The sequence below is a fragment of the Cryptomeria japonica genome, chromosome 11, assembly GCF_030272615.1.
Source record: "Cryptomeria japonica chromosome 11, Sugi_1.0, whole genome shotgun sequence".
In the NCBI taxonomy this organism is placed as follows: Eukaryota; Viridiplantae; Streptophyta; class Pinopsida; order Cupressales; family Cupressaceae; genus Cryptomeria; species Cryptomeria japonica.
Genome location: NC_081415.1, coordinates 52,136,361 through 52,187,211, shown reverse-complemented (window position 1 = coordinate 52,187,211; position 50,851 = coordinate 52,136,361). Strand labels below are relative to the sequence as shown.

The 50,851-nt window shown below is 33.9% G+C and overlaps 1 protein-coding gene across 1 annotated transcript; it reads left to right on the top strand.

Annotated features, from left to right (window-relative positions):
• The first annotated feature begins 35,110 nt into the window (after positions 1-35,110).
• LOC131051323 (flavonoid 3',5'-hydroxylase 2) lies at positions 35,111-38,233 on the top strand. The gene is made up of 3 exons (XM_057985785.2): positions 35,111-35,512; positions 36,613-37,113; positions 37,340-38,233. The coding sequence occupies exons 1-3, from the start codon at positions 35,129-35,131 to the stop codon at positions 37,955-37,957; spliced, it is 1,503 nt and encodes a 500-aa protein (XP_057841768.2). The 5' UTR covers positions 35,111-35,128; the 3' UTR covers positions 37,958-38,233.
• The last annotated feature ends 12,618 nt before the right edge of the window (positions 38,234-50,851 follow it).

Here is a 50,851-nt window from a genome sequence, read left to right as displayed (position 1 = left end):
GAGTGGTTTTAAATCTCTAGGAGTTATAATGTAGATTCTAGGTTTTAGACGATCATTTAAATTTTTAGACAGTCAAATTTTAGTAATCAGCATGCTTATGTCAACATTCTCTCTCTCTCTTTATGCTACTGTCTTTATCTCCCCCAAACTCTAAACCTATAGATCTCTCTCTATCAATTTTCCTCTTTCCCATTTCTACCTCTCTCTATCTCACTATCTCATCTCAACCCTAAGATCTAACACTCTCTTTACCCTTCTTTCCTACCCTTCACTCTCTACTATATGTTTTCTCTCTCTTTACACACCTCCCCCTCACTACCTTTATTTCTATAGGTCTCTCCCACCTTCTCTCTCTTTGTACCTCAGCTTCATTCCTTATCCCCATCTATATCTCATCCTCCCTTGATCTCTCTTCTTCTCTCTCCCTCTCTTATTGTTTCTCACCTCTCTCTTTGTGTTCTCTCGAACATTACATCTTCCTCCCACCCTCTATCTCTCCCCATTCCTAGGTCTCTCCTTCCCTCTATCTTTACCTCTATACCTCTCCATCCCTATCTCATTACCCACCTCTCTCCCCATCTATCTCTCTCACCTCTATATTTTCCCCTAGGTCTCTTCACCTCCCTCTCCATCTCACCCCCTATCTCCTTACCCTTCTTTATATCTTTTTGAGCATCTCTCTCTCCCTCACCTCTCTACATCTCCCCTCTCTAGATCTCTCCCACCATATCTCCTCTACCTTGTCTTCCCTCCTTACCCCCATCTCTATCCATGCCACCCTTCCTCTCTCTTCCATCTTCCTCTCTCTCTCCTCATCCATATGTCTCTACCCCCTACATATATAACTCTCTCTAACTCCCCCTTTGTATCTCATTACCCACCTCTATCCTCCTCTATCTCTCTCACCTCTAGAAAAGGATATCCCAAGTGAGAGAGAGGGAGAGACCTGAAAGAGAGAGAGGAGGGGGGAAGGGAGGGGTTGAGGGATAGAGAGAGAGAGGGGGGTTGATGGAAAGAGATGGAGAGACTAGAGAGAGACAAAGGGATGGAAAGAGAGGGAGAGACTAGAGAGAGAAAGTGAGAGAGATAGAGGGAGTAAGGGAGATACAAGGGAGGGGAGAGAGAGAGGGGGGGGGTTGATGGAAAGAGAGGGATATACCAAGAGGGAGCATAAGGAGAGATCCTTTGTGTGTGTATGTTTGTTTGTGTGTGCTAGAGGGAGAGAGGGGGGGATGGGCTGAGGGAGAGACCTAAGAGAGATAAATATCAAGAGGGAGAGATGGAGGAAGGTGTTGATGGAAAGAGGGATATATCAGGGAGAGAGAGCCTAAATATAGATGAAGGGATGGAAAGAGGGATAGAATAGAGAGAGAGGGAGGGAGGGAGGGGTTGAGACAAAGAGAGAGCTCAACTAAGAGAGATATAGGGAGGAAGGTAGGGGTTCAGTAAAAGAGAGGGAGAGACCTGAGAGATAGAAAGAGAGAGCCCAAGTGAGAGAGAGAGAGAGGGAGGAAGGTATGGGTTGAGAGAGGGAGAGAGATAGGAGGGGTTCAAATGAGAGAGATCCTAAGTGAGTGTGTGAGTGTGTGTGTGTGTGTGTGTGTGTGTGTGTGTGTGTGTGTGTGTGTGTGTGAGAGAGACAGAGACAGAGACAGAGACAGAGACAGAGACAGAGACAGAGAGACAGAGACAGAGAGAAATGGGTTGAGGGAGAAATTTAAGAGAGAGAAATAAAGTTGGAGAGATGAAGGGAGGAAGGGAGGGGTTGATGGAAAGAGGGATATATTAGGGGGAGAGAGCCTATAGAGAGAGGGAGAAAGGGATGTAAATAGAGGGATAGACTAGAGGGGGAGAGAGATTAAATGAGAGAGAGAGGGGCAAAGTGAGAGCCAAAGTGAGAGAGATAGAGGGAGGAAGGTGGGGGTTGAGGAAAAGATAGGGAGAGATATAAGAGAGAAAGAGAGAGGAAGGTGGATTGATGAAAAGAGAGCCTACGTGAGAGAGAGAGAGAGAGAGGGAGGAAGGTATCAATTGAGAGGGGGGGAGAGAGATGGGGGGATGAAGTGAGAGAGAGCACACAAAGAGAGAGCCTGTGTGTGTGTGTGTGTGTGTGTGTGTGTGTGTGTGTGTGTGTGTGTGTGTGTGTGTGAGAGAGAGAGAGAGAGAGAAAGAGAGAAGGGGTGGTGGTTAATGGAAAGAGAAGGATATACTAGGGAGAGCAAAGAGAGAGAGCCTATGTGTGTGTGTGTGTTTGTTTTTGTATGTGTGTGTGTTTGTTTTTGTGTGTGTGTGTGTAAGAGAGAGAGAGAGAGGTTGGGTAATGGGTTGAGGGAGAGACCTAAGAGAGAGAAATATCATGTGGGAGAGATGGAGGGAGGGAGGAGTTGATGGAAAGAGGGATATATTAGGGAGAGAGAACTTAGAGATAGATGAAGGGATGGAAATAGAGGGATAGACTAGAGAGAGAAAGCTTAAGTGAGAGAGGGAGGGAAGGGTTGAGGCAAAGAGAGATAGAGGGACGAAGGTAGGGGTTGAGGAAAAGAGTGGGAGAGACCTGAGAGAGAGAGAGAGAGATGGAAAGATAGGGAGAGACTAGAGAGAGGTTGATGTAAAGAGAGGCAGAGACCAAAGAGGGAGAGCCCGTGTGTGTGTGTGTGTGTGTGTGTGTGTGTGTGTGAGAGAGAGAGAGAGAGCCCAAGTTAGAGAGATGGATGGAGGAAGGAAGGGGTTGAGAGAGAGAGGGAGGAAGGTGGTAGTTGAGGGAGAGAAATCCCAAGTACAAGAGAGAGAGGGAGGGAAAGAGGGGGAGATACCAAAGAGAGAGAATGTTGATACGAGCATTGATTACTAAAATTTTACTAAGTCTGAAATTTATATGAATACTCTAAAAACTAGAATTTGCATTATAACTCCTAGAGATCTAAAACCACTCTCAAACATCCTACCAATATATACATAAAATATGACATACTTAAATGTTATATTTTATGTATATATTGCTTTGACGAAGAGAGAGAGAGAGGCATTGGAAAAGTGTTAATGCAATACATTTGGTGCACAAATTTACATTTTTTTTAACTTGGCACATGCCAAGTTTGGCATGTGTCAAACTAACTACCTTGGTAAAACCCAATCATTAGGCTTGGATTTGTCTTGAGCATCCAACCCAAAGCCTTGGATGTCCTTATCAGGCTTGAGACGTGTTTTTCAACAAAAATACAAAAATTTCTCATATTTTTGTTCATGCTCTTCATCAGGTTTGCACGTGTTTCAATGAAAACAAAATAAACATCATACAAACATTAAGCTCTCTCTTAAAAATCCAGCCATATAATTATTTTTAAATTTTGATTATGTTAAGGTCCTCATCTCTAATATCTTTTGTTAGAATTTCTATTTGTTGTCAAAATCCAACATGTTGTATTTTGGGAATAGATTTTTACTTGTTTATCAATTTTTGAAACAAATTACATTTTTAGAAACTAGACTCCATTCTACACAATTAAAATAAGAATTAAAAAAATGATTATTAATTAGTTTTCACAAATTTGAGTGGGGGGGGGCATTGCTCAAATTTTTGTTTTTCAGGATGTGTCCACTTCAGATATTTGTAAAAAATTCATATATTCATCAAAACATTAGCCAAAAAAATTGGCATAAACTTCAATGTGTTTTTGATTAAGCAAAAACAGGTTTTGAGGGGACCCGAAACCCCTTACGTCATAATCCAAAGATAGATCATTAAAGAAACTGGATCAAGATTAACAATAAAGAAACATAACAGGCTGCAAGAGAGAAGGACAACAAAGACACAACAGCCAAAGGAAAGAATAGCAAAAAACTAGCGAGGTGCTAGCGAACATAGCAACAAAAAACATGACCAGTTACATGAAAATATTGAGACCATCAGTAGCCTCTTTCTCTAGCATCATCATAGTCTTTGCAGCTTCCTTGAGGTAGAGAAGATCCTGAGGCATAGGTACCTCCACAACCTTGGTGCTTTGTCTGGTACTCCTCGTAGACAAAGGGATATCCTTGGAGCTAGAGACCCCAACATCCATCTCCAGATCCACAAATTTCTTACCATTATGCATCTTCTCAGATCTATCCACCATTACCAATATATTGGTAGAAGACACTCTCAACATAGCCACACTATTCTCCATGATCTTCTTGAGAGCGGTCTCAATTTTCTGCATTTCCAGGCTAATCTCCCCAAACTTTTCATCATATCTATTCTTAAAAATCTTAATAACCTCACCATTTTTCTGAAGGCACTCCAACATCATTCTTTTTTCATCTTCTTTCCATAGGGAACACTCATTTCTCTCTGAATCATGTGTCCTTTCCCCTTGTCCTTAATTCTTGCCTGACCCTCTTTCTCCACAACCCCTTCAACCCTTTACAACTTAGCTAAGGTAGTTCTCTTCTTGAGATACAAAGTCTTAATTTCATGGAACACCCAACGTTGGAAGTGATACATATCAACCAAGGCACTTCTTGCAGTTCCCAAAATATCAAGCATCATTTCAGGCTTGTCTTGTAAGTCCTGGGAGTCCAAGTCCATCGGTTTTGATTCTTGGTTTTCAGAAAATTTAGGAGGCTGCTCACCCCCCATATCAGAATAAGATAAATTAACCTCTTACCCTTCCCCTTGGGCTTCACCTTGTAACTAGAGGTTTCCTCTGCTGATGAGACATCATTTTTCTTCTTAGGGATTCTGACCCTCTTCTTAGGGGGGTAGAGGTGATGACCTTAACCTCATACTCAGAGTCATCAGAACCATCACTAGGGGTGTAATCCTCATCTTTATCTTCCAAACTAGCCTTCACCCTGTTAACCTAGCTTCAAAGTTCTCATAAATTAAAAGGATTAATCCCCGATGATCCAAAGGGTTTGACTTAGGGTTCTTAATGTGGTCAACTAGACAATCATTAAGGGAAGAAACCAGATAATAAGGAAAGGAAACCTTATTCCCGTATCTAAAATGATTGAGAAACACAAAATGGTAGCTATAAACTTTAGTAAAACTCCCATTAATTGTAACAAATTCCATTATCACTTTCAACATTTTATGCCAGAAGCTTTTTACATGGTTGGGAGTGAAGTAAGTTTTGTCGTGCTTCACAAGCCTCTCCTTTTCATCTTCATTCTTGGGAAATGTTTTCACCGCATTGTTAGAGAATTTTCTGTCCCTGAAGAATTTGGCCCCTTCCATCGACAACCCTATAACTTCCACAACCAAATTCTCATCCAACTTCACCGTTTACCCAAACAGAGTGACTTTCTTTTTGTTCCATCCCTTAACAAATAGTTTGGAAACATGGTCCTTTTTACCTTGTAGTTTCTCCATATACCCTTCTATTCCTCCTTTCTGAAATCTTCTCCATACTTTCTGTTCCTTCTTCCAACCTTCACAGCTCATCGAATCATTCATGTTAATATTACCCCCCATTGTTTCAACAATTCCAACAACCCCTCCTCTACCTGAGAAAAAAGAGACTCTGCAATGCCAATAGAGAAATGCAGAGCCAAGGTAGAGCATACAAATAATTGCCCACAAAGCATGTGGGGTAGTCCACCTCATGCAATCTAGAAACTTCCCGCCAACTCGACCATCATTAATGAATCAACTCAATCTAAGGGCCATCATGATATAATAAGGGAATAACCTTTCCATTAATGCGATCAAAAAGTAATTTCTCCTTAGCCTCTAAAGACATATTGATTTCACCTTTCCACATGATAGGGGTCGATAACTTAACTCCTATGTTGGAAAAAGTGTTCGCAACCTTATTTGCTTCCCTATAGGCATGAACTATAACACACCTATCCAAGCCTTCAATAATTTTAAGTGCCCTTATAATAATGTTTTTAATTTTCCAAGAGGGCTTAGCCAAACCTTTTACACATTTGATAATATTTAAGGAGTCCCCCTCTATCCAAACTTTTTTAAATTGCAATTTCTCAATAATTTTAAGGCTCTCCATAGCTGCCATAGCTTTAGCTATGTGATTGGTCTAGGAACCCAAAGGCGGGGCCACCATAGCCAAACAACACCCTTTAGAATCTCTTACCACTCCCCCCCCCCCCCCAACAAGTCCAGGGTTCCCCTTAGCCACCCCATCGAAATTAACTTTCACCCATCCCTCCGAGGGGTAATTCCAAACAACATCATCTCTAGATTTCTTTGCTAATATCATCCTCTAACCTCCACTCAACAGAAATCCTCTTATCCTCCTCAGAAATAGAAGTGGAAGGAAGGTAGAAAATACCACTGCTAATTAACTTCATATTTTCTCTAATGGATCTACACACCTTGTCAAAAATAATCTCAGCTATGCAAAATGACTCCCTAAAGATTCTATTGATCCTTTCCTTCCAAGCATGCCAAGAGACATAGGGAAACAATAGGGACCAAAGAATTTTGATAAAAGAGTTGGATGAGGGACACCTTCATTCAACAAAGAAATCTTCCACCTTATCCAGAAAAACCAAAGCAATCCTCCACTTATGCAATATCACACCCCAAATCTCCGCCATGAAGGGGCAATGAAGAACAAGGTGAGATACATATTCTTTAGCATTGAGACACAAATGACATCTATTTGGAATCAAGAACCCTCTCTTACTTAAATTGTCAGTAGTAAGGATTTTATTTAGGGGCAAAAGCCAAACGAAAATATTAACTTTAGGGGTGAGGTTTTTTATCCAAGCCTTGGCCAAAACAAGAGGATGGGGCAAGGGAGAAACCAATTTTCTAACAACAGAGGCCATAGAGAAGGATCCATCTGGGGCCAACCTCCAAATAAAATAATCTTCAACCAGAGGATTAACAAACAAGGACAACAAAGCCTGTTGGATTGGAGAAAAGACAACATTAATTTCCTCCAGATTAACCCAAGAAGAGTTATGCCAATAGTCAGAAATAAAATAGCCAAATCTAGCTTTACAAATATTGACAAAGGGAAATAGATCAGGGCACAAGCAGAGGGGTTCATCAAAAATCCATACATCTTCCCAAAATATGATGCAAGAACCCTTACCTAATACCCAGCTAGCTCCAGCTTCAGCCACCTTCTTAGCCTTGAGAATGCTATTCTAGATGAAGGAACCATGTGGAATGTCATAGGAATGAAAGAAGGACACCATATTAGGGACACCATTAAGGTATTTACTGAACCACAACGAATTTCATTCCTTCCTTTCACCATAAGTCCTCCAGACCTATTTAGCTAACAAGGCATTGTTAAATTATTTAATAGCCCTTAAGCCTAGAACCCCCAAAGCTTTGGGTAAGAAAACCTTCTCCCAGGCAACCAAAGGCATCCTTCTCCTATCTTCAACTCCAGTCCACAAAAATATTTTCTGTATCTTCTCAATTGCTTCAGAGAATTTGGAAGGGATCATAAATAGACTCAAAGCGTAAACAAGAAGATTTTAAAGCAAGGATTTCAGCAACTACAATTTCCCAACTTGACTAAGCAAGGAACCTTTCTATCCTGCCAATTTCTTATTGAACCTATCCACAATGGAGCTCCAAAAGGTGTCAGGAGGGGATGATCCCAATGGAAGTCCTAAGTAAATTGAAGGAAAGGAATCCACAGCACATCTAATGATGTCAATAATTTTTCTCTAACTCTAAGGAGGAGTATTGATGAAGAAGATAGATGTCTTATTCCAATTGATAATCTGACTAGAAGCTTGAGTATAGGTTTGCAAAGCACCTTTGAAATATCTAGCTTCATGGACAATAGAAAACCCAAGGAGGATGGTATCATCCACAAATTGTTGGTGTGAACAAAAGAGATTGGAAGATGAAGGCCTCAATCCTTTGATTTCCCCTGAACTAGTTAGCTTTTGAAGATATCTGCTTAAGCTTTCTACCATGATAGTAAACAATATGGGGGAGATGAGATCCCCTTGTCTTAAACCTGTCGAAGGATTGAAGAATCTAGATGGGGAGCCATTTATGATAACAGAGAAAGAAATAGTAGAGATAAGTTGCCAAATAATACAGGATTCTCTGTCATCAAATCCATAAGCTTGGAGGATTCTTCTTAGAAAACACCAATCAACTCTGTCATAGGCTTTAGCATGATCTAGATTAATAAGAAACCCCTCTTTCTTAGAGGCATCTAGAGAATGAATATTCTCATGAACCATAATAATGGAATCCAGGATTTGCCTTCCCGGAACGAAGCCATTCTGTTGCGGGGAGATGAGGGAGGGAAGGACAACCAGCAGCCTAGAAGTGACAACCTTGGGTATAATCTTGTATAGAGAATTACAAAAACTAATAGGTGTAAATTTGTCCAAAGAGTCTACCCCAGGTATTTTGGGAATAAGAACAAGAAAAGTTGAGTTGACCTCCTTGAGGAGAGACTTAGACCCAAAGAATTCCTTAACAGCATTAACAATATCCTTCTCAACTATGTGCTAAAAGGAATGGAAGAAAAACATGGGATACCCGTCTGGACCAGGGGCTTTATCTCCCTGAAAGGAAAAGAAAACATTTTTTATCTCTTTCACAGAAGGAATAGCCAATATGCTTTTATTTTGATCAACCCAAATAACTTTCAGAATATTTTCCAGCAAAGAATCCTGACTTCTCAGACAAAGATTAGACTTCGCAGTCAAAAGAGCAACAAAAAAATGGACAACCTCAGTAGCTATCTCCTCCTCTTTTTTAATGACATTTCCATCTCTCACCAACTAGGATATCCTATTTGTATCTTTGTGTTTCATAGTAGACATATGAAAATATTTGGTGTTTTTATCCCCTGCAGAAAGCCACAAAGCTCTCTACCTTTGTCTCTAGAATTCTTCCTCGATGGCAATGATACTATGATATCTGGCAAGGATTTCAATCTCTTTAGCTATTGAAACAAACTTAAATCCCTCTTTCTGAATACTATCCTAAACCTGTTTTAACTCCATTTGTAAAGCAAATTTAGTAGAAAAAATATCTCCAAAGACCTCTTAATTCCAAGATCTGACATTGTCCTTAACAAATCTTAATTTTTTAACAACTTTAAACATCGTAGTACCCTCCACATTGATATTCCACCATCTAAATATATTTTCCTCCAAGGAAGGGTGAGATAACCACATTTTCTCAAATCTAAAAGGAAAGTTGTGTTTTTTAATGAGAGCATTAGCGGTGTAGGATATGGGGAAATGAATTGACCCAACTCTATTGATGGTAGATAAATAATAGTGGTATTTAGAGAGCCAATCATCATAAATTGGAGATCTATCCAACCTAACCTAGATCAATTCATCACCATCCCTCCGATTAGACCATGTATAGGAAGCCCCTTGCAACTCTACACCAAAAAGAGCCAAGTTATTGATAAACTCCATAAGATCCACTATGTTGTCCAAATGTGCTTGAGATCCCCCATACTTTTCTACTTCCTGGAGAGGGCTATTAAAATCTCCCATAATCAACCAGCTTTCATAAGCAAAAAAACTCCTCTTCTCCTCAATCTTTCTCCAAAACTTATACCTAGCCGCCTTCATATTGGGGGTGTAAATATTAGATAAAACCCAATAGAAGATATCCCTTATATGGTTTAATCTAACAGAGATCAAGTTACAATCTACTTCAATAACTTCACCCTCAATGGTTTTCTTGTTCCAGAAGATAGCAACACCACCAAAAGCACCATCAGAGCTGCTACCAATAACTCCTCCAAATTTGAAAAGGTTAACTTTTTCCACTTTTTTTTACTCATCTTAGTTTCTTGAATTAAAACAACATCCAGCTTATGGTCTCTTACCAGATTCTGAAGAATATCTTGTTTGTGGTGGCCATTAAGGTCCCTAATGTTCCATGACATAATCTTCATTTTCTACTTGGGGAACAAGTTTCCCAGATAGTTCGTTGGCTCCCATCAATAATGTTTTGTTTGCTTTCAAATTCTCTATGCCATCTAGTAGATTTCCTACCTAGTGGATCTTTAGAATGTCCAACGTCCGCTTTAGCCCTAGTTTTGGTTTGCACCCCACTATTAGGACCCATTTTCTTATTTTTCTTTCTTCCAACCAACGTAAAATATTTTTCATCTTCTTCTCCTTTGCCTGCAAATATTTTATCATCTTGATCTTGGTAGATTCCCCCACCATAATATTGAGTATGGGGATTCTCCTTAAGGGCATTAGGGTTCTTCAATTTTATTGAGTCTTGAGATCCCAAATCATCCAACCCATTAAGAGAAAAATTAGTTTCAGAGTTTCAGGGACCACAGACATCCCACTATCCAACATGGGATCTTCTCCACTATCTAGAACAACCTTAATTTCTTCTTCTTCAAGATAATATACCTCTTTATTACCCTCAAGATCAAGATTAGGAATATGATTCAAACCTTGAGGAAGGGCATAGCTGTCTTCACTAGTAGGTTTAACTCCCTCAACCCTCAGATCTTCTCCTAGGTGCATTTGAGAAATAGTGTGTACTTGTTTGTCTACAAAAGGGATCTGCTCAAGCACCATAAGGTTTTCCATTTTACCCTTAGCAGAGCTAATAAAGGTCGGGGCCGGATTCTCCTTTTTCTACTGCATCTCCCCTTGAGAGATACCATCACCTTTATTTTGTTTCTCCCTCCAGATATGTTTATGAGACCCTTTGCTATTAGGTGGGTTTCTCTAAATGCTAGGACAACCCCTGGCCTAGTGTCCCGGTTTTTTGCAATGGAAGCAAACAAGGGGTAAGGATTCATACTCTATAGCTTGCACCCATTTCCCCATCTTGGAGAAAAATATCAATCAATGACGGTAGATCAGTGTTCTGGCAGACATTTACATAGATCCTGGCATACACCAGCCTTTTTCTAGCTGCAATCATTGAGTCTATGACAAGAAGATCACCAAAGGAACTGGCAATGCCCTTGAAGATATCTTCAAACCAAAACTCCATCTGCAAACTAGGTAGCCTAACTCAGACAGGAATCGAGTCAAAAAAGGAATCATTTAACTCCTGATTAGGGGACCATTTTCTTAAGGAAAGTGAAGATCTCGCAACCTTCCAAGGACCTCCACACAAAACACCTTCCAAATCTTCCAAACACGAAAAGTTGAAGGCAAAAAACCCTTTAGGAATCTCAGATATTTCAACTTGGCCTTTCAATCACCATTTATTTTTGGCGAAACCTCTTACCACATCAATGTTAGGTCTTGGACCAACAAATTTTCCAACTAAGGTCAAGGTCATTAATGAAATATTATGATCAGTGACAGTGTTAGGAATGGAGCTATAAAACTTACACGTTGCCTTGTCTGATAAGTCTAAAACACTAGGAAAGGAATATTTTCCAGTGGGTTTCGACCCAAGTATTCCAACCCTTGATCCAACTATTTCAGCCCAGGATCTCAAGGGATCCTTCTATACAGCATTCTTTTCCTTCTTAGGTCCCTCTTTCAAGATTCCCTCTCAGTTCAAGACTTCTTCACGTGATTCACCCTTATCTCCAAGGTCAAAAGGAGTGTCCCCAAATGGGTCCCCTTCCTTTTTGTTGTCTCCATCCGCATGCACTTCAACATGTGTGTCTGAATCCTTTTGCCCATGTGACAGAAGTGCAGAGAAACCAGCACAGTTACTAGAACCAGCTTTCCCGCCTAGCTCCATTCAAAATTTCCTTACAAAGTTTCTTTATGTGTTAGCTACTTTCTCACCAGAATGATTTGCAAAATTCTAAAAAAAAGTTAACATTTTAGGGGCACCACATTTGGTGCTAAATATGGTGACCCTTTTTGAAACCCTTAATCTCAACCATTTTCAAAACAAATTAGTAGTTTAGAAAGTAGATTTAGAGCACTTCAAAATTTGTTCTTGTTGCATCTTCAAATTTTGAGTATACCTATCTTCAATTTCTCGTCAAAGTTCGGACTTTGCTGATTTCAGAAAAAATAAAATAAAATCTTATGGACCCCTTTTTGGTCCATCTTTTTTGACTTGCCCACCTCTCTCCCTTTCTGTTCCCATATATCTTTAGATTATCTTTATGGTTTACACTTCTTGGCCAAACTTGACACTGAAATCAACATTTTGCACCAAATCCTTACTTTCTAACACTTATAGTAGCTAAACCATTAAGAATTTGAAGATGAATTAAACTAATGATTTGTGAAATTTTTTCATATAAATTCTAAATATATATTTTTTTAAATAATAATAAATGAATTGTCCATGTTGTTATTTAACTTTTAATAACTTAATATTTATAGTAATCAACATTTTTCAAAAGTGACATTTATTCTGTAGTGCATAACATTTTTTATAGCAAGAAGGAAAATCTAAGTTTTAAAATATAGATTTGTCACACCAATATCTAGTGGATGATTATTTTTTCATAATTTTTTGTTACATATATGTTTTTTAGTTAATTTTTGAAGTCAGAGTAATTGTAATTTGGACAGAGGTGTATTCTGTAATGCATAAATTTTTTTGTATGCTTTTGAATTACTTCTTTTTTTGTTGAAATGAGGATATCAATACCTAGGGAAAAGATATTTTTTACAATTTTTTTCTCTATTTTTAATTTTTTCCACGTGTGAAACACAATCCTTAATGTTCGATGAAAAACCTGCATTCTTAAGAAATAAAACATGAATATATTAATGAAATGAAATATATAAAAAATTATACTATTTGGAAAGCTTATAATAAGGACTACATACTTTAAAAACAAAACTTCTAAAATGTGGCTTTTTATCATCATTTTGATAGGTGGGAAGGAGACTCCATTGCAGGTATAATTTAAGAGTAGAGAGGTTCTATCCAAGGGATTTTGATCTAAGAGGCTTTGGTCTAACTCTCTCAATTAATTACTTCAAATGGGAACTCTCAAGGCTTAAATCATTATATTTTCTAAAATATGTATGATTTTAGCAAAAAATAGGATGTACCAAAAAGTGTAACCCAGTACTATGGGATCACCCATTATCATCTATCTATATCTCCCCCTCCCTCTCCATATCTCTTTATATTGACTTATCTCTCCCTCTCTCAACCCTCTTCTTCTCTCTCTCTCCCCTCCTCTCTCTCTCCCTTTTTCTCCCTGCCTCTATCCCCCATCTCTCCCTCTCTCACTCCCCCTCTATCCTCCTATCTATCTCTCTACTTCTATCTCTCTCCTTTTCTATTCCCATATATCTCTATATTATCTTTCTCTTCCTATATATCTATCTCTACATCTTTATCCCAACTACTTCTCTCTCCCTCTCTCTATATTTACTTATGCTTTCTCTACTTCTTTTTTTTTTTTTCTATCTCTCTACCCCTCTCTCTCTCCTTCTCTATATATTTGTTTATATCTATATCTCTCCCTCTCCCTCTTATTCTATATCTATCTATCTCTTCCTCTCCATATCTCCCTCTCCCTCTTCCTAGACCTATATATCTATATCTTTTTGTATCTCTATATCTATATCTAAATATTTTTTCTTTGATTGCTCTATCTATCTTGTTATCTATTCATCTCTCTACCCCTATATCTTCCCCTCTCTACCTCTCCCTACATGTCACTTCTTATTTATATATTTATCTTTCTATCTATTCCTCTCCTTCTCTCTATATATCTCTCCCCATCCCTCTCCCTCTCTCCCCCTCCCCCTCCCTCTCTCCCTCCATCTCTATCTCTATCTTTCCCTCTATCTCTATCTCTATCTCTATCTGGACATACCCCTCTATCTCACCCTCTCTCTATCCCTATCTCTCCCATCCATCTCTCCCTATTGCAAACATAGCATGAGCCTATTGGTAATGGAGCTTGATTATCTTCCTAATTTAGACATTTTGTTTTAGTTATGTTTGGATCCTCATAAGTGGATACCTTTATTGCACAAACATTATTTTCTAAATGGCCTACCAAATGATCTCAACTACACAACATGTGCAAAAAATAGACAATAATTTTCCCTAATTGGCCTTTCACACCTCTTCGGTGTACCCATTGCAAACCAAGGTGCAACTACTAACTTATTTTGGTCTCAAACATGTATTACCAAGTACAAGGGATCATGTGATTTTTTTCTTATCTTTGAGGTAGAGAAAATTAAGTAATTATTTTTTTTTGTTTTATGTATTTTGTATAATTTATTCACTACAAGAATTGGATATTCCAATAGTTTGATTGAATGGACACTTGCATAACTTTACAAAATTATAAGCTCTTTTGACTAGCAATGTAGAAGAATGAGCCCCTTATGATCAAGGCTACACCATGCCTTACTCTCCACTTATACTAGATAAAGATGAGAAATATCTAGTTAAATATTTTTACAAGAATATCCTAAGATTTGTTAGGTATACTCTAATAAAAAATTAAATACTTATTATTAATAATAATGATTGTAGTGATAATCCTTGAAGTAAAACCAAGATTATTTGAAAAAATATTCTATTTTACACATGTATAATAATATTTTATATATTTTTAATAAATTGTATAGAACTCAATTATGTACTTGATTAGTTAATAGAACCCCACCACCCCCCCCCCCCCCCCCCCCACACACACACACATGCTCTCTCTTGAATAATATTATAATAGAATCCATGTTTATCTAATGAATCGATATCTATTATTACATTTTCCAATAAGATTCTAGTTTACTTTTATTTTAATACGAGGACGACTAGAAATAACCCTACTTTAAAAAGTTGTACATTTTTTAATTTATATATTTTAAATAACCATATATGGTATAATATAAACAAGATTGAAATAAAAATTACATAAGCATATGTTAAAAAGTCTTTCAAAGTAAATAAGAACCACAACTTTTAAACTAAGATACATGCAAGATTAAATTTGTCATTGAATTATTATATAAGAGCTATCAACATGAAAGACAATATTACTATTTAAAATGATAAATAAAAATATTATATTATATTATTTGGGTGTTATTGGATAAGATTTAATGTGGCAATATCTAAATATTTGCACCATTATGACAAAATATTATTTTAGCTTTTTCCTTTAAAGCCTCAAAAATATAACATATGATATCTATTAGGGAATCTCGTATACAAAATAAATGAATACAAGGTGGGTCCTATTTTTAATAATTAAAGCAAGAAAACAAGGGTGTTGTCCCTATTTACAAATAATTTGAAGGCAACAATAACAAAGCATTAACAATACATTAACAACATCTAAAATCTCAACCAAGAATGATCAAAAACATATATATGCCCTATAGTAAAACAAGTTTATAACAATATCCAAGTATAAAATACTTACATCCATAGATAGTAGTTCTACCTTTATCTTCCGTTGGGACTCAACCGAGCGAGCCAAAAACTAACAAAAAGAGCAACCCCAAGTTGGTTAGGCAAATAATTTTCCCTAATCTTAAATAAGAGATTTAATAAGATTCTTGTAATTACCATCTTCGTCATCTTTTTCCAAGACCTTCTTCCACAACAGGCACAAAGTAGTAGTCGAGCTATGCATGACTTTGGAGCTATACCTGAAAAACATGCTCCAATTTTTTCTCCAGATTTGCCACCTTCACCTTCACCTTCAAAACCTCCAGATCTACAACAATAATGTTACAATTTTTACATGTATAATCCGAACCAACAGAAATATAAAGTGGGCTTCATTGATAATAAAGAATGCTTAGAATATAGAAAAACAAACAAGCTCACTATACAAATGTAGGCAAATGGTGGGGATTAGCACTAAAATCTTTATTTGTTGCATCTCAAATCCCTACACACCATCAATGAGTACTAATCTAGCATAATCAGATATTATGTTTTGCTTAATTATTGAAAATACATATTTTCTATATGCACCAGTAAAATACAAAATTTATTAAGGTAAGGAGGACCCGCCTTATCTCCGAGCCATGTTGAATAATCATTAAAGTTGACCCACTTATCAATAAAAAAATATATATTATTTATTTAATTTTAAATATGAATTCCATAGAGCTTAATTTTCTTGTTGATTAGTTTAACATGTATTTAAATGTAAATATTTAATGGAACTATAATTTGTATATTATTAAATATATTAACTATTATCTTTTATACTTAATATCTTGTTAGCTCTTGAATAATATTATTATAGCATTTATGATTATCTAATACATCTATATGTATTGTTACAATTTTTTCAATAATATTCTAGCTGGAATTTAATCAATACTAGAAATAAGGTCCCAGAATGTGTGTGTGTGTGTGTGTGTGTGTGTGTGTGTGTGTGTGTGTGTGTGTGTGTGTGTGTGTGTGTGTGTGTGTGTGCAAGTATGTGCATATGTGCATACGTACGTACATACATACATACATACATAAATGTCTATGTATACATATATATACATATACACATGCATATATTCTCTTGATTGGTATTTAAACAAAGCTTATAAATTGTAGTTTAGATCTAAGGTTTGTAGATATATTTATTATTGAAATTTAGGTTTTAAAGAATAACTGAAGGTAATAAATCTTTGGATCAATCTATTTTTATAATTTAAATTGGGAATATTGATCATTTGTGCAACTAATTGTTGATTTGGCTAACAATTTAACTTTGGGTTGGTTTGAAATTCTAATTTATTTCTATACCATATTGATGCAAGGACTTCGTGAGGCCATAACTTTTGACTTGGTTGTCTGATTAGGATAAAATTTTGTGAGGAGTTGTTTGGATTGCCAACAAATTCATTTCAATTGGATGTCAACTCGATCAATTTTTTAGGGTCTAATTTTTTCATTTGGGGCTTCAAAAAGAGCATTTTCTGGGTTTTTTTAAAGATTTTTGAAAGTTCATTTTTTAGTTATTTTTTAACTCGTGATCGTTATTAGTTTATAAAGTTAGCAATTTGTGCCAAAATAATATTTTTTAGATATTTAGGATATTTCATTATTTTTGGGATAGATTTGAAAATAACCAAAAATGACAAATTTCAGATTTTGTAAAAATATTCCAAAAAGGGAGATTTTTGGTTTGTTGTTAAAATGGGATTATTTTTCATTGTAACGATATAATGGTTGGGGGATTGCATAAGAATAATAGTGAAGGAAAATTGATCCATTCTTGTGTCTTTTCATGCTTCATAATTGGTGTTGTTTATGTTCTAGGTATCTGCCCTAGATAAACTAGTATTATTGGCTCTGTTCTTTATACCATACACGATACACCTACTTAAGCCTCTTCCACCGGATTGCACACTCTAGGCTCGTGATTGCATGGTCACCCAAAATAACTAGTATTTATGGGCTTCATGTTCAGTAAGTCATTTGGTTTATGCCCGAGCTTTAATACTTTCAAAAGGCTCCCTTAACCTCCTAATTGGCTACATCACATAGGCACATCTAAAGGGGCACAAGTACATACTTGGTCATCTTATACTGGCATGAATTAGTAACATAAAATTTTGGGTGAGTTAGTCTTCTTGTAGGAGGTTGATTGCCTTTTAGGAGAAGTGAATTGGTCATGTGGCTATCTAAGTTGTTGACCATGTCAAAAATCTCACTAACAAGTATATTTAATGAGATCAATAGGTGACTCTACAACAAGCAATGTCATCCCATTTAGTCTATATAAGAACTATTGCATTAGTTGAACAAATATTCATATCATTTTCTCAATGACATTCAATGAGAGTAAAAGAATGAATGTGGTAAAAAAAAAAATCCACTTGAACTCTTCCTACAAATAACATAATTTGTTACCCTAATTAGATAATATATTTATTATTTTATTTATATATTAATTTCACGTTACAATAAGAGATAGCTTCATACCTAATTGAATGCCACTAATTTTTGGATATTCACTAATGAGTGGGACATTAAAACTTTATTTTATTGAATAACTAACTAAGATCTTGAATATAAATTTAAAATTTCTAAAGTATTGATCAACTATTTTAAAGCATGTACAAATAATAAGTTATCATCAGCAAAATATGAGTTAATCATGATAAAATTTTGATAAACATAAATACCAAATATAAGCTACAATTTATTGGCTTTTTGTAATAAATAACCCAAAGCATTAAGAGTAAGCAAATTTAAGAAGGGTGATAGAGGATGTCCTTGTCTAATGAATTGCTATAAACGGAATGGATCAATTATAGAGCTATCAAACACTGTGTGGATATCCACATATTTTTAAAAACAATTGAAAATGAGCACAAATTCAAGGTCCAAAACTTAGTCATAACATCATTTTGATGATAAAATTCTAGCATAGGCTTTGTTAAAATTTTATATGACCAACAAAAAATTTTGACTTGATTTTTGAACCCATTCAAGACTTTTCTATAAAATAAATATATTATGACGAATATGTCTAAGCCCCAAAGAAAGATTGTTTGTTTTGGTCTCACAATACTCTGTACCAATGGTAATATTGGCAAAATGCCTTGGGAATATTTTTAATAAGAAATATTCAATAAGATGATAAGGTGCTAGCTTAAAATAATGACTTCATTCCTCTCCTTATGTAAAATTTTAACTAAAACTTTTTGATACTTGAACTTAGAGATCTTTTTCCAACAACTTCCAAATAAAATATATAAAAATCATCTTAATGTGTGACCGAATGGTCTAATAAAACTCTACTATGACCCCATCAAAGCTTGGAATTTTATTAGGTGCCATAAAATCTCTTCAAGAAAAGGGAGTTGATCCAAAAACTTCTTGTAGACACATAAAATTAATTAAATTAATATTTAATTAGTTACCCCGTGTCGCATAATTAATTTTATTATTCGTGTTAGCCCTTTATTATTCCTAAATTAATTAAATCACATTTAATTAATTACCCCTTCCATCCATATAATTAATTTATCAATTAAGTATATATATCTCATTTCTTCAAAAGTTTGATTTGTTTCAATCAATCAAACTCAACCTTAGGCGAATATTTCAATCTTCCTTCTAATCCCAATTAGTTGAATTAATACACAATTAGTTAAACTAATTAATAAATACTTGATTAATTGAGTTTAGTCCACACACACACACACACACACACATATATATTTTTATTATTATATAATTTTGTTTTTGTTTTTTGATAGGTAATGGGTTGAAGTCAATAAGGTGTACATACTCTACCCTTTTTGTGGGATTTGAACTTGTGACCTCTATTTCAAAAACACAAATTCTCCACCACTAAACCAACTCAAATTGTACTATATTCTAATATAATTAACTATATAATATTAAAATACATTTAAATTTTATCTATAATTTCTTATAAACATATATCTTGAATCTCCTATAAATACAAGTACTGGGTAGTATATTTTATGAACTCACGGGATTGATATCCTATTATATATAATCTAACAAAATTTGAATCAAATTAAACAATCTTTTATATTTTTTAAAGATTACGTTTAGATTTTCGAAAGATTACGTTTAGATTTGTCACGTGTCTGTACAAAACAACAAAAACAGTCTGAATAATTTCCAACTAAAATGCTTTGAAATAATAATTAAAGTTGACCAAAATAAATCTATATTTTTGTGACTTTCATGGCTGTCCGTATTCTAGGTATATTAGGTATGAAGCAAAAAAATAAAGCTGCATCATTTTTAAATGTACTCTCAACCTTGCAATATATTTTTTAAGTGTACTGACCTTAGTAGTTGGCATAAGTGTAACATTTAAAAAATATATTTTAAATTGCCAATAATTTAAAGTAGTGGGTGGGAAAGGTTGACAATTAATTACCTTCACCATTAAAAAAAAAATTCTTTCCAAGGTACATGCTATAAATTGGGTTTAAGTAGATATATTTAGGTACACTTTTGTCCATATTAAATGTTATGAAATTCTATAATATAAAATAGGTAGGTATGAGGAATTGAAGGTGGGGTTGGGATAAGTATTAATATATAAAATATATTTATAAAGATAATAAAGATAGTCTTTTCGGAAACATCCCATAAAATTGTAAGATAAGAAGGATAAATTATACTTCTATCAAATAGATATCAATTATTAAATAAACTTTATCATGATATTGATGTTTTACAAAGCTCTCTTACTTCAAATTGTTATTTTATTGTATTCATTTTTTATTTTTTTTTGGCTTCACACATGTATCTTTAAGTACAAGGGATTGTGTACTTTTTTTTTCTTTTTTTATAATCTTTGAGGTAAAGAAAATTAAATAATGGTTTTCTTTGTCTTTTGTATTTTGTAGAATTTACTCACTGCAAGAACAGATATTTTGATTAGTTTGATTGAATGGGCTCTTGCATAACTCTATTGAAATCTTGAGCTCCTTTGTCTTACACATAGTGAAAGGGATAAAGTTATTGGTTGTGACAGGCATAGATTAAAGAAATAGGCATTCTAAATCTCTACTACTTGGTGACTATTTGTAAGGAAGGCTTTGCAAGCACTCATTCACTCCACTTAACCTATCATATGTCTATGCAAAACCTTGTCAAGTATCTAGCTACTATATATCCAAGGACAATCATTTGTTGACAAACATATGAGACATTGGAAGGGACCCTAAAATATGGGACAAGATACTTGAATTCAATATGAACAAGTTCATAAGATCCAAGATTGATCCGCATTATACTAACTTTGAGCTCATACCTTTTGGTACAAGTAGGCACATGTGTGTAGGCTCTAGGATGGGGGTTACCATGGAAGAGTATACTTTAGGGTCATTGGTCGATGACTTTGATTGGGAAATATCACCAAGGAATGAGATCCTCAAATTGGAGGATGCTTTTGGATGGACGTAGTTATTTCGGCTCCAAAAACACAGTATGTTTGCGCAAAAAGTGCATAACACAAAAGTTACTCGCACGTTATTCACGGTTGATTTTGCAAGCTACGACTGTGATTTCCCAAGCGGTCAATAACACGATGTACGATTTGGCTATTTCAAAACCAGTTTAGCTTCTGCCCTTTTAGACTAGCATTGTAGAAGAATGAGCCTCTTGTGACCAAGGCTACCCCATGATTTGTGCCCCATTTATACTAGATAAAGATGAAAACATTCTAGTTAAATACTTTTTAGAGTAATATCCCAATATTTGTTAGGTATACACTAATAAAAAATATTTTATATTATTAATAATGATCGTAGTGGTAGTTTTTAAATTAAAATCATAGTTATCTAAAAAAACTTCTACTACTTTACACATGTATAATAATATTATTTATACACTTTTAAATATGAATCGCATAGAACTTGAATTTTTGGTTAATTAGTTTAAGATGTCTTTAAATATAAATATTTAATGAAACCATAACTTGTATATGATAAAATATTTATATTTAATATATTAACTATTATATTTGTACCTAATAAATTGTTAGCTCTTCTATCCATTTTAGTTCAGAACCTTTTTTTTTTTGGAGAAATTTTGGTTTTAGCCCTTTAAGATCTCAGGGCAATTTTTGTAAATATTTATAGATACATTAGATAAACATAGATACATTAGATAAACATTTTTTTTTAATATCGAGAGACCAAACTAAGGAGAGTTTATACAAAAACGATCATGGGAGGCAGAGCCTCAGCCATCAACCACAGAGATTATCTGACTGAACATAGACATCCTCGTACCAAAAAAGAGTTACATTAGATAATATAGATACATTAGATAAACATTAAATAAATATAGATACATTAGATAAACATAGATACATTAGATAAACATTAGATAAATATAGATATATTAGATAAACATTAAATAAATATAGATACATTAGATAAACATAAATGCTATATTAATATTATTCAAGAGCTAACAATGTATTAAGTACAAATATAATAGTTAATATATTTAATATAAATATTTTATAACATACAAGTTATTGTTTCATTAAATATTTATATTTAAAGACATCTTAAACTAAGTAACCAAAAATTCAAGTTCTATGCAATTCATATTTAAAAGTGTATAAAATACATACATACATATACATATGTATACACATGTGTGTTTGTATATATGTATATAAATGCGAATATGTGTGTGTGTTCTCTTTGATTGATATTTAAATGGAGCTTATAAATTGTAGTTTAGATATAAGGTTTGTAAATATAATTATTATTGGAAATTAAATTTGAAAGAACAACTAAAAGTAATAAAATCTTTGGATCAATCTATTAGTGCAATTTAAATTGGGAATATTGATTATTTTTGCAAATAATTGTTGATTTGACTAACAATTTTATTGTGGATTAATTCAATTCCAATATTTCTATACCATGGACCTATTTAAAGGGGGACAAGTGCATAGATCACTTAGCCATCCTACACTAGCATGATCTCATAACATAAAATTTGGGGTGTGTTAATCTTCTTATAGGAGCTTGATTTCCTTTTGGGGGAAGTGAATTGATCATGTGACTATCTAAGTTGTCAAAAAACCAAATTTATGGCTGTCCAAAAATAAAGCTGCATCATTTCATGACACTTTGAAATTATGTTGTAGGAAGCTTTCAAATTGGCAATAATTTTTCTAAAGTAGTAGGTTTTAAAGTTTGACAATTTATCACCTTTCATATAAAATTTTATTACTTTCTAACGTACTTTCTATGGAATCTATTTTTAAGTGTATTAATCTATGTGAAGGTTGACCATCAATGACCTTTTGTATAAAAAATTGTTATATATAATTAAATAATAATAATATAAAATTGGCTATAACTAGATATATTTGGGTACATTTTTGTCTATTATTAGTACTTGTCATTAGGTTAGTATTATTTCAATCGGTTGCACTCAATTTTCATTGATGTTATTATTCAATTTCTTTTTCAACAATTTTAACTATGATTTTTTTCTTTTGATTTTTTTTTTTTCAATTTTTTAAAAGTTAAGATGCTTCATTTTTAAGTTTCTAAATTACATAAATTATTTTTCTCCAATCTAATTGACTAAAAAATTTACATCTTATTAGCGGATTTCATAGATCCACTATCTAAATGATTTTTTTTAGGCAATTGTTAGATACATTAACATAATCTTTAGCATATTCTATAACACTCTAATCCTAATCTTAAATCTAAGCATATCTCTAATTGAACCTTAACATATTTAACCTAAGTCTAACTAACACCAACTTTAAATTCGAAAGACTCTTAATGATGTTTATTAAATTTTGTGTAAATTTAAATTTTATTACGAACTAGACATGAAATTTGTACAAACTATTCACTAATTTATGTATATAAAATGTGACATTTTGATTTTAATTTTTTGTTTTGTTGACTATAAGCTTTTTCTTGTCCACTCTTAATACTTTTATCTCAACTCCTAAATTTACTATTTCTCCATTTTCTCATTAATTTATACTTTTTAAAATGTATTATGAACTTTAAATAATTAATATTTTTATATATACATTATTTGTAACATTTGATCTACAATATTTAATCTTAACTTTTCTATATATACATTATTTTTATATTTTTATGGGAGTTAGGTTATGTTGTTGAATGTGTGGCAACTTCAACTAATTTATCTTAAATAACAATTTTCTTTTAATGAATTAGGTTATGTTGTTGAATATGTGACAGTTTTAACTGTTTTATACGATCATTTTTTTTAATATGGTTAAATTTTGTTTCAATATATATTTCTCGTAGTATCTTATATATATTTGTAAAAATATAGGTATGTTAAAATATGGGCATGTTAGTATAATAATATTAAAATTATTTATTTTAGTTAGGTTAGGGTTATCTTTTAAAATTAATTTAATGCATATTCTAATTAAAAATAATATAGTAATTAAAATACAATAATATAAAAATCTTAATATTTATATATATGACACTACTTTTAATCTAACCTTAAATCTATCCAAGTCTCTAATTTAATATTAACATAACCATAAATTAAAGATTTAACTTAAGCCTAACCTAACATCAACTTTAAACATAACACTAACTTAACAATAATCTTAAAATATATAACTAATTATATTATTTTAGTTAGGTTAGGGTTATCCTCATGAAATTTAATAATATAAAACTTTGATAAGAAAGTAATATTGTTTTTTATTAGAAAAGCAGGGATTTCGAAAGGGCCCTGACCCTTGAACAAAGCATGTTTTGGGGAAGACCCAAAACAATGAAAAAAGGAAAAACAACCTAAAGCCACACCAACCACAGCCAACAATAAAAGCTGACTATGCAACCACCAGGCCTAAGCCATTACACGAAAGACCTTAATAGAAACCAACACAAGGGGTTTTATCAGGCTCCCATAACCTCTGGGCTTAAAGAGACCCCAAACCCCCAAATGTCTCCACCTCAATAGAAGACAAAGAAAGGGATCAAGATAGATGAAAACATTCCAACTTTGGATGAACAACCAGGGGCTATAGGCCAATCTCCACCTCCATAGGAGACAACGAAGGAACAACTAGTAAGAGCACAAACTGGAATTCCAAGACTGCAACCACTGAATCAAAATCAACCCCAAACCAGCAGGAGCAAAATCCACCTCGATAGGACTAGCAAGAGCGCAAGTTGAGGCAAGGTAGCTCCACCTCCATAGGAGCCAATGAAGGAAAAGTTGGGGAAACCCAATCCAAGCCCCAAGCTAGGGTTCCAAGACCAAAGCCACTAGATAAGGACCACTTTCCAACCCACAGAAGAAAAACCCACCTCGATAGGGCAGCAAGGAGTGTCGAAAGGCTAGAGCCAGAGAGTAAGAATGACCTCAAAGAGAGCACCAATCACCAAAATGGTGTTAAGATCACACACCATCACAAAGCAAGAAATCATAAGCACAACCACCATAAGTGAAGTTGTACAAACGAAGTCAGTGAAAACGTTGTCAAGATTCAGCAGCACGGGGATACAAGATCCCATTACCATCATACACAACCACAGGACAAACCCAGCAACATTGACCGCCAAAGAGGCACACCATGTAGCTCCCCATAGAAAGCTAAGGGAGGGATATGCAAATCCAGTAACCACAACATTCCACAATGAGGAAATGAACATCCACAGACCAAGCACACCAACCACCAAACGATGACTCCCCAGGAGGAGAAAAAGATCATGGGTAGAACAAAAACCCCACTGAACACAAAGATCCCCAACACCAAGCAGTGCCCAAGCAGTGGCACACAAGGAATGGGCAAGAAAAGGGCAGGAAGGAGGCCTCCCCACAATGAATCTTCGCACCGTACAATGGAAACTCCAGCCAAGAGCCCCAACCACCAAGGAGTGCACTACGCCAACAACAACAACATCCATCAAACTCCAGCAACCAAAATAGAAGCCACTAAGTTAACCCAAAGACTAGGCCCAACCAAAAGGAAAGCACGAGCACCAAGCACGCATAGGGGAATAAACCAGCAGAGATACCCATGGAAACCTACAAAATCAAACTCCATAGGCACACCCACAGGGAACCCACAACAAGCGACTAACAGAACCCGCCACCACAGGAAAAGGAGGCCATCCAAATGCATAACACACATCGAGAGAGAAACAACCCCCACAACAACATGAAGACCTAGCCACGAACAACCATGACGCCTCTCTAGCATCCACATCCGCCAAGAGCAAAGAGGGAGGTCATCCAGGCCCGACCAAGTAACCACCAGCGGGCTGCAACAATGAGGCCAAGAGAGGCCAAAGGCATGCACCGAGTAGAAAATACTCAGCACCAGATCAGAATGATCCCCATCATCTTCCACTTCAGCTTCACCGCCATCCCCCTCAGTTTGAAAATCTGAGTTTCCCGCTCCTCTGCTCTCGCTTGCCATCAAAGGTTAAGAAAGTAATATTGTTAATATATTAACAATATATAATATTCAAAATAACAATATTTTAGTTATTATAATATTAAAATTATTTATTTTAGTTTTGTTATGGTTATTCTCATGCAATGCAATATTCTATCACTTATAAGTGGAATAGAATTAGATAATATTACAATATATCTTAGTATTTCTAATACAATCTCATTTTGTAAAAATCAAATTACAATATATTTAATTTTAATCTACAATGTATATAATTAGAAGTTACAATTATAATTCAAATCACATTGACTATTTCTATTTCTAAATCATATAACTACAATCTTACGATTTCCGAATAGACTAATAATCATCTAATTCAAAAGATCATTCTTATTTATTCGGATAATAATAGTTACATTTATTAATTCTATTACAATATTAAAATGACAAGTATTTGCCACTATGTGACACTTGTTTTTCATAGTTTTTTCATAAATATGCTATTAAACTATAATATAAAAGAGGTAGGTATGAGGGATTGAAGGTCAGATTGAAGATGAGATAAGTATTAACATATGAAATATATTTAGAAAGATTTTTAAAAAAATTATACGTCTATCAAATAGATTTCAATTATTAAATAAATTTTATCATGATATTGATGTTTTATAATGTTCTCTTACTTCAATTTGTTATTTTATTATATTCATTTTTTTATTTTTTTTGGTCTCAAACATGTATTTTTAAGTATAAGGGATTGTGGAGTTCTGTTTCTCTAATTTTTGAGGTAAAGAAATTAGATAATGATTTTCTTTGTTCAATGTATTTTGTAGAATTTATTCACTACAAGAGTTGATATGGAACATTGGAAGGGACCCTAAAATATGAGACAAGATACTTGAATTCAATATGAACAAATTCATAGGATCCAAGATCGATCCACACTCTAGTGACTTCCAACTCACACATTTTGGTACAAATAGGCACATATGTGTAGACACTAGAACAAGGATTACCATGGTAGAGTATACTTTATGGTCATTAAACCACAACTTTAATTGCAAAATATCCTCAAATTAAAGGATGCTTATGGACTAGCATGGTAGAAGAATGAGCCTCTTGTGGTCAAGGTTGTCCATGATTTGCACCCCATTTATACTGGATAAAGATGAGAACATTCCAGTTAAATACTTTTTAGAGTAATATACTAAGATTTGTTTGGTGTCTATTAATAATAATGGTTGGAGTGGAAATCCTTATATTAAAATAAAAGATATATGTATAATTATATTATTTATATACTTTTAAATATGAATTGCATAGAACTTAATTTTCTAGAACTAATTAGTTTAGCTTACAGTCTTTAAATGTAAATATTTAATAGAACCATAACTTTTATATTATAAAATATTTAGATTGAATATATTAATTATAATATTTTGTACTTAATATATTGTTAGCTCTTAAATAATAGTATTATAGTATTTATGTTTATCTAATACCTCTATATGTATTGTTATATTTTTTTCAATGAGATTCTAGGTGAAGTTTAATCTATACTAGAAACAACCCCAATTTGTATGTATGTATACATATAGATGTATATATGTATGTATGCATATGTGTGTGTGTATACATACATACATATTTATACACACACACACAAACACATCTCTCTCTCTCTCTCTCTCTCTCTCTCTCTCTCTCTCTCTCTCTCTCTCTCTCTCTCTCTCTCTCTCTCTCTCTCTCTCTCTCTCTCTCTCTCTCTCTCTCTCTCTCTCTCTCTCTCTCTCTCTTTAAATGATTGGTATTTAAATGAAGCTTATAAATTGTAGTTTGGATCTAAGGTTTTTAGATATATTTATTATTGAAATTTAGGTCTAAAAGAATAACTAAAGGTAATAAATCGTTGGATCAATCTATTATTGCAATTAAAATTGGGAAAATTGATCATTTGTGCAACTAATTATTATTTTGGCTAACAATTTTACTATAGGTTAATTCCATTCCACTATTTAATGGCATTGGCCTATCTAAAGGAGGACAAGTACATAGATCACTTAGCCATCCTACACTGGCATGACCTAGTAACATAAACTTTGGGGTGAGTTAATCGTCTTCTAGGATGTTGATTGCCCTTTAAGAGAAGTGAACTAATCTTGTGACTATCTAAGTTGTTGATCATGTCAAAAATCCCATCAACGACTATAAGTAATGAGATCAAGAGGTGACTCTACAACAAACAATGTCATCTCATTTAGTCTATAAGAATTCTTGCATTTATCGCACAAATATTCATATCATTTTCTCATTGGCATTCAATGAGAGTAGAAGTATGCATGCATGCTTTAAAAAAAAAACTACTTGAACTCTTCCTACCAACAAAATAATTTGTTATCTTAATTAGATAACATATTTTTTATTTTATTTATATACTAGTTTCACATTTACAATAAGAGATAGCTCAATACCAAAAGAAATGCCACAATATCAAGTTATTTCAACGTATATTATTTATTTCTAATTTTGGATATTCACTAATGAATGGGACCATATTGAGACATTAAAACTTTATTTTACGAATAGCCAACTAAGATCTTGAATATAAAAATTTAAAATTTCTAAAGTGTTGTTCAACTATTTTAAAGAGTTTTGTACAAATAATAAGTTATCATTAGCAAAATATGAGTTAATCACAATAATATTTTGATAAATGTAAATACCAAATATAAGCTACAATTCATTAGATTTTTGTAATAAATAACCCAATTCATTAGGAGTAACCAAATTTAAAATGGGTCATAGAGGATGTCCTTGTCTAATGAAGTGTTATAAAGGGAATGGATCAAATATAGCACTATCAAACACTAAGTGGATATCTGCATATTTAAAAAACATTTAAAAATGAGCACAAATTCAAGGTCCAAAACCTAGTCATAACATCATTTTGATGATGAAATTCTAGCATAGGCTTTGTCAAAATTTTATATGACCAACAAAAAAAATTTACTTGATTTTTGAGCCTATTCAAGAGTTTTCTATAAAACTAGTATATAATGAAGAATACGTCTAAGCCCCAAAGAAAGAGTGTTTTTTTTTGGTCTCACAATACTTCAAACGTACTAAAGGTAATATTGGAAAAATGCCTTGAGAATAGTTTTAGAGGAAATATTCAAGAAGATGATAAGGTGCTAGCCTAAAATCATGACTTCATTCCTCCCCTTATCTAAAAGTTTAACTTAAACATTATTGATACTTGGACTTAGAGATCTTTTTCCAACAACTTACAAATAAAATATATAGAAATTATCTTAATGTGTGGCCAAATGGTCTAATAAAACTCTACTATGAGCCCATCAAAGATTGGACTTTTATTAGGTGTCATAAACATCTCTTCGAGAGAAAGGAATTGATCCAAAAAATTGTTATACCAAGATCAATTTTATTATGGATAAAGTATTTGTATATATCTAAACAAAAGTTTCTTGTAAATAATCCAACTGATTTATCTTTTTGAGAAGTCTCCCATAATTTTTTCAGAATATTAAAGTTATGTTAAAGGGATCTGAATTTAATGAACTCTAATCATCCTCAATGAACATTTTTTCTCTTTCTTATAATTTATTTCAAATTATTAAGAAAACAATAATTGAGTGTATATTAGCTTCTCTAATCAAATGAATCTTAAATCCTATTGTAACACTTGACCTCCTATAAATCTCAAATTTACATATAATTATATTCTGATAAAATTAATAATAAATGCACCTTGAAACAATGATACCATATATAAATAAAAATAATTAAAAATATGAAAAAAACATTTATAATCAACTTTCATGATCCATATACTTATACACAAGATAGTCTTCCACATTCATATTTTAAAATGATAATTAATGGTTTTATAAATGATTTTTTTTTTAAATCTAGTCTAATCAGCTTTTTATAAGTTCAATTGTCCCACAAATACCAAGGTGCACACAATCATAAACTCACGGGATTGATATTATATTATAATTAATTTAACAAAATATGAATCAAATTAATATATCTCTTATATTTTCGAAGAGATTAGGTTTATGTAGGAACAAAACAACCAAAATAGTTTGAATAATTTCCAACTAAAATTCTTTGAAATAATGTATAATCCTTTTTTTTTAATAAATTAACCTAATGACTGTGATTTAAGTAGTTGGCATAAACGTATCAGTTAAAAATTATATTTGACAATGGCAAAAATTGAAGGTACTTGGTTTAGAAGGTTGAAAATCAATCACATTCTTTATACAGCCAATGGATATGTTCATAATTTTTATATGATATTAAAATGATATATAATGGATGTCATTTATTAATATATTATTTGTATGGATATATATTCATTTATTTGGAAAAATTTCTTGCAAATGAATCTATATTTACAATATTAAATAATTTGAGGTTCTTTTATGGAAACAAATTTACTCAATATTTAGGAAAGAAATGTTCTTTGCCATGCAACATGCAACAAAGAGATGGAACAACTTAAGCACAAAATCTCTTCATGTAGTCTACTATGTTGTATTGTGATTAGTGTGATCAATATAAAAATGATCAAATAAAAGAAATATCTTTGAAAATAGAAAAATGGTATTTTGATTGAATCTGACTTCATAAATTGAGAATAAAAAATTAAAATAATTTCATTCAATGTTTTATAGTAACATTGGAGTCTATGTTGTTGAATCTTATTTGGATGGTTCCTCTAGGAGGTTGAGGTGCCTTCTACTATTGCTGATGTTGTTGTTGATTCCACCGTTTTGGGTCTTCCTGCCCCAACGGACCCTGTTGCCTCTGATTTGCAACTTCTTCTACACCTACTGGTCCTTCTTTTGTTGACCTGCAACATCCTTCTGTTCTGCAACTATCTCATGTTCTGCAGCAGCCTTCTTCTCCTGTTCTGCAGCAATTGACTGTTGTCTCGTAGCAACCTGCTGCTAGCTTCACTAATGGTTTACAAGCGAGTTCCTTACCGCTTGGTCATTCCCTTGATGGCCCCGATAACAGTATCGCATGGACTGTTGTTTGTCGTAGGTGGAAGGGGAAGTCCTCCCCGCCCCCCCTTGGATCGGTTCTCCACACCCCTTCTTGAGTTGGGTTTTTGTTGTTGAAGGTTGGACAAGTTTCCTTTGTTCAAACTTATTAATCTCGGACTTGCTCCGATGTGTTGTCTTTTTGCTTGTGGGAATTCTTTCTTTTTTGATAGTCTATGACTTTGTTAAGGGTCAACGCCCTAGTTAACGTTGCTTTTTAAATCAAAAACATTGGAGTCTAGAACGAAATTAACACCATTAAAAACTATTAAACTTGGAAATTAAATTATTAGACTATTAAAAATAAATTAAATTTGTCGAAGGGTAGTTGTTTAATTAGTTGTACTCAATTGACAAGCATGATTTTATGTTCCATGATTATGCCATCTATCCCCTAAAGGTGCGATTGGGCCCACTTCGACCTCATGTGAATTTGATAGACAAATTCCCTTACCAATAATAGCTTAATCAAAGAACAACATATTATTTTAAAAAATGATACCAAGAGGTGACTCTACAAAAACATATTATTTTAAAAAATGATACCAAGAGGTGACTCTATGACAAGCAATGCCATCCTATGTTGAGACATTAAAAAAATTGGTATATGAAGAGTAAACTGAGACTCCAAAACACAATGTAATATAAATTTAAAATGTCTAAAGTATTATTCAATTCAATTTTAGAGTCTTGTAGGAAGAGTAAGTTGTCATCAACAAAATCACAACAACATTTTGAGGGATGGAAATAATAAATATAAAGCTACAATTTCCTATTTTTTGCAATATATAACCCAAAGCATTAGGAGTAAGCACATATAAAAATGGTGATAAAGGATATCCTTGTCTAATGAAGTATTGTAAATTGGCATAATCAAATATATAGCTATTAAGAACTATGGGCATTGGCATATTTGAAAATCATTTGAACATGAGCTCAAATTCAAGTCCCAAAACCTAATCATCATATCATTTTGGTGATGAAATTCTAGCATTAGGTTTGTCAAAATTTAATTTGACAAAGAAAAAAAAAATTACTTAAGAGTTTTGAATTACTTAAGAGTTTTGAACTCATTCACAAGATTTCTATATAAGAATTAGATTATCAAAAATATATTTAAACCTCAAAGAAAAAAAATTATTTCGTTTTGACAATACTTTTTACTAGTGGTTATATTGAAATACCTAATGTCTCAAGGCAATAATTTTGTAAGAAATATTTAATGAGTCGATAGGGTGCTAGCTTAAATTGGTGTCCTCATTCTTGCCCTTACCAAACAGTTTAACTAAGACTTTGTTGAAACTTGGACTTAGAGATCCTTTTCCAAAATCTTCCAAAAAAGCCTATAAAATTTATCTTTATTGGGTTCCTAGATAGTCTAAGAAAACTCCATGAGGAGCCCATCAAATCTCGGACCTTTTTTATGTGCCATAGAAAAGCAAGTGCATTCAATCTCTTCAAAGGAAAGGAGTTTATCCAAAAACTTGTTATACCAAGGTCATTGTTTAATGGATATTATATTTGACTATTTCTAATGAAGGGTTTCTTTTATATCCTTGAGTTGATTTCTCCTTTTAAATTTTTTCCATAAATATTTTAGAATAATAAATTTATCTCAAAGGGGTCCATATTTATCAAATCCTTAGCATCAATCAATGAATAATTTCTCTTTCTTGTAATTATAATTTAAACAAATTTTTTTTTTTTTTAAAAGAAAAGTAACCTTCTACACGTCTCAAATTTACTCAATCATATTTCAATAAAACTTATAAAAAACGCAATAAATACACCCTAAAACAATAGTGGCATATGAAAAATAAAAATAATTAGATATATGAAAAATATGTTTATGATAACCTTCCATAATGTCCATAATTTTACACTAGATAGTATTCCTCAATCTTTCATTCACTAAGACACATAATTATAGACTAGGCAATCTTATGAGACAATTGAACTACCTATTTAAGAGATTTCTTAAACTAATTAACCACTAAATAATTAAACAAGTTTTATAATAGTGTAACATATATCATATATTATTTATATACATAACGTGTTAGATTATATTTTAAAATGATACTTAATTAGTGCAAATATCAATACAGTGCACATGGGCCTTGTTAATCTCTTGAAACCATTCTAACCAGATTTTTTAATTCAATTGTCCCACAAATACGAAGAAGATGCACACAAAACTACTGTATCATGCAGTCAAAGGAACGAGTTTATATATAATTTAACAGACTCTGAATAAAGTTAAAACACCTTGCAATATTTCCCAAAAGATTGAGTTCAGTCAAATGTATATTTGAAGAAGACCCACTGGTTTGTCACATGTTTGCACCAAACAACAAAACAGTCTGAGTCATTTCTAACTTTAAAAAAGACTTGCAAAATAAACCATGTTCCTGCAAATGGCTACAGGAAGTCAGCATTTTCATGGTTCTGTGTATATTGGATTACATATATATATCAAGAAGAATAGACAACTTTATTGATGGGCTGTTTTAGGTGTCACTTTGAGATGATGTTATACATAGCTTTTCTATAGTAGATTCTCTCAAACTTTTTCCGTATAGTTCTAAAGTGTACTAATCTAATGACTATGATAGGTTATGGGTATTAAAAGGTTGGCAAGCAACTTCCCTGTACAACTTGATTCCTTCCTTCTATACATAGCATAGCAGGTAACCTAGCAACAAGTTATGAGCACCTCTCTGCTATAACATAAAGAGAGGAAGGACTAAGTGAATAAGACATTCATAAGGTATAAATTTTGAAATCAACGAGCACAACATTAAATATTTCTTTGAAAGAGGTGGGATTTGGTTGATTTGTAGAATGAGTGGTCGTGAATGACATCAAGGCATTAGAAATAAAGAGGGGTTCATGTAGACATCATGATACTTCAATTCATGTTTTCAGTTGTGCAGATCACAAAAGGTGAACCAAAAAACTTGAGGATGATACAACTCAAAGATATAGAGGTCTAAAGAAAAGAATTGAAAAGAAAACCCAAGAAATCTATCTATGTTAACCTAAATTACTCAAAAGAAGCATACAAAGAACATACTACAAAACCATCTTTTTAATCTAAAGGCGAGGTTGAACTTAAAATAAATTATATTGTTAACACATTTTCTTACACGTAATAATTGTATTGTCTATAAACTTGATTGACAAAAGTTTAAAATAGAAGGAAAACTGCTCTTCGTGGCCACAACTTGATTTCTAATTCATGTAGGCTTATTATTATTAAAAATATTTGGAAGTTTCACTATCAGGCTGTCTTGTCTCACTTTTTTCTTCCCATGAAAATTGAAATTCAAATCATATGTTTCAGTGTACAAACTCAAATGGTCTGCCTAACCTCTTATGTTCATGAACATATTAAGCCTAAAAAATGTCAGTCAATTCTGAGTGTTTAACACTTTAAGCCTAAAAGTATAAGCTTAGTGTGTAATTTAAACTGTTTCATAATGATCTAATCTACAGACTAAAAATCTTCATCAATGCAGCTATTAGACAGAATTAAGCCAGCTACTATGCACATCATCTCAGGCTTGCCTCTTGAACAAGTGATGGAAATACACAGTGAAATGGGTTCTTTTGTAAACTTGAATTTCTGGTCTTCTCAGTTTGGTGGCTAAGGAAGTGACTTAAGTATACCTTTCACTCCTCTTATGCTGCTGTCTTGTTATCTGCTCCAGCTATTATGTTAAGCTCTTGCTGATTTATTGCTGATGTTACAACTGTTATGATGCTGTAACTGCTGTTACTCTGTATTCTATATTTCTTAATCCAATAAAAAAAATCCTTCATATTTTCATAATTCATAAATGCTTTTTTCTTATATCAAGATTTTAAATCAAACTGTACGATCAATCACAATGAAATAAAATAAATTATCATAATCTGAATACAATAAAAGAAACCTAACTTAATAGGCTAAGTTCAACTACCCACTAAACTAAGTAATATAGATAAGACCATCATATGTTGATTTTCCCAACTGAAAGTCCTCGGTAACAATAAATTTATTTGTACCGAACAAAACAGATTACAGATAACTTCTAGCAAAATAACCAACAAAATCGACATTATATATGATATACCAGAAGGTGAATCAAAGTGAAACACCTCTTAATATTTCCCAACAGATTAAGCTCAGTCAAAGGCTTATTAGAAGATGACCCAATGGTAAAGCACATGTTACACCAAACAATAGAAAACAGTATGGAAGTTTCAAAAAAGACTATATATATCACAGCAATCAGGCTATTTCGAAAATAAGCCTTGCTGCAGTCCTCCACCAAGATAGTCATGGAGGTGTTTAGAGAAGTTCTACTGTGGGTACTTTCATGGCTCTGTTTGTTCATTGGGTTTAGATATATTATGAGGAAGAACAGAAAGCTTCCTCCTGGGCCTTCTGGATGGCCTATTTTAGGCTGTTTGCCTCTGCTTGGCCCAATGCCTCATGTCACTTTGACAAACCTGTCAAAGAAATATGGGCCAATTCTGTACTTGAAACTGGGTACAAATAAAATGGTGGTGGCCAACACACCTGCTGCTGCAAAGGCCTTTTTAAAGACACTGGATATCAATTTCTCCAACAGGCCTGGCAATGCAGGAGCTACTTATCTGGCCTACAACTCTCAGGACATGGTGTGGGCACCTTATGGTGGGAGGTGGAAGATGCTCAGAAAGGTTTGCAAATCGGGTTTTTTCCTTTCTGATCCATTCTCATTGTTAGGATATCAGTTTTGTTAACTATGTTGATTGAAGATGTCAAAAGTTCAGCAGATCAACCAGGGCTTAAATCGGGTTTTTTCCTTTCTGATCCATTCTCATTGTTAGGATTTCAATTTTGTTAACTATGTTGATTGAAGATGTCAAAAGTTCAGCAGATCAACCTGGGCTTTGTTATCTTCTTTCACTTGTGAAATCAATAGTTTTTATCTGTTTCCATTCACTATGATTAGATCTATCTGTGTTAATTATCTTCATAAATGAATGGATAAAAGGATTTTAATAACATTCATAAGATCAAACAGTCTAATAGACCAAGGACACAATATATTGAATGACAAGCTATGCACATGAAGCAACTAAGTTTCCTTGCTGAATCACTGCATGCTCCAGGGCTGTCTTAGTTAGCAAAACACATTTCACAATGGTGTCCACTAATGATATCAGATTTCTACAATCTATAATTTGATTTGTTTGTAGATTTTTGGATTAGACTGCGTAATAATTTTTAAATCGTCTTTTCGGATCACACACTTCTTGATCCATCATCAGAATATTAGAAAACTAAAAGACATAAATGATGTCGACATCAGATCTGTAGATTCTGCGTTTACACCTGTAATTTGAGTTTTTCAATAGATTTTGCTTCCCCCAATAGCTATTAGTTTATAGGAACTGATTTTTCAGGTTGGTTAGAATCACGTGAATATCAACTGCCCCATGTAAATGATGTTGTATAAAGCTTTGCATATTCTATTCACTAGAAGCTAATCTCAAGGTGGTGACCCCTACTATAGATTAAATGAAAGGTGCAGATCCAATCCAGATAGCTGGAGTGCATTCTATAGAGCACAAAGTACCTGTAATCAGTTTCTGAAACAATATTTTAAAACAATAATTGTAAATAGATAAGTGATAGATTATGAGGATAAGTTTCAATATTGTTTATTCATTTGATTAAGAAAAAGATATGGTTATACTTTTATAAATTTGCATAGAAACAAATTGTTTTCTATTCTTTAATCAGATTTCAATCTAAATTCCAAATTTTGTTTTAGGTTTGCAATCTTCATATGTTGGGTGGCAAAGCTTTAGATGATTGGCAACCTGTGAGAGTATCTGAGATGGGTCACATGCTTAGATCCATCTTAGCTCGTTCCAACAAAAGTCTTGCAGTGAACATACCCGAATTGCTTAACCTGTATGCAGCTAACATTTTTGGTCAGATTATTTTAAGCAAGCGAGTCTTTGAAAGAGAAGGGGATGAAGCCAATGAGTTCAAGGACATGGTAGTTGAGCTCATGACAACTGCAGGGTATTTTAACATTGGTGATTTTATACCCTCTATTGCATGGATGGACTTGCAAGGAATACAACGAGGAATGAAGAAGTTGCACAAGAGATTTGATTCGATGCTAACTAGGATGATTGCAGAACACCAAGCCACAGCTAAGAACAGGAAGAATCCAGACTTTTTAGACATTGTCATATCTCAACGTGACAACTGTGATGGTGAGGGAGGACAATTATCTGATGTTCATATCAAGAGTCTTCTTCTGGTAATATATAGTATTTTTTAGCTTTTTATGTATTCAAGTGTCACAAACACGTCAAATTAAATGTTTTTTAATTTTTATTAAAAGACGTTTTTGTATTCATATGTGAATATAATACGTCTTCGACGTAATAAGTTTTAAACATATATTTTTAACTATAAGGGATCGTGTTAATATTTGACATACAAAAAATTAAGTGCTTTTTGTTTTTGTTTTGTGTATTTTGTAGAATTTAATCACTGCAGGAACAGATACTTCGAGTAGTTTGATCGAATGGACTCTTGCGGAACTCATTTCAAATCCCAAGCTTCTTCACCGTGCACATGCAGAAATGGATAAAGTGATTGGTCGTGATAGGCGTCTTAAAGAATCAGACATCTCAAATCTCCCCTTCTTGGTTGCTATTTGCAAAGAAGGCTTCCGCAAGCACCCCTCCACTCCACTTAGCCTTCCACGTGTCTCTACGGAACCTTGTCAAGTAGGTGGCTACTACATACCAAAGGACACTCGTCTCATGGTCAACATCTGGGGCATTGGAAGGGACCCCGAAATATGGGACAAACCCCTTGAATTCAATCCAGACAGGTTCATAGGTTCCAAGATTGATCCACGTGGCAATGACTTCCAGCTCATACCATTTGGTGCAGGTAGGCGCATATGTGCTGGCACTAGGATGGGGATTACAATGGTGGAATATACTTTAGGATCATTGATCCATGCCTTTGATTGGGAAATGCCACCAGAAAATAACATCCTAAACATGGAGGAGGCTTTTGGACTAGCACTTCAGAAGAAGGAGCCTCTTGTGGCAAAGGCTACCCCTCGCCTTGGTCTCCACTTATATTAGACTAAGATGAGAATCTTCTAGTTGAATGTTTTTTTAATAATATCCTATGGTTTGTTAGGTTCATGCTAGTTAAAACTATGTAGGCTACCCCTCACCTTGCTCTCCACTTATATTAGACAAAGATGAGAATCTTCTAGTTGAATGCTTTTTAAATAATATCATATAGTTTGCTAGGTTCATGCTAGTTAAAACTATGTAGGCTACCCCTTGCCTTGCTCTCCACTTATATTAGACAAAGATGAGAATCTTCTTGTTGAATGTTTTTTAAATAATATCCTATGTTTGTTATGTTCATGCTAGTTAACACTATGTTTTCTTACTATCAATAAATGTATGGTAGTCCTTCAATTAAGATTAAGTTATTTGAGTAATTTATCCTCTACTTACATATGTACAAATGACATCAAACAATCTTTTATCGTGAGTGTAAAAAAAAAAAAAAATTAAATAACATGATTAGCATATTGTTTAAGAAAATAAACTTACATTTTCATTTCTCAACATTGAAATAATTTCATATTTTTTATATTACCAAATATTTCCCAACACTTTTTAATAGTGGAATCACAAATTGTTGGAGAAATGCTCCTAAGCAACCAAGATCACAAATGCACCTAAACTTCCATAATAGAGAGAATAGTAACATTCACCAAGAAAGATAAATGTATTGAAATGGTTTACAAATGTGCAAAGCCTTTTCTTAAATAGGCAAAAGGCTGGAGAATTAAGGGCACAAGAAATGCCATATGGCCCAACTAGATTCAACTAGCCGACACAAGTACCAATGCACACTTAGGAAATACAATGACAACTAATATCTACCTAAGTGGAACTTAAGCAAAAAGAGTATATAATATATATGCTAACACCCCCCTTAAGTAACTTAGGGAAAATAATTATTATGCAACATGATATGATGATGGGTCCTAGCAACTAATCTCTTGCAAACCGCGTAGAAAAGGAGCCTCATGGGACAAAACTCCTCTCCAAAAAAAGAGCTAATGCAAATGAAGATAAATGATCTGATGGGTGATGAATGGAAGTCTCAACACAAATAAAAATTACTATATTTAACTATAAACAAAAAAGAATGGTTGTTTATAAATTTACTTAAGAAAAAGAAATACATAATGAACTTGTTGCTATAATGTGGTTGAATGGTACAACCACGAATAAAAACACATATCTACAATAACTATTAAAATTTTAGAAACAATTATACTTACAAAAAATTGAAATTTATTGTGTATAAACCATTTGTAATTTAATTATTCTTTAAAGAAAACTTCCTTCAAAGAAAAAGGAGAATTCTTTTGTTCTTTTTTTGTCCTAAAATTCATTGTTTCCTTTCTATAGAACCATTTCATCTCTTTTTAAAAAATTAGAAATAAATTATTTAAAAATCTATTTAATATGAAATAATATATCTTTATTTTACATGTCTTTGATTTTATCATTAAAATATTGTGTTTGATATCTTATGTTCAATTTATTTATTTTAAGTAGAGGAAAAGATGTAGTAGATATCAATGGTCATTATTTATTTAACAATGTGTTTATATTGTATTTTTTATCAAAATTATTTAATATGTTAAACAATTATGTAATTATTGTCTTTGGACATGTAGTGTCGCGGTTTAAACACTTCGTTGGTGAAGCGGCCACCAAGGTTCAAATCCCGCCATTGTGCTCGCAAGGCCTTGTGCCTTCACTGGGCCATTGTGCTTGCAGATTTGAACAAGTGAAGTTGTTCTTTATCAAGAAAAAACAAACAATTATGTAATTATTAGTATCTAACTCAAATTTAAATTTTTACTAGAAGCAAATTTTATATACAATTATTGTTACATAATTAATTAAAAATAACATTTAATATTGTGTGATAATTTTTCAAATATAACTCTATTAATGTTGAACTTTGAAAAGGAGCATTGAAAGACAATATTAAAGAAAACATCAAAGACAGTGATAATAAGAAATGACAAATGTAGGAAGAGAGGAATAAAAAAATATTGAAATGATAATAATAGACAATCAAGATTGAAGGATTACAAATTCAAAATCAAGAACATGCAAATGAAATGAGATGAGAAGAAGCCACATTTGAGCATTTCCAAATGATGAATATGTATTAAGAATCACATACAACATAACTTAGGCAAGTGGATATGGAATGTAACTACAAAAGACTCATCAAATGTGTAGAATGGTATATAATGTGTAAAGAGGGTGCATGTTTATGTAGGAAAATAATATTAATGATTTGTAGGTAATATGTTCAAAAGTTGAAATAATTGTATACAAATTCACCATAATGTGTGCAAGCAACTAAAAATGGATTATAATTACTATCAGATAAAATCGTTAGAGATCCAAATAATTTCAAGACTCGGAAATGAGATAAAAATTGAGCTTGTAAAAAATGATAATAGAATAAATGAACATAATTGCCACATACTATAATTGTAAAGAGTAGATGTAGATTAACAATTTATTCCTTCTAAACATGAAGTTTAATCAAGCACATTACTAAGTATGCAATTAAATTAAAGAGTTCAGAAATTGATTATTAAATATTGATACAACTTGCAAGAAAGAGATATTGAAGCGCAACAAACATGTCCATTGGTAGAGAGAAACAAAAATATATCAATTTAAATGTTTCACATGAGGTATTAAAATATAAAATATGTCATTGATGAATATAAGAACAAGCATATTTTCATGGAGAGTGTTTAATTTATTGATGTAGCTAAGTCATGGACATATAACAAATGGGAGGCAAGGGACTTGGTACTTGTTGTGAGAGCATTCTCAATGTTTGCGTTCATCCTTACACATTAAGAAGAGAAATGGGTTTAATTTTGTTGTTTCAAGTTATTGTTTTACAAGCCATTTTTTGATATACAAAGATATTGGACTTGATATTGATGTAATAAAATTAAATTGGAAGTTGTTTAATTATAAAACTAGGCATGTCAAATGAACAACTATTCTAAAAGATATTGAAATAGTAATGATTTTAAAATTTAAGATAATGAACCCATTTTAAATATATATATTAAAAAAATGAGTGGAAAATATATCTAGACTACAACATGACCAGATTATGAAAGTGGCTAAAATAGATATGTTGGGAAGAAGATATTCATAGATAAACTCCAATCAATACAAACCATCAAACTCTTGAAAAATGCAACATTCTTATAAAATTTATAATTCTATTACTTAGACCAAATAGAGTTACAATATTATATAGAAAAGGCCTCAACAGTCCATTCACAACTTAAAGTCGCAATCACAAATAGTATTCAATTAGAAAGACCATTTGAAACTTTTTTTTTTAAAAGAAATTTGTCATATAAAATATAAAAATATATTTTGACTAATGAAATGAATTTTAATAAACAAAAATTATTACAAAACATAGATTTTTACTTCATCAAGTATTTGTAAAAAAAATGAATATGAATATGAATTTTAAAGATATATCTATGATTTTAATTGAAAATAGAAAAATATTTTTATATTTAATACATTTATTTTGTTACTATGAATATTTTCGATTAAAAATTTATACTCATCAAAACCCTCTTTTTCAAAGAATCTTGTATGTATATATTTTAAAAGTTGTTGTTGACCTTAAGCAAAGGACATAATAAATTTATACTCATCAAAACCCTCTTTTTCAAAAATATCTTGTATGTATATATTTTAAAAGTTGTTGTTGACCTTAAGAAAAGGATAAAATTATGTGAGGATTGAGTTTATTCAAGAAAAGTACTTCAAATAATTTAGATTCATGAAGAGATGTCTATCTAATTTTATTTTATTTATTTAAAGAGTTATTTTATTATATTGAATGAATACATATATTTTAACTTTTATTTAATAATTATTTGATTTTATATATTTATCTAAAAATCATTAGTTTTTAATTATTTTATTGCATTAAACCAAATAATCTAAGTTTCAAAATAAAATATATAGATTCATCACCATCCATAATGAAGAACTAGCAAGCCACAAGCATGTACAAAATTCCACCAATATTCCATATTGAAAATTGTTGTTTTCCTTAATCTTTTTGTTCTTCAAAAATTGCTCTCCTAGATTCCTTGCATTGAAATGAATAATATTTCTCCTTTTATAGAGGTGATTTTTACATTTCTCATTATAATTAAGTTTCCAATTTCTTCATCCAAATCTCATATCCAACATTATAATCGTCATGATTTCTTACTAGTTTGACTATGTCCTCCAATCTCTATTTTTTGTGAAATTAAAGTCAATATTGGCTTTCTCAAACCTTCTAGATGCTCTGGAAATACTAAAAATGCCTCCAATATTGCCAAAAAAATTATAATTACCCAAATCTCATAGGAACCCATATGCAAATCAAATTAACTAGATGCTTGTTTTTCCTTTAAATTGTTCTTATTCTCTAAGTCCTGCGAGGATGCAAGAGAAGAGAATTCTTGACTTTTGAATAAAAAATCATTTGGCACATATATCGAAAAGGTGCATTAACTCCTACTTCCCATAAAAGGTAGGAGGTTTTAACTACTTGGTAAATGACAAAACATGTGGCATAATCTACTTAACTAAAGACACAAAAGGAGCTATGAAAGGTGGCAACGTAAAGGCAAAAGAGGGTGAGAAACCCAACTAACCCATAACCTACTTAGGTAAAGAAAAAATAGTGGTTATGATAGGTGACACAACAACCCAAAAGAAGGTGTGTAACTCAAATACACATGTGTGTGTGTGAGAGTGACACGTGTAGATAATGTATTTCACCACGTGTCTTGATATTAACTAAGTTCCTAATAAGCCTAAGAAATATCAAATAATGTGTAGGAAAAAAGAAATACCTCAAACAAAACAACCAAAAAAAAAAAACTACTCCTATTGTGTTGGATGCTTCTTCTTAACATCGTTCTTCTCAGGTGATCAATTATTTCCTTTCACCTATTCATCCTCTTGTTACTCCATTTTTTTGTTGTTTCCTCAGTTGGAGGGTCACCTCTTGTTTCCCCTTGTAGTGGGATCTTGGATGATAGTTTTTTTGGGACTACAGTTTGTAGGAGGAAAGGTCCTTCTAGCTCATTACATGCTCTTCCTTGTGTTGTGGAAGAGAAATATTTTGCATAGGTTTGGGGCCCTTGTTTCATGTTGATTCTTTTGCTTTGGTCAAAAGAGTGTTTTAATTTGGTTTTACCAATCGCATTGATGGTAAGACTAGCTTTGCTTGCCTTGAAGGCTATGTTTATTGTAATGGATCTAGGTCCTTTCTTCATCTTATTTAATAAAAACAAATACTCCAAAGTGGGATAGTGTTATTGTTGAAAATATGAGTTTGTGTTGTCATTGATGTCAAACTTATTGTTACTCATGATAACTTTGGTCCAAAAGGTTGAGAAATTATGTTTCGGAGTAATGCAATATCCAAGTTTGGTTATGAGTTCGTTTAGATGTGTGTAGATTGATTTTAGTTACTTTAGATAGTATATATGGTTATCTTATGAATTTTTAAAAACTTGGGAGTTGTATTCTATGGTTCACAGTTGAAGTTGGCTAAAGGTGACTATCTCGATGAACAATCTGTCAAACAGGGTATAGTTGTATGGTTTGCATCATGGCGCACTTCTTTATCATTTATTGTGGTTGTAGTATGATGTCGGTGGATGCAAATTCTTTATGTAGCCTTTTTTTTTTTTGTTTACATTTGTTCTACATTTGAATTTATTATGGTCTAAGTACTGGCCTGTCCAGTGACAATGTGACAGTTGGTAGGAATGTGTTGCATTTATTCGCCTTCGATAGTTTTGGCGGTTCAGCTCAATGATTTGGCTATTGGTGCAGGAGCACCTAGGACTTAGGCTTGCAGATTTTTCTCATTTTGGCTTATACTGACCCTAGCCAAGTTAGGTAGAGAATAAGGACTCCAGGAGGGTCCAAGAGTGAGTGTGATGAGTGAAATGTAGGCCTAGTTGAGTTATTTCTTCTTAGGTTTGCATTTTGTGCATAAGTAGTGGTTTGAGTAGGTAGTTGACCTTCTTGATGGCCAAAAGCATCAAAACTTGGTTTAGGAATTAGGGAGGTTAAATTAGTCTTAGACATGTTTTAAAAGTGATTACTTAGAATAGGGCTCATAGGTTGAGAAGGCCAAAAAGTGAAAAAGTGCAAAGTTGCAAATAGTTGTCATGACAACTTTTGTCCTAAATTGGTTAGCGATGGAGTTAGGGATTGTCCAACACCCTAGAAATACTCCACACATGAGGAATGCTATAAGAACCCTCTCTTGCATGGTTACCAAGGTTGAAACTATTGTTTTGTAAGATCAACAATCTGAAACTACTCATTTTCAAACTAGTTGGCAGCATTTTGGCTTGTTTTGTTCATTTTGTAAATGCAAATGGATTGAATCCATTGATCCAATAATGGATTGATTTTCTTTGGTGTGTTACAGAGTTGTTAGTTCTATTTCAATCTTTGTAGACAGTTAGTATTAGTGTTTCCTTGTTTTAGTTTGCAAACAGCCAGTTTTGGCTTGTATATAGCAGTTTTATGTAAATGGTTGCCCCATGAATTCCACACGTGCTACCATCACGGCCTGTTGGGACATGGAAGGAAACCACTTGTATAGTGTACATATGCAGGGATAAGTGTTGGAGATGACATTTAATGTGATTGTCACCTTGTTCTAGGTGAGTCCAGGAGCAACCCGGCTAGAGGAGACAGGGTGAAATGATGTGCAAAGTGCAAGAGTGAATGCCAAACCACCATATAAGCTTTTGGAGGGGTCCATGAAGTTATTACAGAGTTTCCAATGCAAGGGGAAGCCTTGACAAATTCATTTGTTTCCCAAACACCAACTTGACTAGTCACTACCGGTTAGAAGGCCTAGAAACCCTTCAAAACCCTCATTTTGGGGTTAGAATATTGAATGGTGGAGGTGTAAATTTGAAGAAAATCCAAACTTGCTATGGGGTCTTTTGGACTATTTTCCCTCAAACCCTAGAAAATCGGATTTTGGAGGCCTAATAGGGATAATTCCTTGTAGCCCATTTCTAGGCAAAATGGTGAAATCGGTAAGGAGGGAAATGATTGCAAGCCTCAAATGGACCCAAAATCTATTCAAAACATGTTAGAATCCACCTCCACACCTCTGCATCAACTCACAATAGTAGGAGGTTAATTTGACAAGTTGAAGCCAAGACAGCCATGATGAGCACATGGGAAGCATTGTGAATTGGTAGGGTTCCTAGCTAAAACACTTGAAGTAAACACCTTGGAATGGTTAAGAAGAAAGCCATAGAATAGAATGAGCAGGAATTGGAGGTCTAGAATGCAATTAGGCCTAGAGAGTTGGTGGAATTGAGCAACACCAACTAGGTGAAGTGTTATCAAACTAGGTGAACCCCATCAAATTGGTATCAGAGCCTATAAGATTTGGACTAGGTGAGTAGATGTCCTCAGTGGAATCTGTAGGAGACAATAGCATGGTGACCAATGCAGAGTTGGCAAAGAAAGTGGATGATCAGGAGGAAGAGAATAGACTCCTGGAGGAGAAGTTGCTAGAATTGGAGAGTAAGCTTGGGGAGGTAGAAACCAAGGCAGATGAAGTGTTGGTGAAGGTTGAAGGAGCAGAAGGGAAGGGTAAAGAAGTGTCAAAGATAGACAAAGTACCTGAACCTGATCCTATCCAAGAAAAAGAACCTTTCCTGAAGACATTGAAGGCCTTAAGTGGTAAATCACTGGAAGGATTGTCATTGTTCACTGGTAAGATGGAGGCAGAAGTGGTCCTAGAATGGATAGAAGGTATGGAGAACCATTTTGAATGTGAAGGGATAACTGAAGCCCAAAGAGTCAAGGTAGACAAGTCAAGGATGAGAGGAGCTGCTCTCACATGGTAGAAATTTGTGCAAGATGAGAGGAAGAAAATGGGCAAAACACCCTACTCTTCTTGGAAAGGGATGTTAGTCAAAATCAAAGAAGTCTATCTCCCTAATGACTATGAAGTGCAAATTCATAGGAAGAGGAAAAGCTTAAGACAAAAAGACCTTGATGTTAGTAGTTATACGGAGGAGTTTCACAAACTTAGCCTTAGATCTCATGCAGTGGAAGAAGAGAGTCTCAAGGTTGCTAGGTACCTAAATGGTCTACGGTGGAACATCCAAGAAGAAATCAATCTAATGAGCCCAAAAATAGTCCATCAAACCTATCAACTTGCCCTTAAAGTGGAGGAAAAACTGAAAATAAGACATGACTCAAGCAGCAATAGGGGCAAAGGTAGAGGAAAGCACAATAGAGGCCATAGGGGAGGCTTTGGACGAAGAAGATCTAAACAAAGAACACAAGGAGAGTCTAAACTCACTGAGCAGCAAGATAGTGGCACTAATAGAGGAGGATTCAATAAAGGAAGGGGGTCCAATAGTGGTTTTAGAGGAAGATCTAGTGGTCAAGGTAGAGGTTCCTCATACTTTGCAACAATGAAGTGCTACCATTGCAACCAACTTGGTCATCCAGCATATAGGTGTCCAGAGAAGGGAACATCATCACATGGTAGTGAAAGAAGAGTGAGCTATCTTCAAGAAGAGTCTTCAAGCAGCAAGACTTCAGAGGTTGCCTTAGAGTCAGAGGTAGGTGACAATTTGATGATATGGAGAACTTTGATCAAAGAACCAGTCAAAGAAGAGCCAAGCCAAAGAAGGTCCTTATTTAGGATCAAATGCAAGATTGTGGACAAAGTTTGCAAAGTGATCATTGATTCAGGGTCAACAGACAATATTGTGTCAGAAGAGGCAGTGAGTAAGCTCAAATTGCAAAGGATACCTCACAACAACCCTTATAGAGTCACTTGGTTGAACAAAGGCCAACATGTCATAGTCAATGAGCAAGCATGGGTGGATTTTACCATTGGGAGGTATAAGAACAAGGTGTTATGTGATGTCCTACCCATGGATGCATGCCATCTTCTATTGGGAAGACCATGGCAATTTGATTGACAAGCTATTCATGATGGAGCCAAGAATGCATACTCATTCAAGAAATCTGGAGTCACATTCAAGATTAAGTCTATCCTTGAGGAAGGTAAAAAGAGGGCAGGGGGTCCTAATTTTCTTTTGGTGAGTGAAAAGAAATTCTTGAAGACACTTGAGGAAGGTGAAGGTATAGGGTTTTCACTAGTAATGAAGCCTAAAGAGGAAGACAAGAAAGAGCAGCCAGATTTGCCAATAGAGGTACAAGATTTGTTGAACAAATTCAAAGGCATAGTAAGTGATGGACAGCCAGCCACCTTACCTCCTAAAAGAGCCATAAGCCATCAAATAGACTTCATTCCCGGAGCATCCTTACCTAACAAGGTAGCTTATAAAATGACTCCCCAACAAAATATTGAGATTGCCAAGAAAATCCAAGAGCTCTTAGACCAAGGCCTAATTAGGAAAAGCATTAGCCCTTGTGTTGTCCCTACCGTGTTAGCCCCAAAGAAAGGTGGTACTTGGAGATTGTGTACTGATTCTAGAGCTATAAATAGGATCACCATCAGATATAGGCTCCCAATTCGTAGAATAGAGGACCTAATGGATTGTTTAGGGGAAGCCAAGTACTTTACCAAGATTGACCTTAAAAGTGGATATCACCAAATTAGGATTAAGGAGGGTGATGAATGGAAAACTGCATTCAAGACTACAGAGGGTCCTTATGAGTGGCTTGTAATGCCATTTGGCTTATCCAATGCTCCAAGCACCCTCATGAGACTCATGAATGAGGTGATGAAGGACTTCATAGGTAAATTTGTGGTGGTATACCTAGATGATATTCTCATTTTCAGTAAGGATAGGGCAGATCATATGAATCATTTGCAAGATGTATTACAAAGATTATATGATGAAAAGCTAACCATGAACTTAGATAAGTGTGAATTTGTTAAGGAGTTGGTTTACCTTGGATTTGTGTTGTCTCAAGGAAACCTCAAGATGGATCCCAGCAAGGTTGAAGCCATTGTAAATTGGCCTCCTCCTAAGTCAGCAAGAGAGGTGAGAAGCTTCCATGGACTAGCTCAGTACTACAGGAAGTTCATTAGGCAATTCAGTGCTATATGTGCACCAATGTTAGACACCATTAGAGGTGGAATAAAGGCAAATTCTCGGTGGGGTGAATAAGCAAACAAAGGTTTTGAAACCTTGAAGGAGAAGATAGCTACTCAACCGGTGTTGGTATTGCCTAGTTCTAAGAAACTTTTCATAGTAGAATGTGATGCAAGCAATGTTGTAGTAGGTGTTGTCCTAAGCCAAGAAGAAAGACCAATATCTTTCCATAGTGAGAAGCTAAGTGATGCCAAGAGTAAATACTCCTCTTATGATCTTGAGTTATATGTTTTAGTGCAGGCTTTGAGGAAATGGAGGCACTATCTCCTTCCTAAGGAATTTGTAGTCTATACGGACAACCAAGCATTGAGTTTTCTAAACTCACAAGACAAACTCAGCCATAAACACATGAAATGGGTGGAGTACATGAAATCCTACACATTCACCATTAAGCACAAGAAAGGGCATTTAAACCGGGTTGTTGATGCATTAAGCAGGAGACTTTTGACAGTCCAAGAAATCCAATTGAGAAGCATAAGAGGTGACAGTTTTAGAGACTTATACCCGGAGGATGAAGACTTTTCAAATGCCTACAAGGTGTGTAAGGAGTATCAAAATCACTTCCATAGTGAGTATTCTGATTTTACTTTGCAAAATGGACTATTGTTTAGAGGTGGGCAGCTTTGTCTGCCTAGAGGCTCAATGAGAGAAAACCTCATTCAAGAGAAGCATAATGGCAGCCTTAGTGGACATTTTGGAGTCAATAAGACTCAAGAGTTGGTTCAGAGGTATTACTATTGGCCAAGGATGAATCAAGATGTGAAAAAGTATGTGGAGACTTGCATAGTTTGCCAAAAGGCCAAAGGTACTTCTTCAAATGTCGGTTTATACCAACCTCTTCCCATACTAAATAGACCTTGGGAATGCATTAGTATGGACTTTGTAGTAGGTTTACCAAGGACAAAACAGGGATTTGATAGCATTTATGTCATTGTGGACAGATTTAGCAAAATGGCTCACTTTGTGCCTTGCAAGACTACTCATGATGCATGCCAAATAGCTCATTTGTTCTTCAAAGAAGTAGTGAGGATACATGGTTTACCCATGAGCATTGTTTCAGATAGGGACTCAAAGTTCATGAGTCATTTTTGGAAGACACTTTGGCAAAAGCTTGGCGCCAACCTCTCTTTTGGATCAACCTACCATCTTCAAATAGATGGGCAAACCGAAGTGGTGAATAGAAGCTTGGGAAACTTATTAAGGTGCCTTACTAAAGAATACGGTCAGACATGGGATCAAGTACTCTCACAAGCTGAATATGCATATAATGACACCATAAATAGGACTACCGGCAAGAGCCCTTTTGAAGTGGTCTATGGTGTGCACCCAAGAGGTATTTTGGAGTTGAGAGACTTAGGTAGTGCAGTAGCAAGAAGTGGATATGCAGAGGACTTTTCTCAATCAATGAAGGAGGTACATGAATCAGTCAAGCAAGCCTTGATGGAGAACACAAGCAAAATCAAACAAAAAGTTGATGAAAGAAGGAAGAGCCTACAATTTCAAGTGGGAGATTTTGTTAGGGTGCACCTAAACAAAGCAAGACTACAACAAGGAGTGCCTAACAAGTTGCAAATGAGACGGTTGGCTCCATGTGCCATTCTAGCCAAGTATGGAGAAAATGCATACAAGGTGGATCTACCTAGTGACATAGGATTGTCACCGGTTTTCAACATAGCAGACTTAGTTGCCCACAAGGGACCAATTCAAGGTTCAGATTGTAGTAGGTATTAGATTATGTGAACAACCTTCAACTACCAGCCAAACCAAATCCAAAGGCCGAGAAGGTGTTGAGCTCAAGGATCGCCAAGAAGACAAGGCATCAAACCTATTGGGAGCACCTAATCAAATGGCAGGGTATGAATGACGCTAAAGCTACATGGGTAATTGAGACAGAGTTTAAGAAGCTAGGAATTGATCAAAATCTGATTCCCAAGGAGGTGACATGATTTTCTTTTGTTTGGGAGAACGGTGCAGGAGCACCTAGGACTTAGGCTTAGAAATTTTTCTCATTTTGGCTTGTACTAACCCTAGCCAAGTCAGGTAGAGAATAAGGACTCCAGGAGGATCCAAGAGTAAGTGTGATGAGTGAAATGTAGGCCTAGTTGAGTTAGTTCTTCTTAGGTTTGCATTTTGTACATAAGTAGTGGTTTGAGTAGGTAGTTGACCTTCTTGATGGTCAAAAGTGTCAAAACTTGGTATAGGAATTAGGGAGGGTTAAATTAGTCTTAGACATGTTTTAAAAGTCATGTGTGATGACTTAGAATAGGCCTCATAGGTTGAGAAGGCCAAAAAGTGAAAAAGTGCAAAGTTGCAAAAAGTTGTCATGACAACTTTTGTCCTAAATTGGTTAGCGATGGAGTTAGGGATTGTCCAACGCCCTAAAAAGAATCCACATGTGGGTAATTATATAAGAACCCTCTCTTGCATGGTTACCAAGGTTGGAACTATTGTTTTGTAAGATCAACAATCTGAAACAACTCATTTTCGGACTAGTTGGCAGCATTTTGGCTTGCTTTGTTCATTTTGTAAATGCTAATGGATTGAATCCATTGATCCAGTAATGGATTGAGTTTCTTTGGTGTGTTACAAAGTTGTTAGTTCCATTTCAATCTTTGTAGACAGTTAGTATTAGTGTTTCCTTGTTTTAGTTTGGAAACAGCCAGTTTTGGCTTGTATATAGCAATTTTATGTAAAATGGTTGCCCCATGAATTCCACACGTGCTACCATCACGGCCTATTG

Excerpts from the sequence above, each read along its gene's own strand:
- LOC131051323 (XM_057985785.2), top strand. The coding sequence starts at position 35,129 with ATGGAGGTGTTTAGAGAAGTTCTACTGTGGGTACTTTCATGGCTCTGT. Across the intron at positions 35,513-36,612 it reads GGTGGAAGATGCTCAGAAAG|GTTTGCAATCTTCATATGTT; the intron begins GTTTGCAAATCG and ends ATTTTGTTTTAG. Across the intron at positions 37,114-37,339 it reads ATATCAAGAGTCTTCTTCTG|AATTTAATCACTGCAGGAAC; the intron begins GTAATATATAGT and ends TGTATTTTGTAG.